This window comes from Oncorhynchus masou, chromosome 13, assembly GCF_036934945.1.
Source record: "Oncorhynchus masou masou isolate Uvic2021 chromosome 13, UVic_Omas_1.1, whole genome shotgun sequence".
NCBI classification, from domain to species: Eukaryota; Metazoa; Chordata; class Actinopteri; order Salmoniformes; family Salmonidae; genus Oncorhynchus; species Oncorhynchus masou.
Window position 1 is genome coordinate 29,070,269 of NC_088224.1, and position 72,089 is coordinate 29,142,357.

The following is a 72,089-nucleotide window of genomic DNA, read 5'->3' on the forward strand; positions in this document are numbered from 1 at the left end:
TCTGAGCCCTGGAGCCAGCTGGAGGCAGGGGAGCTTTCAGCAGAGAGAGAGCAGGGGGGGGGGGTAGAAAGGTAGAAGGAAGAAAAAGAAAGAAAGAAAAGAGGGAGGGAGGGGGATGGAGGGAGAGCAGTTGGAACTTGTAAGGCTGGCACTGGGGCCATGGAGAGAGAGAAGCTGACTCAATGGAGGGGTGGGCAGGGGTACAGGGTGCAGAGAGGGAGAAAAATAGAAAGTAAGAACACTTGAGGGAGAGAGAGGCTGACTCAATGATAGTGCAGAAGGGGTGGGGTTGGAGTCATGTTGCTGAATCAAGGCTCGTTACCATCACAGCGTTCCTCTGGGACCATGATGTCAGGGCAGAGATGGGGGACGTGGATAGAGGAGGGAACCAAAGGGAGGTAAAGTTATGATGAGGGAGGAGGTAGATGGCAATGAGAGGTGAATTAAGGAGGAGGAGGAGGAGGAGGAGGAGTAAAGGAGGAGTAAAGGAGGTGGTAACAACAAGGGTATTGACAGAGGAGAGTACAGTAGGTGATATAAAGTACAGATAGATGTCTGTGATGCTACAGGCTAACAACCACTAAAGTATTTAGTGGTGAATGGAGACTCATGGCAGAGAGCCTCTATGATATCACCTTTATCTTTGGATATTACTCTAAGCCTTTTTTTAGCCAGAATGACATTAGCTTATATCAGTATCTGGTAAAGAAATAGTTTGGTCGTATCAGTTTAATCAGTTTTACACAGGGTTGTAGAGATAAAAAATACAATGTCCATTTGTTTAGCTACCAACATTAGGTGGTTGAAATCGTAATTCCAATCTGGACGCTTTACTCTGATCCTGACATTATTACATCAACATCCACTTTAATATTACAGCAAGAGACAAGTCAGCTGCCATTTTGAACTTCTGGCATGGCGAGGTCCAGATGCCATGTTAACTCCTGGCATTGTGGGCTCTAATCTGAACACATCACCAGGGCTTTTGGGTGGCACTAAATTCACAAAATGACAGGTCTATTTAGTGGTCCGGAATAGAATCTGCATTTAATAGCAGGTACATTATCTGAAAGGAATGTCTCTCAACTGTTACAACCCAAAGGAAGAGACAAACACAGTGATCTAGGAACACATTTGTACCCCACCTGTCCCCTGTGGTTGATTAGCTCATGATTTTATTAGGCCGAACAGTCTCTCCCCACCCCGAAAGGCTGGCAGGAACTCTCCCTTCCTCCTCCCTACTCTTTCTCATTCACGAGAGTCATTGAATGCAGGGCTGGTGGTAGCAGGGAGGAACTGTGTTTACATAGGGAAGGAACCATTGTGCTCTGGGTCATTCATTCCAATTCCCAAATGGGGGACAGCTGTTAACGTTGCACAAAGCATGAATGGAGTCAATCAATATTCTAGAGCTACAAATGGTCACCATGTAGACCAGCAGGACAGTCACAATGGAAGGGCATAATCACCATGGCAGCAGGTGTTTATCCCCTCTAGAGCAGGCTAAGTGGTAAAGAGTAGCAGGACTCTGTCAGTCCCAATAATCTAAGGTAAGCGGTACCGGAGCGATACTGGAGCAAGCGGTACCGGAGCGGTACTGGAACAAGCGGTACCGGAGCGGTACTGGAACAAGCGGTACCGGAGCGGTACTGGAGCGGTACCGGAGCAAGCGGTACCGGAGCGATACTGGAGCAAGCGGTACCGGAGCGGTACTGGAACAAGCGGTACCGGAGCGGTACTGGAACAAGCGGTACCGGAGCGGTACTGGAGCGGTACTGGAGCAAGCGGTACCGGAGCGGTACTGGAGCAAGCGGTACAGGAGCGGTACCGGAGCGGTACTGGAGCAAGCGGTACCGGAGCGGTACCGGAGCAAGCGGTACCGGAGCAAGCGGTACCAGAGCAAGCGGTACCGGAGCAAGCAGTACAGGAGCGGTACTGGAGCAAGCGGTACCGGAGCGGTACTGGAGCAACGGTACCGGAGCAAGCAGTACTGGAGCGGTACTGGAGCAAGCAGTACCGGAGCGGTACTGGAGCAAGCGGTACCGGAGCAAGCTGAACAGGAGCGGTACTGGAGCAAGCGGTACAGGAGCGATACTGGAGCAAGCGGTACCGGAGCAGTACTGGAGCAACGGTACCGGAGCAAGCGGTACCGGAGCGGTACTGGAACAAGCGGTACCTGAGTGGTACTGGAGCAACGGTACCGGAGCAAGCGGTACCGGAGCGGTACTGGAGCAAGCGGTACCGGAGCGGTACTGGAGCAAGCGGTACCGGAGCAAGCGGTACCGGAGCAAGCGGTACAGGAGCGGTACCGGAGCAAGCGGTACCGGAGTGGTACTGGAGCAAGCGGTACCGGAGCAAGCGGTACAGGAGCGGTACCGGAGCAAGCCGTACAGGAGCGGTACTGGAGCAAGCGGTACCGGAGCAAGCGGTACTGAAGCGGTACTGGAGCAAGCGGTACAGGAGCGGTACTGGAGCAAGCGGTACCGGAGCGGTACTGGCTGGAGCAAGCGATACTGGAGCAAGCTGTACCGGAGCGGTACTGGAGCAAGCGGTACCGGAGCAAGCTGTACCGGAGCCGTACTGGAGCAAGCGGTACCGGAGCAAGCGGTACCGGAGCGGTACTGGAGCAAGCGGTACCGGAGTGGTACTGGAGCAAGCGGTACCGGTGCAAGCGGTACAGGAGCGGTACCGGAGCAAGCGGTACAGGAGCGGTACTGGAGCAAGCGGTACCGGAGAGGTACTGGCTGGAGCAAGCGATACTGGAGCAAGCTGTACCGGAGCAGTACTGGAGCAAGCGGTACCGGAGCGGTACTGGAGCAAGCGGTACCGGAGCGGTACTGGAGCAAGCTGGACCGGAGCGGTACTGGAGCAAGCGGTACCGGAGCGGTACTGGAGCAAGCGGTACCGGAGCAAGCGGTACCGGAGCGGTACTGGAGCAAGCGGTACCGGAGCAAGCGGTACAGAAGCAAGCGGTACCGGAGCAAGCGGTACAGGAGCGGTACCGGAGCGGTACTGGAGCAAGCAATACCGGAGAAAGCGGTACCGGTGCGGTACTGGAGCAAGCGGTACCGGAGCGGTACTGGAGCAAGCAATACCGGAGAAAGCGGTACCGGTGCGGTACTGGAGCAAGCGGTACCGGAGCGGTACTGGAGCAAGCAATACCGGAGAAAGCGGTACCGGTGCGGTACTGGAGCAAGCGGTACCGGAGCGGTACTGGAGCAAGCGGTACCGGAGCAGTACTGGAGCAAGCAATACCGGAGAAAGCGGTACCGGTGCGGTACTGGAGCAAGCGGTACAGGAGCGGTACCGGAGCGGTACTGGAGCAAGCAATACCGGAGAAAGCGGTACCGGAGCGGTACTGGAGCAAGCGGTACCGGAGCGGTACTGGAGCAAGCGGTACCGGAGCAAACGGTACCGGTGCGGTACTGGAGCAAGCGGTACCGAAGCATGCCCCCCTCTTTTACACTACTGCTACTCTCTGTTATTATCTCTGCATAGTCACTTTAATAACTCTACCTGCATGTACATATTAACTCTATTAACTCGACACCGGTGCCCCCGCACATTGACTCCACATTGACTCTGTATATAGCCTCCACATTGACTCTGTATATAGCCTCCACATTGACTCTGTATATAGCCTCCACATTGACTCTGTATATAGCCTCCACATTGACTCTGTATATAGCCTCCGCATTGACTCTGTATATAACCTCCACATTGACTCTGTATATAGCCTCCACATTGACTCTGTATATAGCCTCCACGTTGACTCTGTATATAGCCTCCACAATGACTCTGTATATAGCCTCCACGTTGACTCTGTATATAGCCTCCACACTGACTCTGTTTCTAGGCTCCACACTGACTCTAAATATAGCCTCCACATTGACTCTGTATATAGCCTCCACATTTACTCTGTATATAGCCTCCACATTGACTCTGTATATAGCCTCCACATTGACTCTGTATACAGCCTCCACATTGACTCTGTTTATAGCCTCCACATTGACTCTGTATATAGCCTCCACATTGACTCTGTATATAGCCTCCACATTGACTCTGTATATAGCCTCCACATTGACTCTGTATATAGCCTCCACATTGACTCTGTATATAGCCTCCGCATTGACTCTGTATATAACCTCCACATTGACTCTGTATATAGCCTCCACATTGACTCTGTACATAGCCTCCACGTTGACTCTGTATATAGCCTCCACGTTGGCTGTGTATATAGCCTCCACATTGACTCTGTATATAACCTCCACATTGACTCTGTATATAACCTCCACATTGACTCTGTATATAGCCTCCACATTGACTCTGTATATAGCCTCCACGTTGACTCTGTATATAGCCTCCACGTTAATTCTGTATATAGCCTCCACAATGACTCTGTATATAGCCTCCACGTTGACTCTGTATATAGCCTCCACACTGACTCAGTTTCTAGGCTCCACACTGACTCTAAATATAGCCTCCACATTGACTCTGTATATAGCCTCCACATTTACTCTGTATATAGCCTCCACATTGACTCTGTATACAGCCTCCACATTGACTCTGTTTATAGCCTCCACATTGACTCTGTATATAGCCTCCACATTGACTCTGTATATAGCCTCCACATTGACTCTGTATATAGCCTCCACATTGACTCTGTATATAACCTCCACATTGACTCTGTATATAGCCTCCACATTGACTCTGTACATAGCCTCCATGTTGACTCTGTATATAGCCTCCACGTTGGCTGTGTATATAGCCTCCACATTGACTCTGTATATAACCTCCACATTGACTCTGTATACTGCCTCCACATTGACTCTGTATATAGCCTCCACGTTGACTCTGTATATAGCCTCCACATTGACTCTGTATATAACCTCCACATTGACTCTGTATACTGCCTCCACATTGACTCTGTATATAGCCTCCACGTTGACTCTGTATATAGCCTCCACAATGACTCTGTATATAGCCTCCACGTTGACTCTGTATATAGCCTCCACACTGACTCTGTTTCTAGGCTCCACACTGACTCTAAATATAGCCTCCACATTGACTCTGTATATAGCCTCCACATTTACTCTGTATATAGCCTCCACATTGACTCTGTATACAGCCTCCACATTGACTCTGTTTATAGCCTCCACATTGACTCTGTATATAGCCTCCACATTGACTCTGTATATAGCCTCCACATTGACTCTCTATATAGCCTCCACATTGACTCTGTATATAGCCTCCGCATTGACTCTGTATATAACCTCCACATTGACTCTGTATACAGCCTCCACATTGACTCTGTATACTGCCTCCACATTGACTCTGTGTATAGCCTCCACATTGACTCTGTGTATAACCTCCACATTGACTCTATGTATAGCCTCCACATTGACTCTTGGTATAGCCTCCACATTGACTCTGTTTATAGCCTCCACATTGACTCTGTATATAGCCTCCACATTGACTCTGTGTATAGCCTCCACATTGACTCTGTGTATAGCCTCCACATTGACTCTGTGTATAACCTCCACATTGACTCTGTATATAGCCTCCACATTGACTCTGTTTATAGCCCCGCTATTGTTATTTTCTGCTGCTCTTTAATTATCTGTTATCCTTATCTCTTACTTTTTTAGGTATTTTCTTAAAACTGCATTGCTGGTTTAGGGCTTGTAAGTAAGCATTTCACTGTAAGGTACCTGTTGTATTCAGGCGCATGTGACAAATAACATTTGATTTGATTTAATAATTGAATGTATCGATGTAACTTTGATCAAGATGTTGTTATTGGTAGACCCTTTCATTTCATTCATGTCAGAGACAATTCCCAATGTTTTTACTAAGATTTGTGCCAGACATTGATCATTGGCATCTCACGCACAAGGCATGTTAAATATTTGAGCAAATAATGATTTGAGGCCATGTGAAAATAGTCTCTGGAGCCTGACTGCTTACTCCCCCCTGCTTCATAGGCTTTACGTTTCTCCAAGATGACCTGTATTTTGTATTGCTGTGTGAGAGTGAGGCTGTCTGACACAAAGCTTATGTGGAGTGGGCGACACACACACACACACACACACACACACACACACACACACACACACACACACACACACACACACACACACACACACACACACACACACACACACACACACACACACACACACACACACACACACACACACACACACACACACACACACACAGTGTGATGCCAAGCTGACGCTGCCAGTCTCCACCCCATCAGCGGAGGAATGATGTCATTTGTCTGCCTCCTCGGTTCTGTGTGTTTGTGCATGTGTGTGTGTGTGTGTGTGTGTGGATGCGGGCCGTGTTCACAGCCTTGTGATTTGTCTCTGGACAAAGGATGAAGTCACTTTCAAGCATGGCTCTGGTGGAGAAGAGGAGGAGGAAGAGGGGAGGACGGGTGGAGGAGGACGGGGAGGAGGAGGAAGAGAGGGGAGGAGGGGAGCGCAAATAATCAAACCTGCAGATATTTCATGAATGCCTTTTTGATAAGAATACCTTCCCCTGCTGAGCCTCCTTTTCAGGTCAAAAGAAAACACATCCGAACAACAACCTTGTTTTTAGTGGTATGATCCTGTTTTTGACTTGTCTTGTAACCACCCCCCTATTATCTTCCCAGTTGGAATCTTCCAGACACTTGTATGAGAGGATTAGGGCCTACGCATCAGCCATCATTCAGAACTATGTTTTGGTGACGCTCACCCAAGCACAGGATTGGCTGAGGAGTGAGCAACAGTCTCTAATTTGTTTTGAAAAGGGCACCGAACACAAGTCTGACCATTAAACATGGCTGACAGTTACTAGGTGGACTCTATGAGAGGTTACATGGACATCCCATCCACTGGTGTTCTGGTGCATGAAGTGATCAATTGCCTGTGTCTCTAGTATCAACTGTGAATAGTCCTGCTACTGGACTATTCACGTCAAATTCACAAAATGTAACCACAAAGAAACCTCTCGGTCTTCTGCTGCTTCTCTATGTTCCTCTCTCTCTATGTTCCTCTCTCTCTCTCTCTCCTGCTGCTTCCATTTACCTTCTCTATCCTCTCTATGTTCCTCTCTCTCTCCCCCTCTCTCTCTCCCCCACCCTCTCTCTCTCTCTCTCTCTCGTGCTGCTTCCCTTTACCTTCTCTATCCTCTCTATATTCCCCTCTCTCTCTCCCTCTCTCTCTCTCTCTCTCTCTCTCTCTCTCTCTCTCTCTCTCTCTCTCTCTCTCTCTCTCTCTCCTCCTTCCTCCCGAGGCAGTGCTGGGTATGGATGGCACGTTGAGCTACACGTGATAAAGCTGCTCCACTCTACTTTGCTCTGAACAGGCTGGCATACACACTCTCTCTGACCTTCTCATCGTCTCTATGGCCCCAGTGCCAGCCTGATCAACTGTTCTAGATCTCCTTTCTCTCACTCTCTCTCTCTGCCTGTCTGTCTGTGTCTCTCTCCGTCTCCATCTCTCTTAGCCCCTCTGTCTGTCTGAATTCTAGATCATCCTCTCATACAATCTTATCAGACATGCCCTGGTTCTACACCATAGACTTAGGGATGGGAGGGAGGGAGGGGAAAACATGGAGTTTATATCAAATAGTGTTGGAAAGCTTGACTAAAATATGTTAGTTACATTACTTTAATCTGATAGTAATTGAACCACAATACATTTCAGAAAATCCATTAGTCAATTTCCTCAATCTGCCTCTGTATTTGTTTATGGTTTAATCACATCTATTAGTTCCATTACTGCAACTTAATGTAGACAGAGTGCCTTCTCTTCCCTCTTCTCTTGTTGCGTGTAGACTGGCTGACATTTTCTATGATGTCGTCGTTTCGAGTTAGCCCTGGTGTAGTCATAGATTCTTGGACATCTGATAACTGATCAACTCTTATTTTGGAGAAGTGTCAGTGCCCTAATAATCGTACACTTACATGACCATTACATCTCTCCTCTACACAGTATATCTATCATGCTCATTCCTTCCCTTCCTCCCTCAGTCTTGGTACTGATAGTCTCCATCCCAGGCTGCTTATCTTGCCTGCACACACACAACATGTTTATCCCCGGAGTTAAAAAATGGGACAATGCTCTGTTCCACTCTTTACTGCAGAAAGACACAGGCAACTCCTCAAATATGAATGTGTCCCATTGGCTTGGGAGGATCAATACAATACACCGGGGCAAGGCTTCACCCTGGTTACCTAGCAACAAGTTACATGGCAACGGCACAGGCGAGGGACTTAGGTGGTGTGGCAGAGAGAGGAGGAGGAGGACCTAGCTTGGCACTAGCTGTTATTATAGGTGATAGATGGGTGATGTTTTTATTGTTGTCTGTATTTTGTAAGGTTGTGTCTGTGTTCATTGCTGTGTCTGTGTTGGCTGATGTAATCAAAACAGGCAGACAGACAGACATAAAATAGAGGTGTTAGATCCTAGCAGAACATATTCACTTTCTAGACTAGAGCAATCATCAGGACAACACAGGGTGTGTCAGCAACTCAACACTCAGCATCCAACCATTTTCATTGGTTGTGATGAAAATGATGTTCGATGGATTGGGGGCGAACCATGCATGTGCAGTAGTAGTCTAACATGCTCTAGATCTTTGACAGTCAATGAGTTAAGACAGAAAATATTTGTGTTCGATCTGGTTACGCCTATTATTCCAGACAATGTCTCTTTGTGCCCCAGACATAACAAAATAACAAAGAGACTCTCACATCAAGCCGACATGCTGAAGTTTGGATGGTTAGTGAGGAAATGGTTCCCCCTGGTGGACATACAGTACTATATTATATTACATTACACAACCACACAGCATCACTGACAAGCTGCTTGTAATGTCTTTGGAACCAGTTAGGTCCAGTGGGTGTTTTACTAAAATAATGACATTTTCCAACTAGGTATCTAGGTGATCCAATAAACCTTCCAATATGCTCAACAGAATGTTATTCCTGGGTTTGCAGCAGGACTGAAGTTGTAAAACCACCGCTGGCGTCGAAGAAAAACACCCAACACCAATAATCTAGGGAAAGCTTTGTGGATTTATTATGGCATGTTGCCTACCCACCTGACAGAATTGACATGTGGAATTCTGCTAACGTAAATGTACTGCACATACCACCACTGAGAACAGATGACACTACGAGACACACCTCAGATTTTCCCTCTCCATAGAATAAACATTTACCTTGAGTTATCACATGAACGATTCCAGTAATCAGTGCAGTGCATTACGAATTAGAGCCTCAGCTGCTTGCGTTTGAGACAAAACCACACATAGATACCCACAGCCCAAACATTTCATAGAAAGACGATTGATAATACAGAATGTTCAGTCTCTTGTGTTGTATAGTGAATGTTTATTCACTATACGAACATGTACATATAGTAAATAAACTCTTCCATGTGTAATAGCACAATATATACAACAGCAGTGTAATAACTGGTATTATGTACTGTGTTAAATTCACCGTGCATCTGGTCCTCAGTGTTCATAGTCAAACGGTATCAGTCAGTTGCGATCATGCATTTCTAGCTCTATTGTTTTGATGAGTAAGAGATAGAAGTCCTCTCAGACCGGCAGTGTAGTACAGGCACGGACTGGCCATCGGGCAGTTCGGGAAAAATGCCAGATGTTCCATCTTTAGCCAAGTTGTTTTGTCTTAATTGTTGTTGTTTTTTTTTACGCAGAATGACCATTATTTGGCTAACAATAGTGGCCTCCAGGAAAAAAAAGGGCCTGTGTGTTACAAATGCCGGGGCTGATTTATGGTCCCAGTCCGTCCGTTGCTGAGTGGAGCAGAAGGAGGCAGAAAGGATGCTGCCATCTCCAGACGTGATGCAACACTTTGGTGGCGGTGTTGCTTGGTGCTTGCTCCCATGCCCAGACCACAGGCATATGCCGACCACACTGGGAAACATGTGCACAAGCGTTCCATCTCAAGGCCTTGCTGTGGGTGTGGGTGGTATTTGTCTTTGAGCGTATACATCGGTAACATTGCATTAGTAGTGTTCTGGTTAGAAATGTGACATTTCTCTGTGCTGTACACACCTGGTCGGCACGTCTTCTACTAAACAAAAAAAAAATAGGTGTTTACATGTATGTGTCAATGGCCCAAATACTGTTGAACAACACTTCACACAGAGCTATAGAACACAACAAAACAGGTTCCCATGTAAACTGCTACCAGGCACATTTCAGAGGAGTCTGGGAAAACAGAAAGCCTTTTAACGAAAGACAGTCTTGAGCTGAATAGATTAACACAACAGCAGTTGTCACATGCTGTTTTTTTCAACCATGACACCAATGTTACAAGAGTGTATACACCCTTATGTTATTCTAGCCAGTGTGTTTCCATAGCTATTGCGCTGACACTGAGGACTTGTGAAGAGCCGAATTCAACAACCACTGCACAATCCAAACAGCAGCTTTGTGAGAAGGTGTTAAAGTTCACAGTGAGCCATTGTTATGGAAATGCCATCTGAGAAGTACCAGCGGCCTGGCTCCGGCTCCAAGTGAGTGCAGGTCCATTGGAGCCATGGTCCAGTGAGAGACGGGTGCCGGCCCACGTAGATGGAAACAGAGAAAGTCTGAGCCGGGATGAATCCGGGATAGAAATACACCAACAGCAGAGGAGTGTTTTAACAGTACGTGGTTGGCAGTGAGAAACCATTTTAGGTTGATGTCAGGAATGTTTAAAAGACAAGGATTGGATTGTCCAACCTACTCATAACATTAGCATCAGCTTCTAGCTAACCTTTGCAAACAAACACATCAACACTTCAGGTCACAAACACATCAGTCATTGTCTTCATCTCAACCCATTAGCATGATAGCCCCATTGGTTATCATCAAAACCACGTTTATAAACCCTTATCTGCTCTACACACCACGCTGCCATCCGCATTAAAGTCTCAGATTGGAATTCATACTTACATCAAATGTCTGTGTGAAAGAGGAAGCCAGCTGCCCCTTGTTATACAGTTATCCCACTCGCCCCTCGTTCTTCAAACATTTCTAGTTACATTATCCCCTTATATGTTCCAGAACAATCAGAAAGCTCAGAACCCCTAGAGGCCATTAGGATCCGCCCATCTTCCGACCTGTTATAGACGTCAGCAGGACATTTGACATTTTTTTTTTTTCAATTGAGAGTTCTCCGTTTTGCACAGCAGCATATAATCAGCATATGTCCTTTGTTTCTCATGGCAGTGTGTGTGGGAGTAGAGGTGATATGTCCACCCGCACACACACACACACACACACACACACACACACACACACACACACACACACACACACACACACACACACACACACACACACACACACACACCAACGCTCTTCTTAAGTCTTTTCAGATTGTGTGATAGAGACGGTTCTCTGTCCATCCTTCTAACCTTCTCTCCCACCCTTTCTCTGCTCATCACTGTCTGCAGCTCAGCTGCTGTTCAAACGGGCCCGCCACTCCTTCATGGGTCCTTCTGTATCATCCTACCCATCCATTCCTCTCCTACAGTTATCTCATCAGCCTCACAAGGAGGTAAACATTGGGGCTAGTTAGACCCCCACCAGGCAGCCTTATGATCCCTCATTCTCCTCAGAGCTCTCTGGAGGGGGTGGGGCCTCCTCCGCCATGGGAGACTGGGCTTCTCCCTGAACATCTAGACACAGAGAGACAGACACATAGGACTGCAGTTAGTTATCATTTCTCACCTCATTTTATATTCATTTAACCAGGAAAGACCCGTGGGGTTAAAAGGCTCTAAGCGAAGACAGCCTGGAACCTGGCCTCGAGACAGTGGTTGTGTGGTGGAGCTTCATGGATTTGAGTCAGGCTGTCAGGCTGAGCTAACCCACCTGTGAGGTTGAGCTCGGCCAGTTTGAGTGGAAGGTCAGTGGGGTTGACCCCAGCCGGTGACCCCAGGATGTCAGGTAGGGCGTTCCTTCTCCCCGAGCGACCAGAGGATGCAAAGTCCAGCTTGGGCTCTACCACTTCCGTCATCTCCTCAGGATCAGAGACCCTGCAACTGCTGCCTGGGAGAGGGGGAAGAGAGAGACAGTAAATCAATTATATATTCACACCCAAAAGTTCTACTGCTCAGATCACATGGTCAGGATCAACTCTTTTCTAGTGCCGCTTTTGTCCACTGGAGGGAGTCCTTGTACTATCGTCACAACAGATTTCTCACTTGTTTTTTGCACAGCTAAAGTATTTATTTCTATTTGTGTCAACAACTAAAAACAGATAAAACCTCATAGGCCATTTACTTTGTAATGTTCCACCTCAGAAAGCACAGGGCTGTTTTCATCAGACATCATGCAGTTCAGATGGCCCTGATCCGTTTGCTAGTTTCATCTGGAGCATGGCTGGACACAAGAACACCTTTCTCTCTGTACATACTGGCTGCCTGTGCGTCTGTGTGTCTGTCTGTCTGTCTGTCTTTTGTCATGGTGACTGCTGTAGTTTTGTTTTGCATGCTCTGGGCTACACAAGTGACAGGCAGAATTACATCCCATGTCTCACACTCTTATAGCACACAAGACACACCTGGGTTGGGCTCAATTCAGAATTGACTCCCATTCAACTCATGAGTTGAAATTCAAATTAAATTGGCCACATCCCACAGGATGCAGAATTTGAATATGAGTGGCCGGATGAATTATTTAATTCAGTGAAATTCAAATAAATTACACTCTGTCACATATACTCCCTCTCCGGCCTCTAGGTCATCAGGCTGCTGATTATCCCACACACCTGTCACCATCGTCTCGCGCAGCTGTGACTCATGACACTTACCTGGACTCCATCACCTCCTTGATTATCTTCCCTACATCTGTCACTCCCCTTGGTTCTAACCTCAGGTGTTATTGACTCTGTTTTCATGTTGGTGCCTTGTTTATGTTTCATGTTCATTGTATTTTATTTCTTAAAAACACCCACTCCCTGAATTTGCTTCCTGACACACACACACACACACACACACACACACACACACACACACACACACACACACACACACACACACACACACACACTATTTTAACCTTAGAATAACTAATTATATTTTCACCAACCATTTAATTCGTTTGGCTTCTTTTTGAAGGCCTAAGGGTCAACTTCAAGACTAAACTAATGGGAAATTTAGTATTTTCCTCATATTGAACAAAATGTAAGTGATTCATGAAATATAATAACGTAGAATATTCGCATACAGGTTTTGTTTTCCTTGATCATTTATTTTAACAGTTTGACCTGAAAATCAACTGATCGAGGCATCGAGTCATTCAGTTAATGTTTGACTGAACGTTAGAATGAGCCAAACAAGTGATCTAAGCGACTTTGAGCATGGTATGGTATGGTATGGTATGGCATGGCATGGCATGGTATGGCATGGTATGATCGTCGGTGCCAGGTGCGCCAGTTCCAGTATCTAGGGTTGATTGAGAATGGTTTGACAAACAAAAACTTCCAGTCGGCGGCAGACCTGTGGATGAAAACAGCTCCTTGATGAGAGGTCAAAGGAGAATGGCAAAAAATCGTGCAAGCTAACAGGTGGGCCACAAACATGTATTTCCACAAACACTGTATTTCAGCCCTGCCACAAAAGGACCAGCTGACATCATGTAAGTGATTCTCTTGTTAACACAGGTGTAAATGTTGACGAGGTCCAGGCTGGAGGTCACTCTGTCATGCTGACTGAGTTCAAATAACAGACTGGAAGCTTCAAAAGGAGGGTGGTGCTTGGAATCATTGTTCTTCCTCTGTCAACCATGGTTACCTGCAAGGAAACACGTGCCGTCATCATTGATTTGCACAAAAAGAGCTTCACAGGGAAGGATATTGTTGCCAGTAAGATTGCACCTAAATCAACCATTTCTAGGATCATCAAGAACTTCAAGGAGAGCGGTTCAATTGTTGTGAAGAAGGCTCCAGGGCGCCCAAGAAAGTCCAGCAAGCGCCAGGGCCATCTCCTAAAGTTGATTCAGCTGCGGGATTGGGGCACCACCATTACAGAGCTTGCTTAGGAATGTCAGCAGGCACGTGTGAGCGCACCTGCACGCACAGTGAGGCAAAGACTTTTGGAGGATGGCCTGGTGTCAAGAAGGGCAGCAAAGAAGCCACTTATCTCCAGGAAAAACATCAGGGACATACTGATATTCTGCAAAAGGTACAGGGATTGGACTGCTGAGGACTGGGGTAAAGTCTTTCTCTGATGAATCCCCTTTCTGATTGTTTGGGGCATCTGGAAAAAAGCTTGTTCGGAGAAGAAAAGGTGAGACCTACCATCAGTCCTGTGTCATGCCAACAGTAAAGCATCCTGAGACCATTCATGTGTGGTGTTGCTTCTCAGCCTAGGGAGTGGGCTCACTCACAATTTTGCCAAAGAACACATCCATGAATAAAGAATGGTACCAACACATCCTCAGAGCGCAACTTCTCCCAACCATCCAGGAACAGTTTGGTGACGAACAATGCCTTTTCCAGCATGATGGAGCACCTTGTCATAAGGCAAAAGTGATAACTAAGTGGCTCGGGGAACATAACATCGATATTTTGGGTCCATGGCCAGGAAACTCTCCAGACCTTAATCCCATTGAGAACTTGTGGTCAATCCTCAAGAGGAGGGTGGACAAACAAAAACCCACAAATTCTGACAAACTCCAAGCCTTGATTATGAAAGAATGGGCTGCCATCAGTCAGGATGTGGCCCAGAAGTTAATTGACAGCATGCCAGTGCGGATTGCAGAGGTCCTGAAAAAGAAGGGTTAACACTGCAAATATTGACTCTTTGCATCAACTTCATGTAATTGTCAATAAACGCCGTTGACACTTATGAAATGCTTGTAATTATATTTCAGTATTCCATAGTAGCATCTGACAAAGATATCTAAAGACACTGAAGCAGCAAACTTTGTGGATATTAATATGTGTCATTCTCAAAACTTTTGGCCACGGCTGTAGACTACACCTAATATAGAATAGCGGCATTTTAATTTCATTGAATTTCACTGAATTCAATTTCCTTTCATCCAAATTTTGTAGCCTGTTTACTACTACAAAGTTAAATTAAAATTCAAGAATTTAATTTATGAGGCATTCTCAATTAAATTCTGAATTGAGCCCAACCCTGACACACACACGAAAAACAGCACAATGTGCACATTCATTTCTACACACATTTCCAACAAATATATGCACACACAAATGCACACATCGAGCTGCTGTTTCTATGGCAACGGATGAAAAAACACCTCTGGTAAGCAAACATGAGTCCAAACGACCCATTCCCTCTTCTATCTCTCCCTCTATGTCTCTGCCAGTATTCAGTTCTCTTGAAATAACCCACTGCCTTTAGTAGAATCCCAGTCTCTGTCTCAACAACCATATTGAGGGGCCACACACACACCTCTCTTCCATATCACCGGTCACATGTTGACTGGTGTCAGGTAAACACTGCCATAGGGTGGGAGGATTGGTAAGTCCTCATACCATGTCAACATAACGACACAGCAGTTATGATTGTTCTGACGTGGGTAAGGAGACGTGTGCATGCACAAGACGGCCCTTTGTCAACAGTTGTTATCGCTCTCACTTCACACTGCTTGCCTTCTATCTTTCTCTCTCCCTGCTCCTCCACTTGTAGATCACTCCCACTCATCCTGTCTTTGTCTACCTACACAATTGTATTTAACCTTGATTTAACTAGGCTAGTCAGTTAAGAATTTGTTCTTATTTACAATGACGGCCATTATCTCATGTTGAATCTCTCCCTCTTGTACTCAACCCCTGTAACGCAGCGTGGTAAGTGTTCATACTCTTATTTCAACTGAACACTAAATAACAAAAATCACAAAGAGAATGAACGGAAACCGGACCAGTCCTGTCAGGTGCAGAAACACAAAACAGAAAATAACTACCCACAAAAACCCTGTGGGAAAAAGCTACCTAAGTATGGTTCCCGGTCAGAGACAACGATAGACAGCTGTCCCTGATTGAGAACCATACCCGGCCAAAACAAAGAAATAGAAAAAGGAACATAGAATACCCACCCAAATCACACCCTGACCAAACCAAAATAGAGACATAAAAAGCTCTAAGGTCAGGGCGTGACAGTACCCCCCCCCCCCCCCCCAAAGGTGCGGTGAGGGACGTAGACCCCGCTCCACCACTGGCTTGGCCCCGCTACACCACCCCTGGCTTGGCCCACTTAGGAGGCGCCTCTAGAGCGGGGACCCTCATCGCTGACCCCGGACTGGGGGCGCTCGTAGAGAGCCCCGGACCGAAGGGCCCCTCTGGACGCTCCGGACCGAAGGGCGCCTCTGGAGGGTCCGGACTGGAGGGCGTCGCTGGAAGCTTCTGACTGTAGGGCAACACTGGAGGCTCCGGACTGGAGGGCGACTCTGGAGGGAGGAGACGCAGAGACAGCCTGGTGCGTGGGGAGACCTACAGGAGGCCTGGTGCATGGAGGAGGCACCGGATGAACCGGGCTGTGGGGGAGCACTGGAGCTCTGGTGCGCAGCCTAGGCACCACTCCTCCAGGCAGAATGCCCACTTTAGCCCGGACCCTCCAGAGTGCAGGCACAGGTCGAACCGGGCTGTGGGGGAGCACTGGAGATCTGGTGCTTAACACTCGCACCTCTCCATTAGGCTCAATGCCCACTTTCGCCCGGCATGGGCGGAGCGCAGGCATAGGGCGACACTGAACCCTCCCAGCGCCCCGGAGACACAGTACGCGGAGCCGGCGCAGGATACCCTGGGCCGAAACGGCGCACCGGAGACCAAACGCGCTGAGCTGGCACAATCCGCCCTGGCTGCATGCCCACTCTCGCATGGCATTTGCGAGGGGCTGGCTTATAGCGCTCCGTGATATGAGCGTGCACTGGAGACACCGTGCGCTTCACCGCATAGTTGGGGAGTTGGCTCAGGTCTATCGCCTGACTCCGCCAAAAGATTTTTGGGGGAGGCACACGGGGAGATTGGCGGATTCAGGCTGCCTCTCGTACCTGCTGCACTGCCTTGCCTCATATCGCCACCTCTCTGCTTTAGCTGCCTCTAGTTCTTCCTTCGGGCGTCGATATTCCCCAGCCTATCTCCTCCCAAGTCCAGGAGTCCTGAACCCCCTGCTCATTGTTACCACGCTGCTTGGTCCGTTTGTGGTGGGTAGTTCTGTAACGATCATCTGTTGAAGAAGGTGTGGACCAAAGCGCAGCTTGGTAAGTGTTCATACTCTTATTTCAACTGAACACTAAATAACAAAGAGAATGAACGAAAACCGAAACAGTCCTGTCAGGTGTAGAAACACAAAACAGAAAATAACGACCTACAAAAACCCTGTGGGAAAAAGCTACCTCAGTATGGTTTCCAATCAGAAACAACGATAGACAGCTGTCCCTGATTGAGAACCATATCCGGACAAAACATAGAAATACAAAAACATAGAAAAAGGAACATAGAATGCCCACCCAAATCACACCATGACCAAACCAAAATAGAGACATAAAAAGCTCTAAGGTCAGAGCGTAACAACCCCGGCCTATTTCATAACAAAAATAACAATAATTAGTTCCATATGGAGTTTTTCTTCAACTGAAATTGCTTTACATTCAATAGGATACTAGATAACTCAAACCAGGCACTTCAGTAGGGTACTACAACACATCACATTCCCAGGCTGTTCAATTGGCACCCACTACAGAGAGACAGTAGGGGGTCGATGTGAATGTGTGTCTATATGGTGTGTGTGTGTGTTAAGCTCTGTCCTCTGTCTCCAGCATGTTAAGAGTGTGTGTAGGTGTCCAGGGAGGCAGGACAATTTCTTCCTCTTAGGCCTCCGCATGTTACAGCTGCTCTTTGTGTGGCCCTTCGAGCCTCCAGAAGGAGGGAGGACAAGCTGCAATTAGCATTGACATGTCTACAGCTGCCTTCATGGCTGTGTTGATTTCAGGAGAGGCCTGTCTCGGTCTGCCTGCTGAACACATTATAGGCAGGAGACAACAGACCAGACCAGACAGACAGACAGGACAGACTGCTCTCCAGCGATGTTTATGTTATCCAGAGCTGGCTGGCAGACAGACAGGAAATAGGTCTGTTCTGCAGAGATGGCTGTCTTAGCCAGAGATGGCTGTCTTAGCCAGAGATGGCTGTCTTAGCCAGAGATGGCTGTCTTAGCCAGAGATGGCTGTCTTAGCCAGAGATGGCTGTCTTAGCCAGAGATGGCTGTCTTAGCCAGAGATGGTTGTCTTAGCCAGAGATGGTTGTCTTAGCCAGAGATGGCTGTCTTAGCCAGAGATGGTTGTCTTAGCCAGAGATGGTTGTCTTAGCCAGAGATGGTTGTCTTAGCCAGAGATGGCTGTCTTAGCCAGAGATGGCTGCTTCAGATGTGTGTCAGACCAAAATCTAGGGCAATCAATGCAATCAATGACAGTTGAAAAGGAATATCTATTGTTACTGTATACATTAGGAATATATTTTTTTTTCTCCTAACCTATTCTAACCATAGATCACTTTTGCACCAAACCTGACTAATGCACAACATCTGCAGTGGAGGCTTAGGATAATGACCCCACTAGGTCTTGGTTGGGAAGGATCATTCTGTATAGAAATGGTGACCTATAGAATACATAGGCTTGTTTCATCAGACAACCTCTGTGGTGTGTACTGTGTATTAGACACAATACTAATGCCAGGTAATATAAAAGCCCTCGATCGAATGACAAGTAGGTCAAGGGTTGTTTACAATAGGCTTCTGACAGGGAATGTCTTCAAAGACCAGGATACACTAACACTAGAATTAAAGGAATAAATCATAAATTGTGAAAAATAATCACAGGGACTTTAACTAACTGCATTTCCCTCTATAATCAAGTTCAAAATATTTATTTTGAAACATGATCGCTATCCAACAGCTTTGTTAAATTACCACACAGATAAAATGGTTCCTTGTAGACACTTTCTACTTGCTTTAATGACCCTGTCATTCACATGCTTTCTTTATTTACCTGGTTAATATCCTGGAGAAAAATCATTCAGGATCTATCATCAGATCTCCTGAGCTTCAACACCCTTCATTGAGACACTCAGTCACAAGTCATTTTGAGTCACAAAATAGAACCTAAAATGAACGTCAATGGCAGAGCTTTGGGTTACATGCATTTCTGGTCCGAGAGAGACTGAAAGATTACCTATTCAATATGGGACCTTAGTGACTGAATGTAAAAGGCTCTGGATGAGAGTCAGTGTACCGTTTTAAATGCAAATGCAAGGGCTTTGTATATGGGAGGTCAGTGCGCTTTCCAGCAGAGTGTCTTTCCAGCACCATGGACAGAGATATAGAGATGTGGCCTGGGCAGCTGCTAGTCAGTCAGCCAGAGTGTGTCCTATGCATTCAGTCAGTCGGACAGTCTCATGCATATAGTCAGACAGCCAGTCAGTCACTAAGCCAGCCAGTCAGCCAGCCAGCCAGCGTCCCATGCATACAAGTTCTACAGGGCCTGGTCAGTCTGTTTCAATCCAACACTTGGAGTGTGTGAGAAAGAGAGAGAGAATGAAAGAGAGAGAGGGAGAGATAGAAAGAAAGAGAGCGATAGAGAGAGAGAGTAGTGCTGGTAAGGTCACGATCCGAGCAGAAACCTAGCTCTAGACCCAACACCAGAGCAACGTGTAAATGAGATGAGGGAGGAAACCTCACCTCCACGTAGAGGTGTGGAGACAGGAGGTATTTTCAGCATCTCACCTCAGTAAAATACAATTTTCAGTTTCTTACCTCACTTTTTTTCTATCAGTCCTCTATCAGTTTTTTATTAGTCATTCAGTACTCACCCTTTTTACTTTCCCATTGTTTTGCGCTTTAGTCAGTTTTCTTGTCTCTTAAACTCTCTTTATTACCACCAAGGTACAACGCATAAATACAAATAATTTGAAAACTGCAAATTGACCGCAAGAACCCCAAACAGATATATTTGATTAAAACAATAATTTCAAACCTTGCTTACATTTGTATACGATCACATACATTACCAGTCAAAGGTTTGGACACACCTACTCATTCAAGGGTTTTTCTTTATTTGTACTATTTTCTACATTGTAGAATAATAGTGAAGACATAAAAACTATGAAATAACATATGGAATCATGTAGTAACCAACAAAGTGTTAACCTTTTGCGTGTAGGGGGCAGTATTTTTGTTTTTGGCTAAAAAAAAACGTACCCATTTGAAACTGCCTATTTCTCAGCCCCAGAAACTAGAATATGCATATAATTTAATTTATCAGTTTAGGATAGAAAACACTCTAAAGTTTCCAAAACTGTAAAAATATTGTCTGAGTATAACAGAACTGATATTGCAGGCGAAAACCTGAGGAAAATCCAATCAGGAAGTGCCTCTTATTTTGAAACCTCTGTTCCTATGCATGCCTATCCTCCATTTAAAGGGATTACAACCAGATTCCTTTTCTATGGCTTCCCTAATGTGTCAGTCTTTAGACATAGTTTCAGGCTTTTATTTTGAAAAATGAGCGTGAAAGATCACATTGCATAAGTGGATAGGTGGGGGCTCTCAGAGTGAGTTTTGCGCTACAGAGTAAAGCGGCCATTGTTTTTGAAAAACCTACACACCCGGTTAATACATTATCGAATAAATATTTTAAAAACAACCTGAGGATTGATTATAAAAAACGTTTGACATGTTTCTGTGGACATTATGGATATTATATGGAATATACGTCTGCGTTGTCGTGACCGCTCTTTCCTGTGGATTTCTGAACATAACGCAACAAACAAACGGAGGTATTTTGGGTATAAAAATAATCTTTATGGAACAAAAGGAACATTTGTTGTGTAACTGGGAGTCTCGTGTGTGAAAACATCCAAAGATCAAAAGTAAACAATGAATTTGATTGCTTTTCTGATTTTCATGACCTAGCTACTTAATGCTTAGTTCACATAATGTTATGCTATGATATCGATAAACTTACACAAACGCTTGGATTGCTTTCGCTGTAAAGCATAATTTCAAAATCTGAGAAGACAGGTGGATTAACAAAAGGCTAAGCTGTGTTTTGCCATATTGCACTTGTGATTTCATGAATATAAATATGTTTTTGTAATATTGACTGTGGCGCTATGCTAAAATGATCCCGCTAACGGGATGGGTAGGGTCAAGAAGTTAAACAAATCAAAATATATTTTCTATTTGAGACTTTTCAAAGTAGGCACTCTTTTCCTTGATGACAGCGTTGCACACTCTTGGCATTCTCTCAACCAACTTCACGAGGTAGTCACCTGGAATGCATATCAATTAACAGGTGTGCCTTGTTAAAAGTTCATTTGTGGAATTTATTTCCTTTTTAAGGTAGTAGGGGTGGTATACAGAAGATAGCCTTATTTGGTAAAATATCAAGTCAAGAACAGCTCAAATAAGCAAAGAGAAAAATAACACTCCATCATTACCTTAAGACATGAAGGTCAGTCAATGCGGAAAATTTCAAGAACTTTGAAAGTTTCTTCAAGTGCAGTCACAAAAACCATCAAGCGCTATGATGAAACTGGCTCTCATGAGGACCGCCACAGGAAAGAAAGACCCAGAGTTACCTCTGCTGCAGAGGATAAGTTAATTAGAGTTACCAGCCTCAGAGATTGCAGTCCAAATAAATGCTTCACAGAGTTCAAGTAACAGATACATCGCAACATCAACTGTTCACTGACTCAACTCCAGCCACTTTAATAATGGGAATTGATGGGAAATTATGTAAATATATCACTAGCCACTTTAAACAATGCTACCTTATATAATGTTACTTACCCTACATTATTCATCTCATATGCATACGTATATACTGTACTCTATATCATCGACTGCATCCTTATGTAATACATGTATCACTATCCACTTTAACTATGCCACTTTGTTTACATACTCATCTTATATGTATATACTGTACTCGATACCATCTACTGTATCTTGCCTATGCTGCTCTGTACCATCACTCATTCATATATCCTTATGTACATATTCTATATCCCCTTACACTGTGTATAAGACAGTAGTTTAGGAATTGTTAGTTAGATTACTTGTTGGTTATTACTGCATTGTCGGAACTAGAAGCACAAGCATTTCGCTACACTCGCATTAACATCTGCTAACCATGTGTATGTGACAAATAAAATTTGATTTGATTTGTTCAGAGGAAACTGCATGAATCGGGCCTTCAAGCTCGAATTCTGCAAATAAACCACTACTAAAGTACACCAATAAGAAGAAGAGACTTGCTTGGGCCAAGTAACACGAGCAATGGACTTTCGACCGGTGGAAATCTGTCCTTTGGTCTAATGAGTCCAAATGTGATATTTTTGGTTCAAACGTTGTGTCTTTGTGAGATGCAAAGTAGGTGAACGGATGGTCTCCGCATGTGTGGTTCCCACCATGAATTATGGAGAAGGAGGTGTGGTGTGGGGGTGCTTTGCTGGTGACGCTGTCAGAGATTTATTTAGAATTCAAGGCACACTTAACCAGCATGGCAACACTGTCACACCCTGATCTGTTTCACCTGTTTTGTGCTGGTCTCCCCTCCCCACCAGGTGTCTCGCATTTTCCCCATTATCCCGTGTACTTATAACTGCGTTTTCTGTTGGTCTGTTGCCAGTTCGTCTTGTCTTGCCAAGTCTTACCAGCGTGTTTTCCCATATCTCTAGTTTCTGTTTTCTAGACTTCCAGGTTCTGACCATTCTGCCTGCCCTGACCCTGCCTGCCGTTCTGTCCCTGATTGACGCAGCCTTGGATTATTGACATCTGCCTGCCCTTGACCTACCATTTTCCTGCCCCCTGTTTTGTAATAAACATCTCAGTTTCGAACTGTCTCCATCTGGGTCTTATCCTGAGTCTTGTTAGTACGAACTGGCCATGACTGACCCAGCAGACTCGGACCAGCGCCGCAACGTCTCCTTCAGTGGAGCCACCATTGGAAGACACAAGGAGTGACTTCAAAATCTTATGGAAGGATTCCAGACCTTGGCGGATGCAATACATTGAGGAAGCAATACCATGGATTGTCTACTAGGCAGTCAGCCACAACAGTAACCTCCCAGCCTCTCAGTAACCCCACTGTCAGCAGCGCTTCTCCCCAGCCGATCCCGGCCACCCAAGTACCCCGCTTACCTCCTCCGGAGCGCTATACTGGAGATTCAGGTACCTATCGGGCGTTTCTCTTCCAGGAGCTCCCTGATCTTTGAGCTGCAGTCCTCTTCTTTTCCCTCGAACCGCTCGAAGATAGCGTACCATATAACGCTGATGTCTGGGAGTGCTCTCTCCTGGGCTATGGCGGTGTGAGAGGAACAATCCAGTGTGTGCTTCAGTCTGTTCATGGAGGAACATCTCTCCATTGTCCGTGAGAGAGGCTGCTCAGAAGCTAATCCTATTATGTCAAGACTCCCGTAGTTTGGCAGACTATGTGGCCGATTTCCACACATTGGCCGTCGAGAGTGCCTGGAACCCGGAATCCCTGTTCGAAACGTTCCTTCATGGATTATCGGGGGAGGTTAAAGACGAGCTCGGGAGCTGCCCATGGATCTCGACTCTCTCATCGCCTTGACCATATGGATCGTTTTAGTGACTACAGGAACGTAGGAGGGAGAGGAGGTCTGTTCCCAGTCATACTCTCTCGTCCAAGGATCCCACTTCGCCGCCGAGGAATCCCGGAAGTCCCCGGCATCTACATTACCGAGAGAATCCGAGGTTATCTGTAGCCACCTGCACTGTGTGTGCTCAGAATAGGACTCCACGGCAAGCTCCGGCTGGCCTCCAACCACTCCCTGTTCCTCACAACCCCTGGTCCTATATATCCCTGGACTTCATCACCGGTCTCCCTCCATCAGATGGCAACAACACTATCCGTACGGTGGTGGATAGGTTTTTCCAAAGCAGTCCATTTCATTCCCCTTCTCAAGTTACCCTCAGCCAAGGAATTGGCCCAGCTTATGTTGCAGCACGTCTTCCGGATCCATGGACTTCCGGTGGTCTCTGATCGCAGTCCTCATCCCGGTTCTGGAAGGTATTTTGGACCATCATTGGGCCGTCGGCCAGCCTGTCCTCCGATTTTCACCCCCAGTCTAATGGCTAGTCGGAGTGGGCCAATCAGGACCTGGAGACGGCTCTTTGTTGCCTTGTCTCCAACAACCCCACCACCTAAAGCCAGCAACTCGTGTGGGTGGAATACACCTGCAACACCCTTCCCTGCGTGGCCACTGGTCTCTTGCCCTTTGAGTGTTCCATGGGATATCAGACCCTGCTCTTCCTTGAGCAAGAGGTCAGCATACCATGAGCCAAGATGTTTCTTTGCTGCTGTCGCCATACCTGGAAGAGCCCGGTCTGCTCTTCTCAAGACCACCTCCAGGTATCTGTGACAGGCAGACCGCTACCGGACACCTGCTCCCCGCAATCGTCTCGGGCAGAATTCTGCCCCTCCGGGAGGAATTCCCTAAACTCTCCCCCTGCTATATCGGCCCTTTACCCCTCTGCTGTTCATCTTCTGTTGCCCCGCAACCTCTGTATGCATTCCACTTTTCATGTGTCTAGGATTAAACCTGTGTCTCACAGCCCTTTGAATCCTGATTTTAACTGTCTGCCTCCTGTGTCTGCATCTGGGTCTTATCCTGAGTCGTGTTAACCACCGCATTTGGAAGCAATATCCCTGGTTTGTGCTTAGATAGACTATCATTTGTTTTTCAACAGGACAATGACCCTACACACCTCCAGGCTGTGTAAGGGCTATTTGACCAAGAAGGAGAGTGATGGAGTGCTGCATCAGATGAACGGGCCTCCACAATCACCTGAGCTCAACCCAATTGAGATGGTTTGGGATGAGTTGGACCGCAGAGGGAAGGAAAAGCAGCCAACAAGTGCTCAGTATATGTGGGAACTCCTTTAAGACTGTTGGAAAAGCATTCCAGCTGAAGCAGGCTGAGAGAATGCCAAGAGTGCAAAGCTGTGGACAAAGGGTGGGAACTTTGAAGAATTTGTTTAACACTTTTTTGGTTACTACATGATTCCATATGTGTTATTTTATAGTTTTGATGTCTTCACTATTATTCTACAATGTAGAAAATAGTACAAATACAGTAAAACCCTTGAATGAGTAGGTGTGCCCAAACATTTGACTGGTACTGTATCTCTATTATGCGTAGGAATACTTTGGAACAGATTTCAGATCACTTGGAGCTGATTTTCTGGTGTTTTTACAGTCTTATGACCAACAATTTAAAAAAACAAGTTTACACGTTTTTTGTTTTTTACTCGGGTGGCCAAATTCGGCCGGTGGGCCGCTAGTTGAGGAACCCTGCCCTAGACCATCTCAGAGTCTGAGTGTCCCTAGATGACTGGGTGTGTGTCATCATCCATACCTAAATAAGAGAGTGGAGCTCAGGATAGATGAAAGAGGTCACAAACACAGCTATCCTACATTACTGGGATCAGCCCTCGTTGTCAAAAATGTCTGACAAGGGACTATGGGAAGGGACGGTGTATATACTGTGCTAGCTGCTAGGGGAAATGATGTGTACAAAACCAACACAGCCATCTGAAGTTACTGTTTAATAAATGATGCTAGGGATTACTGCTTTCTCTATTTATAGTTTCCTCCTCATGCTCTTGATTATTGTTCCAGTGCCTCTTTTTCTTCCCTTTCTCCTCTCTTCCTCTGTGACTTATTATAAAGCTTAATGTGTTCTACTGGCTGCCATGGTAACTGCAGCGTTGCAATCAGCCTCTCCATATGATGGGAAGGTGGAAACACTAAGAGAAACAAAGAGGGAGAGAGTGAGAGAGAGCGAGGAAAGGAAGGAGAGCGGGGGGGGGGGAGAATGAGACATCGTCTGCTTGTTTACACTGACTGGTTGTGCTTTGTTTCAGGGGATTCGTGCATGTCAGATTATTTTGACTGTCTGTTGGGTGAAGCCCAATCAATATAGCATCTTGATTGGGCTTCACAGAGAGAAAGACAGGAGGAAGAGAAGTAGACAGATCCAGCAAGACAGCTCAATCACACCCCCCCCCAGACTCACAAGTCCCAGTATACCTCTCTCTCTCTCTCTCTCTCTCGCTCTCCCTCTCTCTCTCCACTGATCCCCAGAACCTTTACACAGCAGCTCCTCTCATGTTTCATAAGCTAAGCGCTCAGACAAAGACACATCAGAGAAGACTTTCATTTGGTGGATCTCTCACCCGGGAGGTCTTAAAAGCTGAACGTGACTGTCCTTCTAACTACTTGGTTGTGAGCCACCTCTAGCTACAAGTTAACAAGTCAAATCAAAGTTTATTTGTCACATGCGATAAATACAACAGGTTGACCTTACAGTGAAATGCATACTTACAGGCTCTAACCAATAGTGCAAAAAAAAGGTATTAGGTGAACAATAGGTTGGTAAAGAAATAAAAAAAACAGTAAAAAGACAGGCTATATTCAGTGCCTTGCGAAAGTATTCGGCCCCCTTGAACTTTGCGACCTTTTGCCATATTTCAGGCTTCAAACATAAAGATATAAAACTGTATTTTTGTGTGAAGAATCAACAACAAGTGGGACACAATCATGAAGTGGAACGATATTTATTGGATATTTCAAACTTTTTTAACAAATCAAAAACTGAAAAATTGGGCGTGCAAAATTATTCAGCCCCCTTAAGTTAATACTTTGTAGCACCACCTTTTGCTGCGATTACAGCTGTAAGTCGCTTGGGGTATGTCTCTATCAGTTTTGCACATCGAGAGACTGAATGTTTTTCCCATTCCTCCTTGCAAAACAGCTCGAGCACAGTGAGGTTGGATGGAGAGCATTTGTGAACAGCAGTTTTCAGTTCTTTCCACAGATTCTCGATTGGATTCAGGTCTGGACTTTGACTTGGCCATTCTAACACCTGGATATGTTTATTTTTGAACCATTCCATTGTAGATTTTGCTTTATGTTTTGGATCATTGTCTTGTTGGAAGACAAATCTCCGTCCCAGTCTCAGGTTTTTTGCAGACTCCATCATGTTTTCTTCCAGAATGGTCCTGTATTTGGCTCCATCCATCTTCCCATAAATTTTAACCATCTTCCCTGTCCCTGCTGAAGAAAAGCAGGCCCAAACCATGATGCTGCCACCACCATGTTTGACAGTGGGGATGGTGTGTTCATTGTGATGAGCTGTGTTGCTTTTACGCCAAACATAACGTTTTGCATTGTTGCCAAAAAGTTCAATTTTGGTTTAATCTGACCAGAGCACCTTCTTCCACATGTTTGGTGTGTCTCCCAGGTGGCTTGTGGCAAACTTTAAATGACACTTTTTATGGATATCTTTAAGAAATGGCTTTCTTCTTGCCACTCTTCCATAAAGGCCAGATTTGTGCAATATACGACTGATTGTTGTCCTATGGACAGAGTCTCCCACCTCAGCTGTAGATCTCTGCAGTTCATCCAGAGTGATCATGGGCCTCTTGGCTGCATCTCTGATCAGTCTTCTCCTTGTATGAGCTGAAAGTTTAGAGGGACGGCCAGGTCTTGGTAGATTTGCAGTGGTCTGATACTCCTTCCATTTCAATATTATCGCTTGCACAGTGCTCCTTGGGATATTTAAAGCTTGGGAAATCTTTTTGTATCCAAATCCGGCTTTAAACTTCTTCACAACAGTATCTCGGACCTGCCTGGTGTGTTCCTTGTTCTTCATGATGCTCTCTGCGCTTTTAACGGACCTCTGAGACTATCACAGTGTAGGAGCATTTATACGGAGACTTGATTACACACAGGTGGATTGTATTTATCATCATTAGTCATTTAGGTCAACATTGGATCATTCAGAGATCCTCACTGAACTTCTGGAGAGAGTTTGCTGCACTGAAAGTAAAGGGGCTGAATAATTTTGCACTCCCAATTTTTCAGTTTTTGATATGTTAAAAAAGTTTGAAATATCCAATAAATGTCGTCCCACTTGTTGTTGATTCTTCACAAAAAAAATATATTTTATATCTTTATGTTTGAAGCCTGAAATGTGGCAAAAGGTTGCAAAGTTCAAGGGGGCCGAATACTTTCGCAAGGCACTGTACAGTAGCGAGGATATAAAAATATTTTTTGTTTTTAAGCAGGAATCAGGAGGATAGAGTTGTGGTCGGATTTACCAAATGGAGGGCGAGGGAGAGCTTTGTACGCGTCTCTGTGTGTGGAGTACAGGTGATCTAGAATTATTTTCCCTCTGGTTGCACATTTAACATTTTGATAGAAATTTGGTAGAACTGATTTAAGTTTCCCTGCATTAAAGTCTCCGGCCACTAGGATCGCCGCCTCTGGGTGAGTGGTTTCCTGTTTGCTTATTTCCTTACACAGCTGACTGAGTGCGGTCTTAGTGCCTGCATCTGTCTGTGTTGGTAAATAAACAGCCTCAAAGACACACACACGTTACCAGAGTGTGCTGTTCTATCTTGCCGGTGCAGCGTATATCCCGCTAGCTGAATATCCATGTCATCATTCAGCCACGATTCCATGAAACATAGGATACTACAGTTTTTGATGTCCCGTTGGTAGGATATTCGTGATCGTACCTCGTCTAATTTATTGTCCAATGATTGCACGTTGGCGAGCAGTATCGACAGTAACAGCTGCTTTCCCACTCGCCTTCTCCGGGTCCTGACGAGGCACCCGTCTCTTTGTCCTCTATACCTGCATCCTTCCTCTTGCAAATAACTGTGATCTTGACCCTGTGGGGTGTTTGGAGAATATCCTGCGCGTCTTCCTTGTTGTAGAAAAAATCTTAATCTAATCCGAGGTGAGTGATCACTGTCCTGATATCCAGAAGCTCTTTTTTGCCGTAAGATACGGTTGCAGAAACATTATGTACAAAATAAGTTAAATGACGCGAAAAAAACCCATAATAGCACAATTGGTTGGGCGCCTGTAAAACTGCTGCCATTTCTTCCAGCACCATTTTAGTGTGCCCTCAGAAAGGCGCTAAACTAAGTAGTTTGGAGCGAGAGAATCAATCTGCTACTCTTGTTCTTTATCCCAGAATATCCAGGAGGAGAAATTGGTCATGAAACGTCATAATGACATAATTGTCAGGTTGTAACCTAATTCACACACCAGATAACAACCGGGTAAAGATGTGGTTTTGCATTGTACAGACCAGAGGTCAGATCTTGGTTGTTATCTGGCAATCATCCCATGAACAATAGATGGTCTTGTAAACTCTGGTGATCAGCTTCAAAGAGGCACTTCTCATCTGACATCATAACTTCTGACAGCTCTAAGAAGAAAGACTTTAACAATGATTAACTCTGGGGTCCAAAGTGTGTTCTAACCCATAAAAATAAACTGTCAAAAACATGAGAAGTGAAGCAGAAAGAGAGAGGGTGTGTGTGCGCGTGGGAGCAGAGTGCCCTCTTGATCACCAAACCAGAGCTCCATTGTGCTCCATTCCAGAGGGTCAATCACAATGATGCATCCATGGTCTTTCAGACTCATAAGTATATTTCCAGAGGGCTTTAGAGCCAGTCTGGTCCCGCTCAATAACATGGGGCCTATAGGTTCCAATACTATTTGTTTTCCTTCGAATGCTTTAGCTGTGTTTCATTGAGCGGGCTTCATCGACGATGTGGCGAAGGTTGACATGGCTCAAGCCTAATGAGATAGTTGAACCATTGCCCTAACGAGGAGTGGAGATAACAGAGACAAGGGGACAAGCTAGTGTTTACAGAACTAGTGCAACACTTTCCTCTCCCAAAAACACCCATTCTGTCAGCAAACTCACATTACACTCAATGCAATTGCGAGCTGCAGTATCAGGCCTCCCGTTTATTTAAAACGCTATGGTGCATTTGCTCATAGCGTGTGTGACTGATAGAGTAAACAATGACGATGGCGACAGTGAGCTGAATCTGCGACTTGGAAAGGAGATGACAGAGAGAGAAGAGGAGAATTGGGGGGGGGGTCGGAGTCCCCAACATGTGTGACAACATTAGAGGGGCAGCCTGTGCCATCATCAACAACCAACCATCACACATCAATATTTTAGCCCACAGCCTCTTGTAAGAGTGGGTACAAGACAAGGCTGTCCCCTCCTCCACATTCCCCCATCTAAACAGACATGTAAACAGCGCTGTGCTGTTGGTCACATCTCTTCTCCCTGCCTTGCCTGCTTCTCTCTCTCTCTCTCTCTCTCCTACTGTACAGGGCCACGCACACACACAGAGACACATGGCCCACAGGCAGTGTCTGGCAACAGCACTGGCAGAGGGACAGTGGCAAAGAGACAAAAGAGCAGAACACACACACACACACCTCTTCCCTCATCCTGATGGTATAACTACACTGTAGACACACACCTCTTCCCTCATCCCGAGGGTATAACTACACTGTAGACACACACACACACACACACCTCTTCCCTCATCCTGAGGGTATAACTACACTGTCGACACACACACTCTTCCCTCACCCTGATGGTATAACTACACTGTAGACACACACACACACACACACACACACACACACACACACACACACCTCTTCCCTCATGCTGATGGTATAACTACACTGTAGACACACACACACACCTCTTCCCTCATCCTGATGGTATAACTACACTGCTGACATACACACACCTCTTCCCTCATCCTGATGGTATAACTACACTGTAGACACACACACCCACCTATTCCCTCATCCTGATGGTATAACTACACTGTAGACACACACACACACACACACACACACACACACCTATTCCCTCATCCTGATAGTATAACTAAACTGTAGACACACACACACACACACACACACACACACACACACACACACACACACACACACACACACACACACCTCTTCCACCATCCTGATGGTATAACTACACTGTAGACACACACACACACACACACCTCTTCCCTCATCCTGGTGGTATAACTACACTGTAGACACACACACACACACCTCTTCCCTCATCCTGATGGTATAACTACACTGTAGACACACACACAACAAAATCGCCGCACTCACCCTCTTACAGAACTATTACAAACATCACAGATAATTATATTGTTGTCCTGTTTTTGTCAGGAGATTCAAGAGGGATCTTCAGTTCACTCAACGCGAGCCCTTATGAATAAAAGCCTAATTCATAGGAGCAATTGAAATCCAACTGAACCCATCATTGTGCCAGAGACCCTCTTTACAGACCCTCCATTAACCACTCTATGAAACGATCTCTTTAGAATAGATTATTGCTGCCTAGCAAACATAAACAATATGTCTGTCTGACAAACTGTTCAGGAGAGTTACAGTACAGGTCACCACTGATCTAATAAGATCAGCCGTCGAGTCTACAAACTTATAATGATCCTGGGACGTGGAGTACATGGGTTAGTTCCAAATGGCACCCTACTCCCTATATAGTGCGCTACTTTTATCAGAGCCCTATGGGCCCTGGTCAAAAGTAAAGGTCTACATTGGGAATAGGGTGCCCTTTGACATGCATGGGTCTGTGGATCATAGTACTTAGTGAATAAAAATAAAAAACGTTGTCTTCTGAGGGAAAGACTCTCCTCTCATCCTGATGGTGTAACTACACTGTAGACACATACAGGAGACGGCTGCAGCAGGGGGATTGACATTGAGCAATCGCAGAGTGACAGGTGAGTCTGGAAGCCCTTCATTTGGAATTCCACGTAGGGAGTAATGAGTGTGTGTGCTTGTGTTTGTGCAGCCTGCTGTAAGTGGCGGCCTAGCGAGTTACAGCTGTGTGTGCAGCTGCTGTCTGTGCCCATCAGAGGGCTCACACACACACGCACACACACGCTGGGGAGTGAAGGTCAGGGTAGCCTACCACAGAGAGGAAAGCAGCCAACTCCTCTTCTCCTCCGTGCTGTGGAGAGGCAGAGGACTCATGTTCTCTATAATCACTGTGTCCTCTACAGTGTACCCATCAAATAGAGGATAAATATTGGTCTGATGTGCTTGTGTGTGTGTGTGTGTGTTAGGTTGTTATACTCTCAGTGAAATCACAGGTCTCCTGGGAGAACCTTGACTGACACATTTACCAGCGGGGAAATGAACATCCATTCTGAAACTCACCCTGCCATAGGTCACTGTAAAGGTCAACAACCTTCAGCTTCTGCCAATCACTGACTGGGTTGCCATTCTTAGGTCACTGGCCTGGTCAATACAATACAGAGGAGTAATAAAATACTAGCATTTATTTATCTGCTCACACACACACACACGACAGTGGTCTAGCAACCTAGCTGACAAGGCCGAGGCCTCACGTCATTGTGAACTGAATTCACTGTACGATGTTGAACTACATAGTGACATCTGACAAACAACATTTCATCTTGTTACAAGGACACTCCCAAACCTGTCTGTCCCCTCCTTCCCTTCACATAGGCCTACCTAAAGTATCATCTTCCATACAGCAACTATTGGTCTTCATAACCACCTCATATTAGACAACAGGAGGAGTATGAGGCATTAGGGATCATGTTGATGGAATGGTACCAAGAGCTACACCTCCCTTTCTCCACAAACACACACACACACACACACACACACACACACACACACACTTGAGTAACACACAAAGTATCTTCCCGGCTGGCGCTGCTGAGGCGAGGTAAGCAAACAGCTGAGGTAGAAAATAGGGAATCACAAAGCGTGGGCATCTGCCTACCTACATCAGCCTCCATCACATTACACAGGAGCTCACTGAGTGGTGTGTGTATGTGTGTGTGTGTGGCCTCCATCACATTACACAGGAGCTCACTTAGTGATGGAAACATCAGCTTGTTTTTTATAAAACCAGTCGACCACCACCGCAATGAAATCAGTTAGAAGATCGAGAACCTTCGCTACCACTACCATTCTATCTACAGTGCAGTCAGTATTCACACCCCTCGACTTATCCACATTTTGTTATGTTACAGCTTCATTCAAAAATGTATTAAATGTTTTTCTTTTACCCCTCAATCTACACACAATACCCCATAATGACGAAGCAAAAACTGGTTGATACACATTTTTCCATCTCTCTCTACAGGACCACCCACCCAGGGTCTAGGCAGAGTGAGAGGGGGAGGTGGTAACCCATTGCCAGTCTGTTTTATAAGGGACACTAAGTTAAAGGCCCAGTGCAGTCACCATTTTGTATCATATTCTACAACAGCTGATGAAACTAACACTGTAAAAGTGTCAAAACATTTGATCAGTGTTATTTCCTGATAGTTGCTGGTTGAAAATAAAATCTACAGAGGACCGACTAATCAGAAGTTTTGCATGGGCGTGAGTTTTGGCTTTCCATGGCGACATCAATATATGGTAAATTGGTTAATAGACCAATTTCAGTTGTCCCCTCCCCACTCAGACCACTCACAGACAGTCCTAGCAAAACTATTATTGCTTGAGAAATAGTTTTTTGCCAAAATGCTATTTTTGCTAATTTTTAATGGAAATCTATTAGAGTAAGGTACTTAAATGTTACCCAGAAAAACGGCAGCATTGGGCCTTTAAATGGAAGAAGACCTCCAGATGTCTGAAGAGGGCCAGATAGGCAGAAGGCTGGTGATACAGAGGAGGAGGAAGAAACAGGAGAGAGAAAGAGAAGAAGAGAGGAAGGAGGAGTTGAAGTGCTTGACAATAATAGCTTCCGTTCCGTTCTCTGAGATCCACAGAAGAGAAAAGAAATATCTCAAGCTTTATCTTGCAACTGAAATGTCACCTGAGCCTGGATTGTCCTGAGAGAAGTGAGTGAGTGGTACTGTAACTGGTCAGAGGTCACTGATGAAGTAAGACAGTCAATCAGCCACTTCACTGATAAAGAACCAGCCAGAGTCATTTCAGAAAGTGTGTGGACAGTAGGCAACACATTTCATTCTATGTATAATAGTCGAGTTGACCAACTGGCCATAATCAAACTGTTTACCAGGTGAGACAGTGGTTGTTGAAAGGGTTACACCTACAATTTTTTTTTTCCAATGTTAGTCACTTCACTTCCTGTACTACAGGAGAGAAGTCCTGTCACTATGAGAGGGAGATGGGGCTCTCTTTCATTGTCTGACAAACCCACCCATTAGACTGACAGCAGACTATGCGACGTTGGTCTCCTGGATCATTGTCCCTCTAGTTCCAAGATTTAGTTTGTGATGGATAGATTAAAGAACAGATGATGAAAGCACTCCATATCCCCCCACATATGTAAACAGACTTAGAGAAACACACACACACAGCCGAGGAACATTTCAATCAATTGCTGTCTGGTCTCATTCCAAGCCAACAGCTTTACACAGAGCGTGCTTGTGTCCACCATTCATAAGTGGGATTTTTTATATTTTGTCACATGTTCATTTTCCCCTGCTGTCTGCTGTTTGTCTGTCCCCAGCCTTGGGTATGTAGACCCCCTTTGCTTTTGTGTTTCTGTTTTTTTAAATATTTTTTTTTACCTTTATTTAACCAGGCAAGTCAGTTAAGAACAAATTCTTATTTTCAATGATGGCCTAGGAACAGTGGGTTAACTGCATGTTCAGGGGCAGAACGACAGATTTGTACCTTGTCAGCTCAGGGGTTTGAACTTGCAACCTTCCGGTTACAAGTCCAATACTCTAACCACTAGGCTACCCCTCCAAATTGTTCCAATTCCGTGTTACTATTTAGCCAACTGGTGTCAGACTATGTCTATGTTGTCTGCTTCATTCCAAGCCATTGGCTTCAGATAGAGCAGGCTTGTATACAGATTACAATTTTGATCCAGTTCTCTTTGTCAGACATCAAGACATCAATTTGTCCCTGTCTGGAGTTGTCTATCCCCAGCTGTGGGGGGACTGAACTTTATAAAACCCCTATTTGTATTCCTTTGCATTTCTGTGTTACAGACATTGTCTAGGCCTTCTGTCAGAGCTGTATGGGGAACTGAACTTGCTGAGCTGCTCAAATAAGACATCATGGTGCCCCAGGCTAACTTTTCCTATCTTGACATTTGTGTCTCCCAGGTTGATGCGATAAACAAACAAGAGAGATCTGAGGCAGGCTAAACTCTAATAATTATGGGGCCCCACTGCAAAAAAAAAAAATCACTGCTCATAGCCCCCATGGAGATAGATGTCACAAAATGTTTTACATTCTGCCTTCTCGCTCTGAAATCCCGACTGAGAACCATGGAGAAGCGGACGCAAACCCGTTTGGAGTGCCTGAGGGAGCAAGTATTTAAGTAAACTACCAACTGGGTCTAAATATGTACAATTCTGTTGGAGGATATCAACAATTGCCGCTATTATAGAGCATTAGCATAGTCAGTTAGGCACAGTATGGTAGAACCCTGAGGCCAGTCCTGAGGTTGTTGGGACAAGCAGACTGGTCTCATAAACTAGACATACCATAGTAAACAAAGATCTGGTACATTAAAATTATACTGAACAAAAATATAAATGTAACATGCAACAATTTCAATGATTTTACTGAGTTACAGTTCATATAATGGAAATCAGTCATTTGAAATCAATTCATTAGGCCCTAATCTATGGATTTCACATGCTGGGCAGGTGCACAGCCATGGTTAGGCCTGGAAGGGTATAGGCCCAAAAAATTAGGAGACAGGCCCACTGACTGGGGAGCCAGGCCCAGCCAATCAGAATTTGTTTTTCCCCACAAAAGGGCTTTAATAAAGACAGAAATACTACTCAGTTTCATTAGCTCTCCGGGTGGCTGGTCTCAAATGATGATGAAGCCAGATGGTGATGAAGCCAGATGTGTATGTCCTGGATTGGTGTGGTTACACCTGTCAGGTGGATGGATAATCTTGGCAAATGAGAAATGCTCACTAAAAGGGATGTAAACAAATTTGTGCACAAACTTTGAGAGAAATAAGGTTTGTATGCCAATGGAAATTTATCAGATCTTTTATTTTAGCTTATAAACATGGAACTAACACTTTACATTTTGTGTTTATATTTTTGTTCAGTATAGTATGACATGTTACGTTTGGTATGGTTACATAACACAGAAGGTTACTTAAGGCAAAAACTAAAGGGGGGTGGGTGGATGGGCATATAACGCGAACGTCTAGCAACCCAAAGGTTCCGTGTTCGAATCTCATCACAGACAACATTAGCATTTTAGTAACTTTTCAACTACTTAGCTTGTTGGCTAACCCTTCCCCTAACCTTAATCTTTTTAGCTAACCCTTCCCCTAACCCTTTAACTTCTACCCTAGCTAATGTTAGCAAGCTAGCTGACGTTAGCATTAGCCACCTAGCCAAAGTTAGCCACAATAAATTTCAATTCGTAGCATTTTGTACTTTTTTCAAATTCAGTGTACATTTTGCCATTTGGTAACATATTATAGAAAATGTAATCATAACATATCATACACAATGGATGATGGACATCCACAAATGAATACATACGATACAAAATGGCACCGAAGGAGGTGGCTGCCGCTTTACGAACCTGGAACCAATTGTGCTATTGTGTATGTTTTTCGCATTATTTGTAACTTATTTTGTACATAATGCTTCTGCCACCGTGTCTTATGACCGAAAAGAGCTTCTAGATATCAGGACAGAGCTTACTCACCACGTACTGGAGGAATACTTTTTCTTCAACGAGACCAACGGCAAGGATTTACTTCAGACGACCGACAAGGTCCTCATCCCCGCCATTCGCAGGAGAAAGAGAAGGAGGTATCAAGGAAGAAAGTCCAGGTGCCTTGTAAGGATCTGTTGCTGAGAGGGTAATCTACCTATTAGCCGAAGTACAATCAATCAATAACAAAATAGTCAAACTATGATCACATATATCCTACCAACGGGAAAGAAAAAAAACTGTAATATCTTACTGTGCCTTGCAAAAGTATTCATCCCCCTTGGCGTTTTTCCTATTTTATTGCATTACAACCTGTAATTTAAATTGGATTTCATGTCATGGACATACACAAAATAGTCCAAATTGGCAAAGTAACATGAGAAAAAAAACTTGTTTCAAGAATTCTCTAAAATAAAAACAGAAAAGTGGTGCATGCATATGTGTTGCTATGAAGCCCCTAAATAAGATCTGGTGCAACCTTCAGAAGTCACATAATTAGTTAAAAACCTCTTAAGGAGCGTGTGAATTTTTTCAGCTTTTTGTTAAAAATCGCGCAAAATTTCAACGTCCTGCTAGTCATGCCAGGAATATAGTATATGCATATGATTAGTATGTGTGGATAGAAAACACTCTGAAGTTTATAAAACTGGTTAAATGATGTCTGTGACTATAACAGAACGTGTGTAGAAGGCAAAATCCCAAGGAAAACTGTTCACAAAAAACACAAAAAAAATATCAATCCGCCAGTCTCTGTATTGTCTATGGCAAGGGAAAATAGATAGCGACCGGTTTACAGTTCCTACAGCTTCCGCACGATGTCGCCAGTGTTGGGAATTGTATTGAAGTTCATCCTTGGTCAAATGAGTAATAGGCACTTCCTGTCGTCGGGTATACCAGAGGAAGTTATGAAAGGTAGAATATGGACGATGATTTCAAGACCTGCTGCTATTGAATACAGATCGCCCCGTGATCAATTTGATCATTTATTAACGTTTACTAATACCTAAAGTTGGATTACAAAAGTAGTTTGAAGTGTTTTGTCAAAGTTTATAGGCAACTTTTTTAATTTTAAAAAATGACGTTGCGTTTTGAAACAGAGTTTTTTCTTGGATCTGACCGTGTTCATAAATGGACACAGTCCCCTTCGTGTATTTCTGGGGGTTGCATGCTATCAGATAATAGCTTCTCATGCTTTCGCCGAAAAGCATTTTAAAAATCTGACATGTTGGCTAGATTCACAACGAGTGTAGCTTTAATTGAGTACCCTGCATGTGTGTTTTAATGAAAGTTTGAGTTGTATCGAGTACTATTAGTTGGCACTCTGGAATTTCCGCTGATTTTGATACCTGTACAAGGACAGCAGACATAGGAGGTTTTAAATAAAGTCCACCTGTGTGCAATCTAAGTGTCACATGATCTGTCACATGATCTCAGTATGTATACACCTTTTCTGAAAGGCCCCAGAGTCTGCAACACCCCTAAGTGACACCACTAAGACCAAGGAGCTCTCCAAACAGGTCAGGGACAAAATTGTGGAGAAGTACAGGTCAGGGTTGGGTTAAAAAAACATATCTGAAACTTTGAACATCCCACGGAGCACCATTAAATCCATTATTAAAAAATGGAAAGAATATGGCACCACAACAAACCTGCCAAGAGAGGGCTGCCCACCAAAACTCACGGACCAGGCAAGGAGGGCATTAATCAGAGAGGCAACAAGACAACAAAGATAACATAAACCTGAAGGAGCTGCAAAGCTCCACAGCGGAGATATGAGTATCTGTCCATATTACCACTTTAAGCCGTACACTCCACAGAGCTGGGCTTTATGGAAGTGTGTCCAGAAAAAAGGCCATTGCTTAAAGAAAAAAAGAAGCAAACACATTTGGTGTTCGCCAATCGGCATGTGGGAGACTCCCCAAACATATGGAAGAAGGTATTCTGGTCAGATGGGACTAAAATGTTGATATTTGGCCATCAAGGAAAACACTATGTCTGGCGCAAACCCAACACCTCTCATCACCCAGAGAACAACATCCTAAGCATACTGCTAAAGCAACACTCGAGTGGTTTAAGGGGAAACATTTAAATGTCTTGGAATGGCCTAGTCAAAGCCCAGACCTCAATCCAATTGAGAATCTGTATGACTTAAAGATTGCTGTACACCAGCGGAACCCAACCAACTTGAAGGAGCTGGAGCAGTTTTGCCTTGAATAATGGGGAAAGAAATCCCAGTGTCTAGATGTGCCAAGCTTATAGACATACTCCAAGAGACTTGAAGCTGTAGTTCTGTTTTTTAGTCTTATTTCTTGTTTGTTTCACAATTTAAAAAAAATGTGCATGTTCAAAGTGGTAGGCATGTGGTGTAAATCAAATGATACAAACTCCCCCAAAATCTATTTTCATTCCAGGTTGTAAGGCAACAAAATAGGAAAAATGCCAAGGGGGGTGAATACTTTCGCAAGCCACTGTATCTTTTACCGAGTCGTGGCTGAATAACGACATGAATAACACACAGCTGGTGGGTTTTAAGCTTTCCTCCTTATTCCTGCTTAGAAGCAAAAACTAAAGCAGGAAGCACCAGTGACTCAGGACTGTTTTGCTCGCACAGACTGGAATATGTTCTGGGATTCTTCCGATGGCATTGAGGAGTACACCACATCAGTCACTGGCTTCATCAATAAGTGCCTTGATGACGTCGTCCCCACAGTGATCGTACGTACATACTAGAGGTCGACCGATTAATCGGAATGGACGATTAATTAGGGCCGATTTCAACCGGAAATCGGTATTTTTGGACACCGATTTGGCCGATTTATATATATATATTTTTTACACCTTTATTTAACTAGGCAAGTCAGTTAAGAACACATTCTTATTTTCAATGACGGCCTAGGAACGGTGGGTTAACTGCCTTGTTCAGGGGCAGAATGACAGATTTTTACCTTGGCAGCTCGGGGATTCAATCTTGCAACCTTACAGTTAACTAGTCCAAAACTTTAACCACCTGCTTCACATTGCACTCCACGAGGAGCCTGCCTGTTACGCGAATGCAGTAAGAAGCCAATGTGAGTTGCTAGCTAGCATTAAACTTATCTTATAAAAAACAATCAATCAATCAATCAATCATAATCACTAGTTAACTACACATGGTTGATGATATTACTAGTTTATCTAGCGTGTCCTGCGTTGCATATAATCGATGCAGTGCGCATTCGTAAAAAAGGACTGTCGTTGTTCCAACGTGTACCTAACCATAAACATCAATGCCTTTCTTAAAATCAATACACAAGTATATACTTTTAAACCTGCATATTTAGTTAATATTGCCTGCTAACATGAATTTCTTTTAACTAGGGAAATGGTGTCACTTATCTTGCAACAGAGTCAAGGTATATGCAGCAGTTTGGGCCACCTGGCTTGTTGCTAACTGTGTGAAGACTATTTCTTCCTAACAAAGACAGCCAACTTCGCCAAACGGGGGATGATTTAACAAAAGCGCATTTGCGAAAAAAGCACAATCGTTGCACGACTGTACCTATCCATAAACATCAATGCCTTTCTTAAACTCAATACACAGAAGTATATATTTTTAAACCTGCATATTTAGCTAACAGAAATACAGGTTAGTAGGCAATATTAACCAGGTGAAATTTTGTCACTTCTCTTGCGTTCATTGCATGCAGAGTCAGGGTATATGCAACAGTTTGGGCCGCCTGGCTCGTTGCGAACTAATTTGCCAGAATTTTACGAAATTTTGACATAACATTGACGGTTGTGCAATGTAACAGGAATATTTAGACTTATGGATGCCACCCATTAGATAAAATACAGAATGGTTCCGTATTTCACTGAAAGAATAAACGTCTTGTTTTCGAGATGATAGTTTTGGATTCGACCATATTACTGACCTAAGGCTTGTATTTCTGTGTGTTATTATGTTATAATTAAGTCTATAATTTGATAGAGCAGTCTGACTGAGCGGTGGTAGGCAGCAGCAGGCTCATAAGCATTCATTCAAACAGCACATTTGTGCGTTTTGCCAGCAGCTCTTCGCTGTGCTTCAAGCATTGCGCTGTTTATGACTTTAAGCCTATCAACTCCCGAGATTAGGCTTGTGTAACCGATGTGAAATGGCTAGCTAGTTAGCGGGGTCCGCACTAATAGCGTTTCAAACGTCACTCGTTCTGAGACTTGGAGTAGTTGTTCCACTTGCTCTGCATGGGTAAAGCTGCTTCAAGGGTGGCTGTTGTCGATGTGTTCCTGGTTCGAGCCCAGGTAGGGGCGAGGATAGGGACGGAAGCTATACTGTTACACTGGCAATACTAAAGTGCCTATAAGAACATCCAATAGTCAAGGTATATGAAATAAAAATCGTATAGAGAGAAATAGTCCTATAATTCCTATAATAACTACAACCTAAAACTTCTTACCTGAGAATATTGAAGACTCATGTTAAAAGGAACCACCAGCTTTCATATGTTCTCATGTTCTGAGAAAGGAAGTTAAACGTTAGCTTTCTTACATGGCACATATTGCACTTTTACTTTCTTCTCCAACACTTTGTTTTTGCATTATTTAAACCAAATTGAACATGTTTCATTATTTATTTGAGGCTAAATTGATTGCATTGATGTATTATATTAAGTTAAAGTAAGTGTTCCTTCAGTATTGTTGTAATGGGCATCGGCTATTTTTGGTCCTCCAATAATCGGTATCGGCGTTGAAAAATCCTAATCGGTCGACCTCTAGTACATACCCCAACCAGGAGCCATGGATTACAGTCAACATCCGCAATGAGCTAAAGGCTAGAGCTGCCGCTTTCCAGGAGTGGGATTCTATCCCGGAAGCTTGTAAGAAATCCCGCTATGTCCTCCGACGTACCATTAAACAGGCAAAGCTTCATTACAGGACTAAGATTGAAGTGTGCTACACCAGCTCCGACGCTCGTCGGATGTGGCAGGGCTTGCAAACTATTACAGACTACAAAGGGAATCACAGCCGCAAGCTGCCCAGTGACACGAGCCTACCAGACAAGTTAAATTACTTCTATGCTCACCTCGAGGCAAATAACACTGAAGTATGCATGTTCTGGACAACGGTGTGATTATGCTCTCCCTAGCCAATGTGAGTAAGACCTTTAGACAGGTCAACATTCACAAGGCCGCAGGGCCAGATGGATTATCAGGACGTGTACTTCAAGCATGCGCTGACCAACTGGCAAGTGTCTTCACTGACATTACCAACCTGTCCGTCTGTAATACCAACATATTTCAAGCAGGCCACCATAGTCCCTGTGCCCAAGAACACTAAGGTAACCTGCCTAAATGACTACTGACCCGTAGCAGTCACGTCTTTAGCCATGAAGTGATTTGAAAGGCTGGTCATGGCTCACATCAACACCATTATCCCAGAAACCCTAGACCCACTCCAATTTGCATACCACCCAAACAGATCCACAGATGATGCAATCTCTACTGCACACAACACTACCCTTTCCCACCTGGACAAAAGGAACACCTATGTGAGAATGCTATTTATTGACTACAGCTCGTGTTCAACACCATAGTGCCCTCAAAGCTCATCACTAAGCTAAGGACACTGGGACTAAACACCTCGTTCTGCAACTGGATCCTGGACTTCCTGAGGGGCCGCCCCCAGGGGGTAAGGGTAGGTAACAACACATCTGCCACGCTCATCCTCAACACGGGGCCCCTCAGGGGTGCGTGCTCAGTCCCTTCCTGTACTCCCTGTTCACTCATGACTGCATGCCCATGACTGCATGACTCCAACACCATCATCAAGTTTGCCGATGACACAACAGTGCTAGGCCTGATCACCAACAACGATGAGACAGCCTACAAGCAGGAGGTCAGAGACCTGTCCGTGTGGTGCCAGAACAACAACCTCTCCCTCAACGTGATCAAGACAAAGGAGATGATTGTACCGGTACCCCTTGAATATAGCCTCACTACTGTTATTTTACTGCTGTTGTTTAATTATTAGTTCATTATATTTTTCTATTTTTTACTTATCTATTTTTTTTCTTAACTTTTTAAAGCATTGTTCGTTAAGGGCTTGTAAGTAAGCATTTTACTGTTGTATTCTGCGCATATGACAAATAAAATTTGATTTGAAAAATCCAGAATAATTCGGACTTACATATGTAAAATGACAAAATGCTCTGAGACCAGGTTGTATACATTGGAAAAGCGCTGAAAGCTTTGCTTCATCAGCCCTAAAGAAGGCTCTCCATGTGCTCATCTAAAAGTGATAGACTTGTAGGCCACTGTCTCAAACAATAAATATATATATATATATTTAATGATTATTTAAACGATAGACCTAATTTACCTGCACATTCTCAGTCATTCCATTCTAAATGATTGTATTGCCATAGAAAGCTCACGGTAGAAACCACAGCTGGCTTGGCCTATAGGTGTCCAATGGGCTTATTATTGCGCATATATTTGACAATTGCTGTTTAGAAACTAATACATTTTGCCGATATCTGACCTAGGCTAATTCAGAGCTACAATTAATAGGTAAAAAGCATGTTGACGCATTATTCCATAGCCTATATTGGATTTCCATTTTTTTAAACGTATGACAGTGTGACATTGTAGCCTACAACTATTCCTCCCACATCCCATACAGGTGGTTATGATGTGCAACAATATAACAACAATGTAGCCTATCTTTCTCCATCTCCAGTAGGCTACTAGAAGCACTCACCCTCACCAACTGGATCAGTGCGCGTGTCAAGGAAAAGCAGCGAGTCCAAAGTTATGACAACCCACACACCATCCTCCTCTCCGCGGGGCAAAAATGAAATTATGCCGCAGTGTGGTGTTTCCTTTTCTTACAACAGAATAACCAGATCAATTAACACCGACATCGGTCCGCGGCATCTTCTTTGGAGCGGGTTTCACGTTCTTCTTATGGCTCAATGTACGCTTGCAGCGCAATTGAAAAGACCGTACCAATATTTCTGAAAGCAGGGGCGCACAATGCGTACAGGTTTTCTAAACGTTAACAAAGGTGATATTCTAATTATTTTGTGCATTAGATAAAACATATTGAAAATAGTATGTATTATTTTGATTATACAAAGTTATGGCCAATAATAAACATTATCATCCACCTAAAATGGTACTGGCGCAATTTTTTCCAATAGCGGAAATGAGAGAATGTGGTTTGTGTTTCGGGAACTATCCGGGATCCTTATCGGATGGTGCTTGACCATAATAACCAACAGGTCTGATTATGGCGTACTAAACGACCTGTTTACGCAGGTCTTCAGGTTTTTTGATAAGGGGGGTAATGAATGGGCTAATAATCATATAATTAATAAAGGATGAATTAGGCCTAATGAGAACCTTCTTTAGAGGGCATGGTGTGAGATGTTATTATGTCAGCATTACATTGTTAACTTACATGCTATTAATTATGTCACTAAGTCTGTGCATTCTACTTACTTCAATAAATGATTTATATTATCAAGCAAGCCAACACGTCTTAGGCTAGTATGAATTTGCTACTTTGATTAGCCAACCAAAATGCCCAAGGGGAAATCCCACCCATGTCATATATGTTTTACATGACAGTTGACTATATTATCTGTCTGATAACCTTGCAACCGAGAACCAATGATAACAATCTTTCACCAGAGACTAGATCTGCATCCCAAATTGCACCTCATTCATTAGTGTACTACTTTTGACCAGAGCCTTGTGGGCCCTGATCAGAAGTAGTGGTCTATATAGGGAATAAAATAAAATCAGGCGCTGCACGCGCATCACATGCGCTGAATACAACAGTGAACAGTGAAATGCTTACTTATAAGCCCGTAACCAACAATGCAGTTTAAAAAATATAAATAAGAATAAGAAATAAAAGTAGTTAAAGAGCAGCAGTAAAATAACAATAGTGAGACAATATACAGGGGGTACCGGTACAGAGTCAATGTGCGGGGGCACCGGTTAGGTAATTGAGGTAATACAGTGGGGCAAAAAAGTATTTAGTCAGCCACCAATTGTGCAAGTTCTCCCACTTAAAAAGATGAGAGAGGCCTGTAATTTTCATCATAGGTACACTTCAACTATGACAGACAAAATGAGAAAACAAATCCAGAAAATCACATTGTAGGATTTTTAATGAATTTATTTGCAAATTATGGTGGAAAATAAGTATTTGGTCACCTACAAACAAGCAAGATTTCTGGCTCTCACAGACCTGTAACTTCTTCTTTAAGAGGCTCCTCTGTCCTCCACTCGTTACCTGTATTAATGGCACCTGTTTGAACTTGTTATCAGAATAAAAGATAGTAATGTACTGGGCCGTACGGACTACCCTCTGTCAACCTTGCGGTCGAAGGAGTTGCCATACCAGGCAGTGATGCAACCAGTGCTCTCAATGATGCAGCTATAGAAACCTTTGAGGATCTGAGGACCCATGCAAAATCTTTTCAGTCTCCTGAGGGGGAATATGTTTTGTTGTGCCCTCTTCACAACTGTCTTGGTGTGTTTGGACCATGTTAGTTTGTTTATGATGTGGACACCAAGGAACTTGACATTCTGAAACCTGCTCCACTACAGCCCCGTCAATGAGAATGGGGGCATGCTCGGTCCTCCTTTTCCTGTAGTCCAATCATCTCCTTTGTCTTGATCACGTTGATGGAGAGGTTGTTGTCCTGGCGCCACATGGCCAGGTCTCTGACCTCTCCTCCCTATAGGCTGTCTCGCGTTGTCAGTGATCAGGCCTACCACTGTTGTATCGTCTACAAACTTGATGATGGTGTTGGAGTCGTACCTGGCCATGCAGTTATGAGTGAACAGGGAGTACAGGAGGGGACTGAGCATGCACCCCTGAGGGGCCCCGGTGTTGAGGATGAGCGTGGCGGATTTGTTGTTACGTACCCTTACCATCTGGGGGCGGCCCGTTAGGAAGTCCAGGATCCAGTTGCAGAGGGAGGTGTTTAGTCCCAGGCTCCTCAGCTAATTGATGAGCTTTGAGGGCACTATGGTGTTGAACACGAGCTGTCGTCAATGAATAGCATTCTCACATAGGTGTTCCCTTTGTTCAGGTGGGAAAGGTCAGTGTTGTGTGCAATAGCGATTGCATCATCTGTGGATCTGTTTGGGCGGTATGCAAATTGGAGTGGGTCTAGGGTTTCTGGGATGATGGTGTTGATGTGAGCCATGACCAGCCTTTCAAAGCACTTCATAGCTAAAGACATGAGTGCTATGGTTTGGTAGTAATTTAGGCAGGTTAACTTAGTTTTCTTGGGCACAGGGACTATGGTGGTCTGCTTAAAACATGTTGGTATTACAGACTTGGACAGGGAGAGGTTGAAAATGTCAGTGAAACACTTGCCAGTTGGTCAGTGCATGCTCGCAGCACACGTCCTAGTACTCTGTCTGGCCCTGCGGACTTGTGAATGTTGACCTGTTTAAAGGTCTTACTTACAACGGCTGCGGTGAGCATGATCACACAGTTGTCCGGAACGACTGGTGCTTTCATGCATGTTTCAGTGTTATTTGCCTCGAAGCGAGCATAGAAGTAGTTTAGCTCATCTGGTCGGCTCGTGTCACTGGGCAGCTCTCGTCTGTGCTTCCCTTTGTAGTCTGCAATGGTTTGCAAGTACTGCCACATCCGACAAGCGTCAAAGCCAGTGTAGTACAATTCGATCTTAGTCCTGTATTGACACTTTGCCTGTTTGATGGTTCATCGGAGGGCACAGCAGGATTTCTTATAAGCTTCCGGGTTAGAGTCCTGCTCCTTGAAAGCGGTAGCTCTTGCCTTTAGCTCAGTGCAGATGTTGCCTTTAATCCATGGCTTCTGGTTGGGGTATGTACGTACAGTCACTGTGGGGACGGTGTCATCAATGCACTTATTGATGAAGCCAATGACTGATATGGTGTACTCCTCAATGCCATCGGAAGAATCCCGGAACATATTCCAATCTGTGCTAGCAAAACAGTCCTGTTGTCAGGACCCGGTTGCGAACCTGGGTCTCCGGAGTGAGAAACAGTCACTTAACCAACTGAGCCACGAATAGTCAGCAGAACCCAGAAGATGAGGCAGACACAGCAGTACTTAAGACGGTGTATTTAATAAAGAAAAAATCCTAAAATACAAAAAATGGCAAATCCAAAAGGTGGTAGGTAAAACACAAAAAAGACCTCAAAAGAAACTCACCAAAAATAAACAAAAACAAAAAACAGAATACCACAAGAACGTCACCCGGAATCGACAAGAGCACACAGAACATTAGGGCAGGGTGCTAACATACAAACACAGAGCCCAGAACAGAGGGAAACTAAGGGTTTAAATACACTCAGGGAAAACGAGACACAGGTGCAAATAATAATGGGGAACAAGGGAAAAACATAAGGACAAAAAGCACAATGGGGGCATCTAGTGACCAACAACCGGAACAACCCTGGCCAAATCCTGACACCTGTAGCTTAGTATCTGATTCATCTGACCATTTTATTTATTGACAGTGTCACTGGTGCTTCCTGCTTTAATTTTTGCTTGTAAGTAGGAATCAGGAGTATAGAATTATGGTCAGATTTGCCAAATGGAGGGCGAAGGAGAGCTTTGTACCCATCTCTGTGTGCCATTTTAAATGCACCCTACTGAGTTAGAGTAAGAAGGAATGATGCACAACAGAGTGCAGTGATATTAGCATCATTCTAGTGTGTTATCAATCTGAGAAAATAAATAAAGATTCAGCAATTTTTTCAGAAGTCTAATGCGGTTTTGCATCTTGCAGAAGAAAATAGTGTTATCCATTGATTCCTGGATGAAGCAGGTCTGTCACCTTCGCCTGCAATGCTCTGGTGCAACGTTCAATGAACTCCTGAGTCTCTCTCTCTGCCCCCCCTCTCTCCCGTCGCTCTCTCGCTTACTCTCGCTCTCTCTGACGAGGATGCTAATTGTGCCAGATGGAGGTAAAAGACCCTAACTGTTTAGCACTTGGAGTCTGACCTTCAATCTACAGATAACAGTTCTTCTCATACATCTTTTCACTCCTTAGTCAACTGTCTGTATCTTTGCGGAAAGGGAAGCTTAAAGGCCCAGTGCTGTCAAAAATGAGAAATAGTAGAAAAATATAGTAAAAACAGGTCAGTGTGAGGTTGGAATGATACTGTGAAAATAATGATAATACCCTTTGAGTTTAAGAGTGGTTTGAAAAGACCTGCCCAAAATGTCAGCCTGTTTTGGTGGGATGGAGTTTTGGCCAGCATAAATGTGTTAATAAGAAAGAGAGTTCCTAACTTCTTTGCCAATAACATTATGTCATGGTCGTCATATAGAGGAGACCAAGGCTCAGAGTTGTAAGCGTACATCTTCTTTAATGAAAAAGAGACCACTGAACCAACTGTACAAAACAACAACCCGAACAGTGACGCTAATATGAGAAGTGCAGAACAGGCAACTTAACATAGACTAACAACCCACAAAATACCCACGGAATATGGCTACCTAAATATGGTCCCCAATCAGAGACAACGATAAACAGCTGCCTCTGATTGAGAATCAATCGAGGCAACCATAGACATATAAACACCTAGATACACGAAAACCCCTAGACATACAAAAAAACCTAGACAATACAAAAAGTAAACAAACCACCCTCGTCACACCCTGACCTAACCAAAATAATAAAGAAAACAAAGATAATAACTAAGGTCAGGGCGTGACAATCTAGGTTTATTTAAAAATGTGCCATTTTAATTTAAAACAATCACAGTAAGGTACTTAATTGTTAACCAGAAGTTATTTGATATTGATGTAAAAACTGATACATTGGACCTTTAAAATCTCTCTGTGTCCCCAACTTTCTCTCCCTCTCTCTCTCTCTCTTCCTCACAGCATGAAAATTGACTGCAGATATGCAGATTTTAAAGACAGGTAGGCAACATGGATTTTTCAGTTGAGTAAGGAATCTGGAACTAAAAGGTTGTTAAAAACTTCTTATGGCTGCAGGGGCAGTATTGAGTAGCTTGGATGAAAGGTGCCCAGAGGTGCCCAGTGTAAACGGCCTGCTCCTCAGTCCAAGTTGCTAATATATGCATATTATTATTAGTATTGGATAGAAAACACTCTGAAGTTTCTAAAACTGTTTGAATGATGTCTGTGAGTATAACAGAACTCATATGGCAGGCAAAAACCTGAGAAGAAATCCAAACAGGAAGTGAGAAATTGGAGGTTGGTCAATTTTCAACCCAGCCCCTATTGAATTCACTGTGGGATATGGATGAAGTTCCACTTCCTAGGGCTTCCACTAGATGTCAACTGTCTTTAGAAACTTGAATGAGGCTTTTACTGTGTTGTGGGGCTGAATGGAAGCTGAATGAGCCAGGTGTCTGGCAGAGAGCCCATGGCTGGTCATGCGCAATTCACATGATAGCGACCTGCGTTCCTTGGCTTCTCTACACACAAAGGAATTCTCCGGTTGGAATTTTATTGACGATTTATGATAACAACACCCTAAAGATTGATTCTATACTTAGTTTGACAAGTTTCTTCGACCTGTAATATGACTTTTTGAAGTTATCGTCCGACGTTTGGATGGACCTGCACGAGCATCTGGATTTGTGTAATAAACGCGCTAACAAAAGTAGCTACTTGGACATAAATAATGGATATTATCGAACAAATCAAGCATTTAGTGTGGAACTAGGATTCCTGGGAGTGCATTCTGATGAAGATCATCAAAGGTAAGGGAATATTTATAATGTGATTTCTGTTGACTCCAACATGGCAGATAATTTTATTTATTTTCCGAGCGCCGTCTCAGATTATTGCATGGTTTGCTTTTTCCGTAAAGTTTTTTGAAATCTGACACAGCGGTTGCATTAAGGAGAGGTATATCTATAATTCCATGTGTATAACTTGTATTTTCATCTACATTAATGATGAGTATTTCTGTTGAATTGTTGAATTGATGTGGCTATGCAAAATCACTGGATGTTTTTGGAACTAGTGAACGTAACGTGACGTAACGTAAACTCTGATTTTTTTTATATAAATATGAACTTTATCAAACAAAATATACATGTATTGTGTAACATGAAGTCCTATGAGTGTCATCTGATGAAGATCATCAAAGATTAGTGATTAATTTTATCTCTATTTATGCTTTTTGTGACTCCTCTCTTTGGCTGGAAAAATGGCTGGGTTTTTCAGTGAGTTGGTGGTCACCTAACAATCGTTTGTGGTGCTTTCGCTGTAAAGCCTATTTGAAATTGGACACTGTGGTGGGATTAACAACAAGATTACCTTTAAAACGGTATAAGATACATGTATGTTTGAGGAATTGTAATTATGAGATTTCTGTTGTTTTGAATTTGGTGCCCTGCACTTTCACTGGCTGTTGTCATATCATCCCGTTAACGGGATTGCAGCCCTAAGTCGTTTTTAATGTCCTGTGGTTGTTTATCAGTTCCAAAGTCTTGGAGACGTGCCCTTCATAATCAACCCTCTTCGATTAAGTTTCTGCGGTGTTTGGCTATAAACTAATCTGTCAAACATGGAGACAATGTTCAAGGTATTGATACTGTTTGGGGGTTACATTAGGCAGTGTAAGTCATATCATGACAAGAAAAAAACTTTTGTTTAATTTCTAGCTGTGGTGAAAATGTCTGTCTATTAATTTGCCTGCCCAATTAGATAGGTAGATTTAAAACAGCATAATTCTGAGGTTCTGGTGAGAACTGGCAAAATGTTTCACAAACTCATCCATGTTGAGGGAGCGTGCCCTCCTTGACTCAACACTGAGAATTCCGAGGTGACTTAACCTGTCATCAACCATTGTTGTCCTAAGGTGGGTTTAAATCCGTTTTAAAGCTGAGAAGCTTCTCTCGCAAGAAGCACTGCTGACTGGTGTAACAAGAGAAATCTTACAAAGTCAAAGTAGCTAATTGAAGACCTCTTTATAAGGTTCTAGAAACACAACAAAGTCAAGGAGAGTAGACGGTCTGTCCCTTCCACTTCTCTCCTATCAAGAAGTCGCTTGGTTTGATGAACCTCATGTTTGAGGTCCTCTAAATCTGACTCAAAGGTCTGAGCAAAGGCAAACAGAGGCTCCTCATTCAAGAATGTTGTCCTCTTTGGGTTAAGAGACTGGACCCCTTGCATTATCTCGCAATTCTTCTTTGAAACCACCTCTGCAGCTCAGCTGTGGGACTGTCAAGCGCCTGATAAAAGATCGCTCTTTGGAAGCTCTCACCATCATATTGGTCACAGTTTTTCTGTCCTACAGTGCTCATCATCAATGAGTCGTGAAATCTTAAGTTTGTTTTAGACTGTCTTTTACACACTGTTTGCACACTTATTTTGCAGTGCTCTGCAATCTCTGCAATCTCTTTCCATAGTTCTCCATAGTAACCCTCACTTCTGTAGTCCTGTAATGTGTCTGTAAGGCCACCTACTAGATCTACAGCCCTTGCTCGGTCAAGAGAGCTTGATTGGAGCATGTCAGAAAGACATTTGGCATCACCAAGCACTTTACAAAAGGTAACCAAAAGCCCTCTGAAATGTAAATCTATCTGAGAAAGAAGGCCCCCTTGCGTCCACTGATCTACCACCACTATTTTCAAGTGTGATATCCTGTAGCACTCTCAGAACTGCTGGAAGCCTGTCCCTCAGATTACGGCATGCCATGTATCTGCATGCCCACCTTAGATCCGTAAGCCAATCAATCAATCAATCAAATGTATTTATAAAGCACTTTTTACGTCAGCCGATGTCACAAAGTGCTATACAGAAACTTAGCCTAAAACCTCAAACGGCAAGCAATGAGGATGTAGAAGCACGGTGGCTAGGAAAAACTCCCTAGAAAGGCAGAAAACTAGGAAGAAACCTAGAGAGGAACCAGGCTCTGAGAGGTGGCCAGTCCTCTTCTGGCCGTGTCGGGTGGAGATTATAACAGTACATGGCCAAGATGTTCAAATGTTCATAGATGACCAGCAGGGTCAAATAATAATAATCACAGTGGTTGTAGAGGGTGCAACAGGTCAGCACCTCAGGAGTAAATGTTACTTGCTTTTCATAGCCGATCATTCAGTTAGAGACAACGGGTCCGGTAGAGAGAGAGTGCCGAAAACAGCAGGTAAGGCAGTACGTCCGGTGAACAGGTCAGGGTTCCATAGCCGCAGGCAGAACAGTCTCTGTAGTTCACTGGGCTGCTGCTGTGGATACAGCTCTTTGTGAACTGCCAGCTACTTGAGATGAACATACGAGCCAGAAACAAAGTTATAAAGCTTCTGCAGGAGAGCAAAAAAGTTAACTGCCTCAGGCACTGATTTTACAGCATCGACAAGAACCAAATTCAAACAATGTGCATTACAGTGCACATAAAATGCTAATCTTACACTGTTTTTCATCCGTGCAGACACCCCAGAATGCTTTCCGCTCATGACGGATGCACTGTCATAGCCTTGTCCCACAAGATTATTTCTATAGTCCAGGCCATGTTTTTCAAGGCAATCAATGATCATTTTTGTGAGACCTGCTGCATCTAAGCTTTTTGCTGACTGAAAGTGTAAAAAGCTTTTATGGATGGTCCCGTTGTAATAGTACCTCACAACTAAAGACATTTGTTATTTTTTCTTTAAATCTTTGGTTTCATTACAATTACACTAAAAACGTAACTTTCTTTTATTCTCTCATTATTTCACTTTGTACCATCTCAGCTAAGCCCTCAAGCCCTTTTGGATTTGGTGGCTTGTGTACTTACCATTGCCAAATGCATTCATACTTTTCTCTATGAGAGGGTCATGCGTTGCTATTTCTTCTAAGATTGTCAAAATATTACCCTTGTGAGAGTCATCTGACTCTCGATGACCTCCCTGCGCTATATTTTGAGTGGCAGTTAATAGAAGCACATGTGCGATTGTTTTAATGTCAGTACAGTTTTCCTCCACTCTCATTTATGACATCTAACATTGATGAGTTGCTGTCAATAGCCCTTTGATGCTGATTCCAAGTATACATAGCTGCCTTTGAATGGAGGTTCAAACCAGAATCTTTAAACGCCGCCTTTTTCCAGTTACAAAACCCTGACTGTGATGTGAAGGCAGATTAAGGTGTATTGGGCAGAGAAAAATGCCTACAGGCGAAACAATAAGTTGAATCTTGATTTACAGAATATTCAAGCCATGAATTGTCCTTATACCAGGAACTGTTGAAAGCCCTTTTCCTAGTACTATGCTGAGTTCTGGGAAATGTTTTCAAACACAGCTGTACAGGACCATCTTCTTTGGATCTTGAAATGTCTGAAATACACGTAAAATAATGTGTCATATCTCTATGAAAATGTATAATTAAGTTGCTAACTAAAATGTGTAGTTTAAAGTATTGGCATGGCCTCCCATTGTGTCCTTTTGGAACAGAAGGCTGATACCTCTCCCTTTCTTTTCATGTTTAATTGACCCTATGCAAAAACAAGACAGTCTATGGTTACATCTAAACATCCAATTACCCACATTTTAGTCCAATCTCAATCTTAATGACAAATCCCCAATATCATAACTGTATCTTAAAATCAACTACCATTCTAAGTTATCCAATGGTTGCGTGATATGTCATCAACGGCGTCATTGACTGACAGATTTCTATAACATATGATGTGTTTGCTGATACGTGAAATACCTATCCAGGCTTTGTACGTTCTGGTATGCATCAGCTGGGCAGAGGAACGCGCTGAACATGCATGCAAATAGTTTGACTAATCAGATGCAAAGCCCAATTAGGGCCCAATCTAGCCCAGGTTTGCAGCCTGCAAGGTTGTTAAAAGCTACCTCAGTTTCATCAATTGTAGTATAGCAGAGGCACATTGCCCTCTAATTTACAGGTTCACATTAGTTGTTGGCATGGGACTCATAATGGCAAACACACTCTGGCTGTTTCCAAAGCAGTTAGTTCTGTTTTTACTAGTGGAAAACTTAATATCTCCTACTTTTTCACTTACTTACAGCACTGGCACAATGCAACAACTTCCAAGCCGACTGCCACAGTTTGGGGATCGTCTACCTTTTAAACAGCTTCAACTTCCCCAACAAACAGTTTCCAGACCAGTTCGAGTGGAAACGGTCAATGTGAAGTGCCATTCAGACTACATGGAGATAGTTGTGAAGGCTGATCTGTTTAAACTCGGTATTCTTATTGACATGGATGACCTGCGACTTGGAGTTGAACAGGACCAAGAGACCTGCAGGGCTACAGCATCAGCAGCCGGAGATGAATACAGAATATTTGCAGCGCTATCAGACTGTGGAACCAAGCGTTTGGTAATTATGGTGAATGTTTCAGTAGCTGACTTCTTAAAACAACCTCCTGTTTAATTTCTACTTTGTGAATCCACAGATGAACAAAGACTCCATGATCTATACGAACCTCCTCAGATATACACCCAGAGCCACACCAGATGGGGTTATTCGAATGGATGGTGCTGTAATCCCAATTGCTTGTCATTATGAAAGGTGAGTTTAGGTTATACTGTTAAATGATCATGACTACTGTGTCCCTATTGGTTTGCTTGCCAGACTCTGTACTTTCTGTTTCAGGAAGTACAGTTCAGACAGTGCCCCTCTCCAGCCGACCTGGATCCCCTTCAGCGCCACAGTGTCTGCCGAAGACAACCTGCAGTTCTCCTTGAAGCTTATGACAAGTGGGTATATAAATTCTGGGCTGTGTTGAGCAGGGCACAACCTTGTTGAAAGTTCAGATGATTAGGAGACCATTGTGCTCTCCCAGAAGCTTGGATGGTGGAGCACAAATGATCCTTGGACATGCTAAATACAGAATCTCATCAGACATCACTTTAATTATTGACGTTTCTATCTGCAACGTTAAACAATTAGCCTACTAACTATGGACCTGTTTACAAACTCCTCAATGGACCTTTTAACCCATTCATAGATGCTAACTATTAGCGCCTATTGACTATAATATTCTGTCCAGGGTAGTTTAAAGCGCTATTTTATAGGATTAGGTTTCCCACACTGACATTTTCATGTTACTGTGCTTATTAATGTATAGCAATTAGCACAGGTACACCTCTGGCTATCTGTATCTCTGAACACCTGTTAACGGAGAACACATTTGTGGAGTCAGTTGTCGCTGAAATGCTGTCAGCTGCAACTGTTAAAAGGTGTTCAGTAATATCTTTTTTCCATTGTGAAATGAGTAGGGTTTTACATTTCTAGACCAGTGACTTGATTCACATTTTGATGAATCCTCTTTTTAGAAGGAACTGACATGTAATGGCCTTGGACTATAAGGAATAATGTAAAGTTCCTTTAGTCAATTGGGATAACCTTCTGTCATTTCTGCCCAGGTGACTGGCTCTATGAGCGGGGTTCTGGAGTCTACTTCCTGGGCGATCCCATCAACATTGAGGCGTCTGTCAGGGTAGCTCACCACTCCAGGCTCAGGGTCTTTGTTAGCAGCTGCGTGGCCACACTGGACCCAGACAATAACTCTTTCCCCAGATACGTCTTCATTGAGCATGATGGGTAAGCAAGAGGGAACTGCCTAAACTAAATCTGCTACCTAGAATGAATATTCTCTGGCTGGCCCGTAGGGAATGATGGAGGCCTTTTGAAGTCAAAAGGCAGTCTTGTCAAGAGCAGTGCCATTGAGGGCTTCCACCATGATGGCACCATTTTAAAGTAGTCAACTGGATGGGGACTTCTATGGGTTGTAGCCTCAATGCCCATGCTGTAATGGCACAGATCTAAAGATGAGTCTGCTCTATGGGCTGTCCCTGTTTATATATATATCTCCCCTACAGGTGCTTGGTGGATTCCCAGCTGCCTGGCTCCAACTCTGGGTTCATGCATAGAACCCAGGATGACAAGCTCCAGTTCCACATTGATGCCTTTAGGTTCTACCAGGAGAACAGGGCAGAGGTGAGGGCAGTACCAGATGTTGTGGAGCATTATGGGTACATAACTTATAGCTGTGATGTAGAAACCCAGTAGCCTACATCTTTGTTTTGCTCATCCTGTTGTGTTTCTACAGCTATACATCATATGCCACCTTATGGCAATCCCTGTCATGGACCATGCAGAGCCTAGCAACAAGGCATGCTCCTTCATTAATGGCAGGTGTGAGATCTGACTTATTTCCTTAGGTCACAGCCCAGTAAGAGTAGCTATCTACTGGAATAACCAATCGGATTTGTTCAAATGTCTTGGTCCATGAGTGTCCTCTACACATTTCAGATGGAGGTCTGCCGACTCAAATGATTTGCAATGTGGCCGTTGTCCAAGCCTGAATAGCCAGAAAGGGGTTGATCACGATCCAGCACGATATCCCCTCAGTCCAAGACAAGGCGGTAGCCAACCTTCGGGCTACCGCATCAAACCTCAAGCCACTGGCGACCATTGGCGGAGTGGGATGAAGTCCAAGAAAGGTGCAGTATCTTAATTCCTCTTTCCTTCTCAAAATGCACTGCAGAAGTGTCCAAGGGGAGGTGTTTTGTACCTTCAATATGGGATTTTACAAAAGACTAAGTAAAAATTGTCTGTACTGCAAATGTGAGAAGGTAACCTTGCCAGTGATTAATGAAAATGTGTTATTTTAGTATGGAACCAGGATGTTACTCTGGGCCCCATAATGGTTACAACCAAACAGAGGACACCTTTATCTCCAACGAGGGAAGGTATCGCTATATATGGCTTCCCTTCTCCAACTGAGGACAGGAGGCCCTTATCACCTGGCAGTCGTTGGAAGAGGGGTAATTTGACTGTCTGAAATTGCATGCCCTTAATCCTTGTAGTGCATCTAGGCAACAGCATTGACTAGGGTCTGGTTTCAATGACATTCTTTAAGGGGGGGGTCCTTCAAGCAGAACACTCTCCCAACAAATCATGAGGCAGACATGCCAGAACTTTATGCTTTGCAACGCAACTTTGCAGGTAATGCCTTTGCAGTTTTTAGTCAAGGCATTTGACGCAAACTACCCACTCTCAAAATGCAGTCATTAAAAATAACCTCTGCTCAGTCTTGCTAGCTACTATTTTCTATTTTAGTTAACTAGTAACTTAGTTCCTCTGCCTCCCAACAGGATTTCTTGACCATGAGGCGCTGGTCAAAGGTAGTGCACTACAGGGAATAGGGTGCCATTTCAGACACTTGTCTTTTCATATCCATACACTCTAGCAGTTCTGCCAACACTGGCTGTTAAATTAAATAATTTGCCCAAAATGTGGGTGGGCCCCGAGGGTCAGGCCCAACAAGCATGGGTTCGTTAGCTCTGAAATATATATACTGGGTTCATCAGGCAGGAACTGATGTTTGTTTACATGTGATAATTGCATGTAGGTTCTGTGCTAAATGGTCTGTTCTCAGAGCTGGAGCCCACCCCAGACCGTGAGTTGAATCCTACACCTGAGCCCATTGGAGACCTTGGAGAGGACAAGGATCTCTATACAATTGCAACTCATTGAAAGGGTATGTCTGGGATCATGGTACGCTGCATTATGGCAAGCAGGTCAGCTTTTATTGGGATGACTTGGCTCTGCAGTGATCACTCACTGGCACAGCCACAGTCACAGTCAATCTAACCTTAACCATGCCTAACCTTAGTAAATTATGACTAAAGTGCATTTGTTAACTTAATTTTGACTTTACAGCTGGCACACCTAGCTGGAATCGTTCAATTCTGCCTCCAGGACAAGACTCATCCCAATTAATCTTGACCAGCACACTGCAATTGCCAGTATCACTTGTACATGTCAGATGTGGTTTCATATAGCAGTTATGGCCCTTTCCTATCCACTAACTCTTTTCTGTTGATAGAATGCTGTGGTGGCCCCATTTTGTCTCACTCCTGACGACCCTACAACCAAGTGACCTCGGCACCACAACTGCTCCTGGTGAGGTGAACAATGCTGAAAAGGGGCACTCAAACAGTGAAGGGACTACCACTGTACCACAACACTAAGGAGACATGCTCTCATCAGAACTCCAAAAACAATGAACACAAGAGATGACTGTTAACCTTGAAGAATAAATTATTTGAAGATACCTTGACAATGAATTTCTGTGTTTACTCCAGCATGTAGTGCATAATTGGAAACTGAAACATTACTTTTAAGGGAATGTCCACTTAAGTGTTTCAGAACATGTTCTTTGGGGGTTACGGTGCAGATGGTATTCAGACCACAAATTACATTCCAGCCTTATCTAAAATGATTTCTCCCCTTAATCTACACAATAACCCATGACCAAGCAAATGTAATCACATTTACATAACTTCAGACCCTTTACTTAGTACTTTGTTGCACCTTTGAGTAACGTTAACAGATTGATAATAACAATTGTTTGTTTTGCGTTCAAGTACAAAAATGTGAGTTACTGGATTTCAAATTGATGAATGTTAACTTGCTGAACACTGACAGCTGTAGCCTACTAGTTACAGTATACACGACACTGCGTGTATTAATAGCACATATGAAGAGAATGTTAGGCTGACTTGGGAACCGATCTGTTAATGGAGCCAAATGTCTTACAGTGACGCAACTTTCATAAGTTGTTCAGGAAACCTTAACTAACTTCTGATTTCAGCAATTGTGGAAATTCTCTTGATTCTTTCAAGAGGTGAAATGAGATGTCAGTGGTGTCCACCCCTCTGGCTCCGCCCCTGTTCCCATTCTGCATACCCTTATGCCCCCAGGTTCACACTAACTGCATCTGCGGTAATATTTAGGATGCTGAAGACTATTTTCATAGGGCATAGGCTATACTAAATAATTTGAACATTAATGTGCAGAACTGCAGACAGTGTGGTTTCACAAATTATTTTCTCCGAACATAGCCGGTACTCGGTCCTGTGCCTCTTATTTCCTAATTCCTACTTGCGTCAAGGTGACGAGTAGAGGTCGGGATTTGAAAGCAACTTGGTATCAAAGAAACCAATATTAATGGTTTGTTTACATAGCAGGTTCGAATAATTAACATGGCAGGTTAGGGAAAGGAATAGGTTTAGCTACAATGCTACAGTTGTCAACTTGTCACCGACAAGACCCATAGACTTCAAATCAAATTTATATAGCCCTTCGTACATCAGCTGATATCTCAAAGTGCTGTACAGAAACCCAGCCTAAAACCTCAAACAGCAAGCAATGCAGGTGTAGAAGCAAAGTGGCTAGGAAAAACTCCCTAGGAAGAAACAGAGGAACCAGGCTATGTGGGGTGGCCAGTCCTCTTCTGGCTGTGCCGGGTGGCGGTTATAACAGAACATGACCAGCATGGTCAAATAAGGCAGAACAGTTGAAACTGGAGCAGCAGCACGGCCAGGTGGACTGGGGACAGCAAGGAGTCATCATGTCAGGTAGTCCTGAGGCATGGTCCTCGGGCTCAGGTCCTCCGAAAGAGAGAATTAGAGAGAGCACACTTAAATTCACACAGGACACCGAATAGGACAGGAGAAGTACTCCAGATATAACAAACTGACCCTAGCCCCCCGACACAAACTACTGCAGCATAAATACTGGAGGCTGAGACAGGAGGGGTCAGGTGACACTGGCCTCATCCGAGGACACCCCCCGGACAGGGCCAAACAGGAAGGATGTAACCCCACCCACTTTGCCAAAGCACAGCCCCCACACCACTAGAGGGATATCTTCAACCACCAACTTACCATCCTGAGACAAGGCCGAGTGTAGCCCACAAAGATCTGCGCCACGGCACAACCCAAGGGGGGGGTGCCAACCCAGACAGGAAGATCACATCAGTGACTCAACCCACTCAAGTGATGCACCCCTCCTAGGGACGGTATGAAAGAGCGCCAGTAAGCCAGTGACTCAGCCCCTGTAATAGGGTTAGAGGCAGAGAATCCCAGTGGAAAGAGGGGAACCGGCCAGGCAGAGACAGCAAGGGCGGTTCGTTGCTCCAGAGCCTTTCCGTTCACCTTCCCACTCCTGAGCCAGACTACACTCAATCAAATGACCCACTGGAGAGATGAGTCTTCAGTAAAGACTTAAAGGTTGAGACCGAGTTTGCGTCTCTTACATGGGTAGGCAGACCGTTCCATAAAAATGGAGCTCTATAGGAGAAAGCACTGCCTCCAGCTGTTTGCTTAGAAATTCTAGGGACAATTAGGAGGCCTGCGTCTTGTGACCGTAGCGTACGTGTAGGTATGTACGGCAGGACCAAATCAGAGAGATAGGTAGGAGCAAGCCCATGTAATGCTTTGTAGGTTAGCAGTAAAACCTTGAAATCAGCCCTTGCCTTGACAGGAAGCCAGTGTAGGGAGGCTAGCACTGGACTAATATGATACAAAAATGTGGTTCTAGTCAGGATTCTAGCAGCCGTATTTAGCACTAACTGAAGTTTATTTAGTGCTTTATCCGGGTAGCCGGAAAGTAGAGCATTGCAGTAGTCTAACCTAGAAGTGACAAAAGCATGGATTCATTTTTATTTTATTTATCATTTTATTTTATTTATCATTTTTGGACAGAAAGTCTCTGATTTCTGCAATGTTACGTAGATGGAAAAAAGCTGTCCTTGAAATGGTCTTGATATGTTCTTCAAAAGAGAGATCAGGGTACAGAGTAACGCCGAGGTCCTTCACAGTTTTATTTGAGACGACTGTACAACCATTAGGATTAATTGTCAGATTCAACAGAAGATCTCTTTGTTTCTTGGGACCTAGAACAAGCATCTCTGTTTTGTCCGAGTTTAAAAGTAGAAAGTTTGCAGCCATCCACTTCCTTATGTCTGAAACACATGCTTCTAGCGAGGGCAATTTTGGGGCTTCACCATGTTTCATTGAAATGTACAGCTGTGTGTCATCCGCATAGCAGTGGAAGTTAACATTATGTTTTCGAATGACATCCCCAAGAGGTAAAATATATAGTGAAAACAATAGTAGTCCTAAAACGGAACCTTGAGGAACACCGAAATTTACAGTTGATTTGTCAGAGGACAAACCATTCACAGAGACAAACTGATATCTTTCCGACAAATAATATCTAAACCAGACCAGAACTTGTCTGTGGAGACCAATTTGGGTTTCCAATCTCTCCAAAAGAATGTGTTGATCGATGGTATCAAAAGCAGCACTAAGGTCTAGGAGCACGAGGACAGACGCAGAGCCTCGGTCTGATGCCATTAAAAAGTCATTTACCACCTTCACAAGTGCAGTCTCAGTGCTATGATGGAGTCTAAAACCAGACTGAAGCATTTCGTATACATTGTTTGTCTTCAGGAAGGCAGTGAGTTGCTGCGCAACAGCCTTTTCTGAAAAAAATTGAGAGGAATGGAAGATTCGATATAGGCCGATAGTTTTTCATATTTTCTGGGTCAAGGTTTGGCTTTTTCAAGAGAGGCTTTATTACTGCCACTTTTCGTGAGTTTGGTACACATCCGGTGGATAGAGAGACATTTATTATGTTCAACATAGGAGGGCCAAGCACAGGAAGCAGCTCTTTCAGTAGTTTAGTTGGAATATGGTCCAGTATGCAGCTTGAAGGTTTAGAGGCCATGATTATTTTCATCATTGTGTCGAGATGTAGTACTAAAACACTTGAGCATCTCTCTTGATCCTAGGTCCTGGCAGAGTTGTGCAGACTCAGGACAACTGAGCTTTGAAGGAATACGCAGATTAAAAGAGGAGTCCGTAATTTGCTTTCTAATAATCATGATCTTTTCCTCAAAGAAGTTCATGAATTTATCCCTGCTGAAGTGAAAGCCATCCTCTCTTGGGGAATGCTGCATTTTAGATAGCTTTGCGACAGTATCAAAAAGGTATTTCGGATTGTTCTTATTTTCCTCAATTAAGTTGGAAAAATAGGATGATCGAGCAGCAGTAAGGGCTCTTCGGTACTACACGGTACTGTCTTTCCAAGCTAGTCGGAAGACTTCCAGTTTGGTGTGGTGTGAAATTCCACCTCTCCAGTAACTCGGCAGCAATGACCCTCCAGTCTTCCTCCTCAGGGACAGGCATGTATTCACCATCCAGACAGACCCAAAAGGCTTGTGCCACAGAGGGGACGATGCCTGCCACCGTGGACCATCCAACTCAGAAGCTGAATACTATGGTCCTGTAGGAGTCCCCTGTTGCCAAGAATCTAAAATATAATTCAAAATAATGATCAATATTGTGTATAACTTGAATTCCACCCACATATTATATCTACTCATATAGCTACCTCATTACTGTTTATTATGATTTACTAATTATATATTGTACTACTCATCAACCACCATTAACAATGCCTTGAAACAGTACAATTCAGTCTATGACTATATCAATAAACTGTAGTCCAGGCCAACTCTACTCTTAGAAAGAATGGTACTATCTACTTAAAAGGGTTCTCTGGCTGTCCCCATAGGAGATCCTTTTTAGGTTCCAAGTATAACCCTATTGGTTATCCTATGGGGAAAGCAGAAGGACACTTCTGGAACCTTTCTCTCTAAGAGTGTATGTGAGTCCAATAAGAATGTAATGAATGACTGCAACTGTCTTGGACAACAATGGGTCCTGGAGAAGACTAGCCTACCTTCATCAGAGCAGAAGGCACCTAAAGAAGGCCATAAAGATCATCAAGGACATCTACCACCCGAGCCACTGCCTGTTCACCCCGCTATCATCCAGAAGGCGAGGTCAGTACAGGTGCATCAAAGCTGGGACCGAGAGACTGAAAAACAGCTTCTATCTCAAGGCCATCAGACTGTTAAACAGCCACCACTAACATTGAGTGGCTGCTGCCTACACACTGACACTGACTCAACTCCAGCCACTTTAATAATGGGAATTGATGGGAAATGATGTAAATATATCACTAGCCACTTTAAACAATGCTACCTTATATAATGTTACTTACCCTACATGATTCATCTCATATGCATACGTATATACTGTACTCTATATCATCGACTGCATCATTATGTAATACATGTATCACTAGCCACTTTAACTATGCCACTTTGTTTACATACTCATCTCACATGTATATACTGTACTCGATACCATCTACTGTATCTTGCCTATGCTGCTCTGTACCATCACTCATTCATATGTCCTTATGTACATATTCTTTATCCCCTTACACTGTGTATAAGACAGTAGATTAGGAATTGTTAGTTAGATTACTTGTTGGTTATTACTGCATTGTCGGAACTAGAAGCACAAGCATTTCGCTACACTCGCATTAACATCTGCTAACCATGTGTATGTGACAAATAAAATTTGATTTGATTTATTTGACCTTTCTTTTCATTTGGTAACATTGCATAATTAAAAGAGGATTATAAACCAAATTTGGGAAAAGTTATAGTCCCAATGAACATTCTGGAAAAGTACATCTGATGTCAAATAGGGACTATTAACTAGAGCCCTTTAGCTAGCTAGGTTGCACATAAAAACAATGTATCAAATATCAATCAATTATGGTATCAAAGGCTTTAAAAATGTACTAGAATATAGCTTACCGGAGACAAATCGCCAGGCGTTCAACTGGGCTAATGGACTCCCGGTAGTTGGTATCCATCCGGGTGATCCTGGCTCCAACCATCTGGAGCAGGTGATCCAACTGGCTTCGGTCCAGACGAAAGTAGCTTCGGAATTCCTGTCCAAACAGTCGAAGCTCTTGAATTAGACGGTGGAACTCCCCTGCCTGCTTTCGGGACTTTAACCATATCTGGACCAACACAGACCTGCGCTTTCGGCGGGGCTGGTCCCGGCCCAATACCGCAATCAAGACCACCTTCCTCAACGTTGGTCTCATTGTTGAAAGAGCCTACTCTGCTATCTTGACTATTTATAATTGCATTTCGCTCCAAAACTGCATTTTGGAGGAAAATTATACGATGGCTATCACAATTCATGTGTGGATGTCATCAAATAAATAATATACTTGGCAAATAAATTAATAAAAAATGTGAAGAAATTATGCAATCAAACTGTTTTTATGTAATCCCACATTTTTACTGAATATGTGTGCAAAAAATAAATCTACATTCATATTTTGCTACTTTCTGTCAAGTCTACACATACAATTTGATGCATACGTTTGATTTGCCACACAGAACACACTGCAACTGCCTCTGCAACGCTGCAAGGCAAATGCAGCAGTCCATTGGAAATGAATGTACTTCTGGTGTACCGAAACGCAATGACACAGTCGGTGTGTTCGAAGCGTTACAACGCCTGGATAGGTATTTTACCTAACAAAGAACCACATACATTATAACCAACTGGTGCCAAAACGGCACAGTCGATAACGTGTTAGCCTGTATCAACCATTGGTTGCTATGTTTGAGCGCGACCTCGGCAAATGTGGAACATCACAGATAGCTTCCAACACACCGACCGTGTTTTGCAAAAAACACTACGCAGCATCATCTGGATATGTATGCAACAAAAATTCAACATTCACCTCTTGTTACCATTTCTGTCAAGCCGTCTATGCATACAGTGTCTCTGCAAGGCAAACGCAGCGTTTCATTGGAAATTAATGTAATTCTCGTGTACCAAAATGCAGGAATACTGTTGGTGTGATCCAAGCGTAATGGTCGCTTTCCCCTGCTCAGAAGTTGCATGCATGCATCCAATGGTTGCGTGACATGTCATCAACGGTGTCATCGACTGACAGATTTCTATAACATATGATGTGTTTGCTGATACGTGAAATACCTACTCAGGCTTTGTACGTTCTGGTATGCATCAGCTGGGCAGAGGAACGCGCTGAACATGCATGCAAATAGTTTGACTAATCAGATGCAAAGCCCAATTAGGGCCCAATCTAGCCCAGGTTTGCAGCCTGCAAGGTTGTTAAAAGCTACCTCAGTTTCATCAATTGTAGTATAGCAGAGGCACATTGCCCTCTAATTTACAGGTTCACATTAGTTGTTGGCATGGGACTCATAATGGCAAACACACTCTGGCTATTTCCAAAGCAGTTAGTTCTGTTTTTACTAGTGGAAAACTTAATATCTCCTACTTTTTCATTTACTTACAGCACTGGCACAATGCAACAACTTCCAAGCCGACTGCCACAGTTTGGGGATCGTCTACCTTTTAAACAGCTTCAACTTCCCCAACAAACAGTTTCCAGACCAGTTCGAGTGGAAACGGTCAATGTGAAGTGCCATTCAGACTACATGGAGATAGTTGTGAAGGCTGATCTGTTTAAACTCGGTATTCTTATTGACATGGATGACCTGCGACTTGGAGTTGAACAGGACCAAGAGACCTGCAGGGCTACAGCATCAGCAGCCGGAGATGAATACAGAATATTTGCAGCGCTATCAGACTGTGGAACCAAGCGTTTGGTAATTATGGTGAATGTTTCAGTAGCTGACTTCTTAAAACAACCTCCTGTTTAATTTCTACTTTGTGAATCCACAGATGAACAAAGACTCCATGATCTATACGAACCTCCTCAGATATACACCCAGAGCCACACCAGATGGGGTTATTCGAATGGATGGTGCTGTAATCCCAATTTCTTGTCATTATGAAAGGTGAGTTTAGGTTATACTGTTAAATGATCATGACTACTGTGTCCCTATTGGTTTGCTTGCCAGACTCTGTACTTTCTGTTTCAGGAAGTACAGTTCAGACAGTGCCCCTCTCCAGCCGACCTGGATCCCCTTCAGCGCCACAGTGTCTGCCGAAGACAACCTGCAGTTCTCCTTGAAGCTTATGACAAGTGGGTATATAAATTCTGGGCTGTGTTGAGCAGGGCACAACCTTGTTGAAAGTTCAGATGATTAGGAGACCATTGTGCTCTCCCAGAAGCTTGGATGGTGGAGCACAAATGATCCTTGGACATGCTAAATACAGAATCTCATCAGACATCACTTTAATTATTGACGTTTCTATCTGCAACGTTAAACAATTAGCCTACTAACTATGGACCTGTTTACAAACTCCTCAATGGACCTTTTAACCCATTCATAGATGCTAACTATTAGCGCCTATTGACTATAATATTCTGTCCAGGGTAGTTTAAAGCGCTATTTTATAGGATTAGGTTTCCCACACTGACATTTTCATGTTACTGTGCTTATTAATGTAAACCGTATAGCAATTAGCACAGGTACACCTCTGGCTATCTGTATCTCTGAACACCTGTTAACGGAGAACACATTTGTGGAGTCAGTTGTCGCTGAAATGCTGTCAGCTGCAACTGTTAAAAGGTGTTCAGTAATATCTTTTTTCCATTGTGAAATGAGTAGGGTTTTACATTTCTAGACCAGTGACTTGATTCACATTTTGATGAATCCTCTTTTTAGAAGGAACTGACATGTAATGGCCTTGGACTATAAGGAATAATGTAAAGTTCCTTTAGTCAATTGGGATAACCTTCTGTCATTTCTGCCCAGGTGACTGGCTCTATGAGCGGGGTTCTGGAGTCTACTTCCTGGGCGATCCCATCAACATTGAGGCGTCTGTCAGGGTAGCTCACCACTCCAGGCTCAGGGTCTTTGTTAGCAGCTGCGTGGCCACACTGGACCCAGACAATAACTCTTTCCCCAGATACGTCTTCATTGAGCATGATGGGTAAGCAAGAGGGAACTGCCTAAACTAAATCTGCTACCTAGAATGAATATTCTCTGGCTGGCCCGTAGGGAATGATGGAGGCCTTTTGAAGTCAAAAGGCAGTCTTGTCAAGAGCAGTGCCATTGAGGGCTTCCACCATGATGGCACCATTTTAAAGTAGTCAACTGGGTGGGGACTTCTATGGGTTGTAGCCTCAATGCCCATGCTGTAATGGCACAGATCTAAAGATGAGTCTGCTCTATGGGCTGTCCCTGTTTATATATATCTCCCCTACAGGTGCTTGGTGGATTCCCAGCTGCCTGGCTCCAACTCTGGGTTCATGCATAGAACCCAGGATGACAAGCTCCAGTTCCACATTGATGCCTTTAGGTTCTACCAGGAGAACAGGGCAGAGGTGAGGGCAGTACCAGATGTTGTGGAGCATTATGGGTACATAACTTATAGCTGTGATGTAGAAACCCAGTAGCCTACATCTTTGTTTTGCTCATCCTGTTGTGTTTCTACAGCTATACATCATATGCCACCTTATGGCAATCCCTGTCATGGACCATGCAGAGCCTAGCAACAAGGCATGCTCCTTCATTAATGGCAGGTGTGAGATCTGACTTATTTCCTTAGGTCACAGCCCAGTAAGAGTAGCTATCTACTGGAATAACCAATCGGATTTGTTCAAATGTCTTGGTCCATGAGTGTCCTCTACACATTTCAGATGGAGGTCTGCCGACTCAAATGATTTGCAATGTGGCCGTTGTCCAAGCCTGAATAGCCAGAAGGGGGTTGATCACGATCCAGCACGATATCCCCTCAGTCCAAGACAAGGCGGTAGCCAACCTTCGGGCTACCGCATCAAACCTCAAGCCACTGGCGACCATTGGCGGAGTGGGATGAAGTCCAAGAAAGGTGCAGTATCTTAATTCCTCTTTCCTTCTCAAAATGCACTGCAGAAGTGTCCAAGGGGAGGTGTTTTGTACCTTCAATATGGGATTTTACAAAAGACTAAGTAAAAATTGTCTGTACTGCAAATGTGAGAAGGTAACCTTGCCAGTGATTAATGAAAATGTGTTATTTTAGTATGGAACCAGGATGTTACTCTGGGCCCCATAATGGTTACAACCAAACAGAGGACACCTTTATCTCCAACGAGGGAAGGTATCGCTATATATGGCTTCCCTTCTCCAACTGAGGACAGGAGGCCCTTATCACCTGGCAGTCGTTGGAAGAGGGGTAATTTGACTGTCTGAAATTGCATGCCCTTAATCCTTGTAGTGCATCTAGGCAACAGCATTGACTAGGGTCTGGTTTCAATGACATTCTTTAAGGGGGGGGTCCTTCAAGCAGAACACTCTCCCAACAAATCATGAGGCAGACATGCCAGAACTTTATGCTTTGCAACGCAACTTTGCAGGTAATGCCTTTGCAGTTTTTAGTCAAGGCATTTGACGCAAACTACCCACTCTCAAAATGCAGTCATTAAAAATAACCTCTGCTCAGTCTTGCTAGCTACTATTTTCTATTTTAGTTAACTAGTAACTTAGTTCCTCTGCCTCCCAACAGGATTTCTTGACCATGAGGCGCTGGTCAAAGGTAGTGCACTACAGGGAATAGGGTGCCATTTCAGACACTTGTCTTTTCATATCCATACACTCTAGCAGTTCTGCCAACACTGGCTGTTAAATTAAATAATTTGCCCAAAATGTGGGTGGGCCCCGAGGGTCAGGCCCAACAAGCATGGGTTCGTTAGCTCTGAAATATATATACTGGGTTCATCAGGCAGGAACTGATGTTTGTTTACATGTGATAATTGCATGTAGGTTCTGTGCTAAATGGTCTGTTCTCAGAGCTGGAGCCCACCCCAGACCGTGAGTTGAATCCTACACCTGAGCCCATTGGAGACCTTGGAGAGGACAAGGATCTCTATACAATTGCAACTCATTGAAAGGGTATGTCTGGGATCATGGTACGCTGCATTATGGCAAGCAGGTCAGCTTTTATTGGGATGACTTGGCTCTGCAGTGATCACTCACTGGCACAGCCACAGTCACAGTCAATCTAACCTTAACCATGCCTAACCTTAGTAAATTATGACTAAAGTGCATTTGTTAACTTAATTTTGACTTTACAGCTGGCACACCTAGCTGGAATCGTTCAATTCTGCCTCCAGGACAAGACTCATCCCAATTAATCTTGACCAGCACACTGCAATTGCCAGTATCACTTGTACATGTCAGATGTGGTTTCATATAGCAGTTATGGCCCTTTCCTATCCACTAACTCTTTTCTGTTGATAGAATGCTGTGGTGGCCCCATTTTGTCTCACTCCTGACGACCCTACAACCAAGTGACCTCGGCACCACAACTGCTCCTGGTGAGGTGAACAATGCTGAAAAGGGGCACTCAAACAGTGAAGGGACTACCACTGTACCACAACACTAAGGAGACATGCTCTCATCAGAACTCCAAAAACAATGAACACAAGAGATGACTGTTAACCTTGAAGAATAAATTATTTGAAGATACCTTGACAATGAATTTCTGTGTTTACTCCAGCATGTAGTGCATAATTGGAAACTGAAACATTACTTTTAAGGGAATGTCCACTTAAGTGTTTCAGAACATGTTCTTTGGGGGTTACGGTGCAGATGGTATTCAGACCACAAATTACATTCCAGCCTTATCTAAAATGATTTCTCCCCTTAATCTACACAATAACCCATGACCAAGCAAATGTAATCACATTTACATAACTTCAGACCCTTTACTTAGTACTTTGTTGCACCTTTGAGTAACGTTAACAGATTGATAATAACAATTGTTTGTTTTGCGTTCAAGTACAAAAATGTGAGTTACTGGATTTCAAATTGATGAATGTTAACTTGCTGAACACTGACAGCTGTAGCCTACTAGTTACAGTATACACGACACTGCGTGTATTAATAGCACATATGAAGAGAATGTTAGGCTGACTTGGGAACCGATCTGTTAATGGAGCCAAATGTCTTACAGTGACGCAACTTTCATAAGTTGTTCAGGAAACCTTAACTAACTTCTGATTTCAGCAATTGTGGAAATTCTCTTGATTCTTTCAAGAGGTGAAATGAGATGTCAGTGGTGTCCACCCCTCTGGCTCCGCCCCTGTTCCCATTCTGCATACCCTTATGCCCCCAGGTTCACACTAACTGCATCTGCGGTAATATTTAGGATGCTGAAGACTATTTTCATAGGGCATAGGCTATACTAAATAATTTGAACATTAATGTGCAGAACTGCAGACAGTGTGGTTTCACAAATTATTTTCTCCGAACATAGCCGGTACTCGGTCCTGTGCCTCTGGTATGTTTATTTCCTAATTCCTACTTGAGTCGAGGTCGGGATTTGAAAGCAACTTGGTATCAAAGAAACCAATATTAATGGTTTGTTTACATTGCAGGTTCGAATAATTAACATGGCAAATTAGTGAATTAACGTGGCAGGTTAGGGAAAGGAATAGGTTTAGCTACAATGCTACAGTTGTCAAAAACTTGTCACCGACAAGACCCATAGACTTCAAATCAAATTTATATAGCCCTTCGTACATCAGCTGATATCTCAAAGTGCTGTACAGAAACCCAGCCTAAAACCTCAAACAGCAAGCAATGCAGGTGTAGAAGCAAAGTGGCTAGGAAAAACTCCCTAGGAAGAAACAGAGAGGAACCAGGCTATGCGGGGTGGCCAGTCCTCTTCTGGCTGTGCCGGGTGGAGGTTATAACAGAACATGACCGGCATGGTCAAATAAGGCAGAACAGTTGAAACTGGAGCAGCAGCACGGCCAGGTGGACTGGGGACAGCAAGGAGTCATCATGTCAGGTAGTCCTGAGGCATGGTCCTCGGGCTCAGGTCCTCCGAAAGAGAGAATTAGAGAGAGCACACTTAAATTCACACAGGACACCGAATAGGACAGGAGAAGTACTCCAGATATAACAAACTGACCCTAGCCCCCCGACACAAACTACTGCAGCATAAATACTGGAGGCTGAGACAGGAGGGGTCAGGTGACACTGTGGCCCCATCCGAGGACACCCCCGGACAGGGCCAAACAGGAAGGATATAACCCCACCCACTTTGCCAAAGCACAGCCCCCACACCACTAGAGGGATATCTTCAACCACCAACTTACCATCCTGAGACAAGGCCGAGTATAGCCCACAAAGATCTCCGCCACGGCACAACCCAAGAGGGGGGTGCCAACCCAGACAGAAAGATCACATCAGTGACTCAACCCACTCAAGTGACGCACCCCTCCTAGGGACGGTATGAAAGAGCGCCAGTAAGCCAGTGACTCAGCCCCTGTAATAGGGTTAGAGGCAGAGAATCCCAGTGGAAAGAGGGGAACCGGCCAGGCAGAGACAGCAAGGGCGGTTCGTTGCTCCAGAGCCTTTCCGTTCACCTTCCCACTCCTGGGCCAGACTACACTCAATCATATGACCCACTGAAGAGATGAGTCTTCAGTAAAGACTTAAAGGTTGAGACCGAGTTTGCGTCTCTTACATGGGTAGGCAGACCATTCCATAAAAATGGAGCTCTATAGGAGAAAGCACTGCCTCCAGCTGTTTGCTTAGAAATTCTAGGGACAATTAGGAGGCCTGCGTCTTGTGACCGTAGCGTACGTGTAGGTATGTACGGCAGGACCAAATCAGAGAGATAGGTAGGAGCAAGCCCATGTAATGCTTTGTAGGTTAGCAGTAAAACCTTGAAATCAGCCCTTGCCTTGACAGGAAGCCAGTGTAGGGAGGCTAGCACTGGACTAATATGATACAAAAATGTGGTTCTAGTCAGGATTCTAGCAGCCGTATTTAGCACTAACTGAAGTTTATTTAGTGCTTTATCCGGGTAGCCGGAAAGTAGAGCATTGCAGTAGTCTAACCTAGAAGTGACAAAAGCATGGATTCATTTTTATGCATCATTTTTGGACAGAAAGTCTCTGATTTCTGCAATGTTACGTAGATGGAAAAAAGCTGTCCTTGAAATGGTCTTGATATGTTCTTCAAAAGAGAGATCAGGGTACAGAGTAACGCCGAGGTCCTTCACAGTTTTATTTGAGACGACTGTACAACCATTAAGATTAATTGTCAGATTCAACAGAAGATCTCTTTGTTTCTTGGGACCTAGAACAAGCATCTCTGTTTTGTCCGAGTTTAAAAGTAGAACGTTTGCAGCCATCCACTTCCTTATGTCTGAAACACATGCTTCTAGCGAGGGCAATTTTGGGGCTTCACCATGTTTCATTGAAATGTACAGCTGTGTGTCATCCGCATAGCAGTGGAAGTTAATATTATGTTTTCGAATGACATCCCCAAGAGGTCAAATATATAGTGAAAACAATAGTGGTCCTAAAACAGAACCTTGAGGAACACCGAAATTTACAGTTGATTTGTCAGAGGACAAACCATTCACAGAGACAAACTGATATCTTTCCGACAGATAATATCTAAACCAGGCCAGAACTTGTCCGTGGAGACCAATTTGGGTTTCCAATCTCTACAAAAGAATGTGTTGATCGATGGTATCAAAAGCAGCACTAAGGTCTAGGAGCACGAGGACAGATGCAGAGCCTCGGTCTGATGCCATTTAAAGGTCATTTACCACCTTCACAAGTGCAGTATCAGTGCTATGATGGGGTCCAAAACCAGACTGAAGCATTTCTATACATTGTTTGTCTTCAGGAAGGCAGTGAGTTGCTGCGCAACAGCCTTTTCGGAAAAAAATTGAGAAGAATGGAAGATTCGATATAGGCCGATAGTTTTTCATATTTTCTGGGTCATGGTTTGGCTTTTTCAAGAGAGGCTTTATTACTGCCACTTTTCGTGAGTTTGGTACACATCCGGTGGATAGAGAGACATTTATTATGTTCAACATAGGAGGTCCAAGCACAGGAAGCAGCTCTTTCAGTAGTTTAGTTGGAATA

At 43.9% G+C, this 72,089-nt stretch overlaps 3 protein-coding genes across 3 annotated transcripts; 2 read left to right on the forward strand and 1 right to left on the reverse strand.

The window, feature by feature from the left end:
• Window positions 1-9,056: 9,056 nt before the first annotated feature.
• LOC135551392 (cAMP-dependent protein kinase inhibitor alpha-like) lies at window positions 9,057-43,523 on the reverse strand. The gene is made up of 3 exons (XM_064982611.1): window positions 43,351-43,523; window positions 11,890-12,066; window positions 9,057-11,693 (listed from the first exon to the last, which is right to left on the reverse strand). The coding sequence occupies exons 2-3, from the start codon at window positions 12,032-12,034 to the stop codon at window positions 11,611-11,613; spliced, it is 228 nt and encodes a 75-aa protein (XP_064838683.1). The 5' UTR covers window positions 12,035-12,066; window positions 43,351-43,523; the 3' UTR covers window positions 9,057-11,610.
• Window positions 43,524-53,720: 10,197 nt separating this feature from the next.
• Window positions 53,721-56,061, forward strand: LOC135553299 (zona pellucida sperm-binding protein 3-like). The gene is made up of 7 exons (XM_064985465.1): window positions 53,721-53,918; window positions 53,995-54,110; window positions 54,195-54,298; window positions 54,968-55,145; window positions 55,424-55,541; window positions 55,654-55,739; window positions 55,857-56,061. The coding sequence occupies exons 1-7, from the start codon at window positions 53,748-53,750 to the stop codon at window positions 56,059-56,061; spliced, it is 978 nt and encodes a 325-aa protein (XP_064841537.1). The 5' UTR covers window positions 53,721-53,747.
• An 8,655-nt stretch (window positions 56,062-64,716) lies between these two features.
• On the forward strand, window positions 64,717-67,062 carry LOC135553300 (zona pellucida sperm-binding protein 3-like). The gene is made up of 7 exons (XM_064985466.1): window positions 64,717-64,914; window positions 64,991-65,106; window positions 65,191-65,294; window positions 65,971-66,148; window positions 66,425-66,542; window positions 66,655-66,740; window positions 66,858-67,062. Exons 1-7 carry the CDS (start codon window positions 64,744-64,746, stop codon window positions 67,060-67,062), a joined length of 978 nt encoding a protein of 325 aa, XP_064841538.1. The 5' UTR covers window positions 64,717-64,743.
• The last annotated feature ends 5,027 nt before the right edge of the window (window positions 67,063-72,089 follow it).

Coding starts and splice junctions, on each gene's coding strand:
- LOC135551392 (XM_064982611.1), bottom strand. CDS start 12,034: ATGACGGAAGTGGTAGAGCCCAAGCTGGACTTTGCATCCTCTGGTCGC. Junction 11,694..11,889: donor GGCCGAGCTCAACCTCACAG/GTGGGTTAGCTC, acceptor CTCTGTGTCTAG/ATGTTCAGGGAGAAGCCCAG.
- LOC135553300 (XM_064985466.1), top strand. CDS start 64,744: ATGGAGATAGTTGTGAAGGCTGATCTGTTTAAACTCGGTATTCTTATT. Junction 65,295..65,970: donor CTCCTTGAAGCTTATGACAA/GTGGGTATATAA, acceptor ATTTCTGCCCAG/GTGACTGGCTCTATGAGCGG. Junction 66,543..66,654: donor ACCAGGAGAACAGGGCAGAG/GTGAGGGCAGTA, acceptor GTGTTTCTACAG/CTATACATCATATGCCACCT.
- LOC135553299 (XM_064985465.1), top strand. CDS start 53,748: ATGGAGATAGTTGTGAAGGCTGATCTGTTTAAACTCGGTATTCTTATT. Junction 55,146..55,423: donor GTCTTCATTGAGCATGATGG/GTAAGCAAGAGG, acceptor TCTCCCCTACAG/GTGCTTGGTGGATTCCCAGC. Junction 55,542..55,653: donor ACCAGGAGAACAGGGCAGAG/GTGAGGGCAGTA, acceptor GTGTTTCTACAG/CTATACATCATATGCCACCT.